Source organism: Barbatula barbatula, assembly GCF_947034865.1.
Source record: "Barbatula barbatula genome assembly, chromosome: 7".
NCBI lineage: Eukaryota > Metazoa > Chordata > Actinopteri > Cypriniformes > Nemacheilidae > Barbatula > Barbatula barbatula.
The window spans coordinates 15766076-15838164 of NC_136770.1; the positions used below are offsets into that span (position 1 = coordinate 15766076).

Genomic DNA, 72089 nt, shown 5'->3' on the forward strand with positions numbered 1-72089 from the left:
TTATTCGCCATAAGATTTTCCATTATCACATTCTTTGCACATAACTTCATGCACCCAATGCAGTTCACATGTGCCTTGCATTGTCATTTACATCATACTGTTTCCAGTTTTCACATCAGTACACATTTCACATGTTTTTTGATGGATTTGTCTATGGTTTAGTGGTCTGTGTTTCCCCTTATTGGGATGGGATCTTAAAGGTGAGAAAGCAGATGAGAAGGGTGTGTGATCAGAAAAAACATATGTCTCCCATGTAAATCTATATCATACTGTATGTCAGAGCACTAGCCATAAGGAAATGGCTCCAACATAAATTCGTGAAAAATGGATATGACATGACATTGACAATACAGATATATTAAGCTATAGTAAAATATAAAAAGCATATAATTAAATCTGTATGGAAATTGTTTTTCAAGTGTTTTAAAGCCCTAAAGCGCTACTGGAATATGAAATCTGTCCAGGGCTGTCTTTTATTTGCCAGTTTGGTTTCCTCCTCATTACTTCCATGTGAACATTAGACATCTCCATACCCACTTCTAAAAACACTTTGATAAATGATATGGACAGCCAAATACATTACAGCTTGTCTGTAAAAGGTCTCAGCCTGGCCGCATTTGTTTTATAAACCTAGAAATTAGGTATTTTTTCAGCCTGTCCGTTTTCTCAACATAGCCTAAATAATATCACAGTGAGGTTTCAACTGCATATGTGTCCACAATGAGTGCAGTCCAAAGCATTTCAGGACCTGTGCTGTAATGAACAATGTATGTGTTTCTAAACCAAGTTTTGTCATATGACACAATCTACAAAACAATTAATCACAGAAAACACAAAAATGTAAAATGTTTCTTCCATGCCAGTTTTTGTCTTAATAGAACTCCATTCAGGGTGTATCTAAATTTTTTGCTAAATCAAAGCTGCTTAGCCTATACTAGCAAACTCTAACCCAGCAACATTAATGATGTCAACAGTCAGGAGAATAATGTGAGTTTCTTTTATTGTTAAACTTTTATATTTTCTATGACAAGCAGTCTAAGGGCAACTAAATTTACTATTGGTATTGTTAAAAATTGGTTTAATACATTTCATAAGAGAAATTATAAAGTAAGTGACATTCAGATGGTCATGTGACTTCAAAATGGTGGCTGACATGATGCCTGTGGGACAAAACAGCTTTTATTAGACTACTGAGGGCTGGATTATTCACCTCATGTAAGTGTATTTTATTACAAATATATAAATATGTGAGCTATATAATATATAAATAGCTACTTTTGTCAGAGGTAAAGTTTTAAAGGTGAAAAAAACAGTTTAGTATCTTTCGGCAATTGCAGTTACAACAATAATCATTAAGCTTAAAATCTACAGCCTTCCTATTAGAGTCAAAAGTGTCTGTTAAATTGTGCTGCTTTGTGACGTTTTTGTGTAACAGAAGCAAGCTTGTACTTTTTGTATCTCACTCCCTGCGTTCAAGATGTGCATTAGCAACAGATGCTAAAGGCTGAGGCCTTTGCCTGCTTGTCAGAGCGTTTTACTCTCATATTTGCATAGTTGTCGAGAGGAAACACAAACCTAGTCAGTCGACCGCTCTCCCCTGAACCAGGGAGACCGCACAACACTCAGCTCATTGAATACCTCACCCTATTCAACTCTTGAAAAAAAACAACTACAGTGTCCTTCATTCTTTCCCACCTGGAGCCCGTGTGGCACATAGGGTGGCCATTTCCATAACACCAAAAAGGAGGACACTTTGCGGCATTTAGTGAGGCAAGAATAACTGCATCTGGTGTACTCGCAAATACAATACAATTTTGTCCATCATATCTATGGTATCATGATACAGTGATTCTGAGATAGACTACTCTATTCATTGCCAGACAATTTGATCAACAACATATCTAGATGTGTAACAGAAGACTCAAAAAAGTGTTTGTTCACAGTATTTGTATTTATTCAAGACACTCCTGTATGACTGATGATGCTTGACTGCATGATAGACTTTACAAAGCTCTACAGCGGAGATTTTGTCATCCTTAGGTGATGTTGCCTCTCGAAATTAAGACCTAAGGGAAGACGTACCAGCAGCTCATCGGTCAACTTATGTTTTTCAGTGGTGGCATGTCGGTCAATGGCGGCTTTCCCTTTACTACTAACGTCTACTTCACAGTGACATGGTGTGCAAAATCCATGGAAAGCATCTCTACTGCTTTTTGATATGAATTCGTGGTCTTTTGTCCATTCCGGATTAAATGTTGTCGGACGTTTCGGCATGTTAACGATATGATGTGACGTGGACTCCACCTCAATTCGTGGAGGCTTGTTTACGCTTTTAACCAATTATATATCAGATATTTATTTGACACCTCTTTCAGCCAATCATTTGTTTTACCGGAGATCTTACGGCGTCTGACGCTATGCTGCTGCGTCCCAATAAAGGTTTTAGAGGGCATTTTTTAAGGCCGATTCAGCGCAACTCCTAAAAGGAGGACAAATGAGTGTCCGGCTTGAGGCTGCGCCGGACGCCGGACAGGGGGCTTAAAATCTGGACTGTCCAACCAAAAGCCGGACGTATGGCCACCCTAGTGGCACACAAGTGTGAAATATCAGTACGCAGAGACATGGTCTCTTGTACAACACAGCTGTTTATGTAATACTACTCATGGGTCGTGGGAAAAGGTGGTTGGAATATGATGGACATGTGTTACATCCTGTCTGGAGCTGCTGGGCCTTGTCGTGTGCATGAGTCGGGGCGTTTAGAGGCCGTGGGGTCAGGTTAGCATGTGCGTGTGTTATGACAGCTGGAACGTGGCCTAATGCCCTGTGTGTGCTGGAAGATACATGACAGACGTTACTGAGCGTCTGGATGAAAGCGCAGGTTAGAGGAAAGTTTTGAAGGAATGACGCAGCACTTTAAACTTGGAAAGAGAAAGTAAGACATTACCGTGAAACCATGTAAATATGTTATTTGTTCTACATGAAAGGATTAGTGTTACTGTATTAATTAAAACTATACATTACTTTAAATTTGATAAATTTTGTATATATTGTTTTTCAAAGTTGTAAATTCAATTATTTTTTATTTCGTAAATGTTAATTCTGTAAACCATATGATGGTTTAAATGCATGGGAAAGGGAGACATGTTTTTGCTCTGTAATTAGTTCCCAGGGGAATTGCAATTGACCCTGCAACAACTGTCTAAATGCACTGACGCATTTCATGTGGGATCCTGTCTTGAATCCATCTTGAGTGGAATAAGCGAGGAGAATGTAACTCATCCCCAACACTTCTAAAACTGGATTAATATCTGAATTTACCAGTCTATCCACAGGGATTTACAGAGTAATACCTCTTCCACATACCCGGGACCAAGTCTACTCACTTTATTTGGATTCTTCAAAGAGGGTTTTATATTAGTTTTAACAATTTAAACTTCTTATTAGACCCTTTTCCTTTACACACAACGTATATAGTGTTTGATTAAGATCAATACTTATGTGTGTTGGTAGTTTACCGTCAAAAGTTTTTTCTGACTTTTTGAAAGTGATTCAACCAGAGGAAATCATTTATAACTTATTGGCTTTAATATATCTGCCTGATTTTAATATGTATTGTGTTTGAGGGTTTTATAAAGGTTGGTGAAAGCTGATTGAAATGTTATGGTTTTCTTGCTTGGCAAGTGTTGAAGGGAATCTGTTCATCATTTACTCACCCTCATTTAATTCCAAACCTTATTGAATTTCTTTTTTCTGTAAAACCCAGAAGATATTTTGAAGAATGGCCTCCATTGACTTCCATTGTATGGGCACAACACAACTGAGACATCACTCAAAATATCTTCTTTTTTGTTCCACAGAAGAGTCATGTACAGGTTTTTAACATGAAGGAAATAAATGCAGAATTTTTTTTGTGATTTCAGTTTATAGGTTTACACGAGTATCTCGCTTTAATGTAAAGCCATGATCTAGAGAATCAGCGCTTAGTATAATGGCTAGGGGGTTACATTTAAGTTTATAGGATGGTAGTTTAAACATAAAATGCTGGAATAGTGTAAACGGTGCTCTCCTCAGGCGAGCCTCGCCTGAGTTCTGCAGCCACACTCTGCTACCGTACCTTCAAATAAGCCAGAGGTCTAATCGAGTTATCATATCCACAAATCTCTCATCAGGGGCCCACGCCTGACACCAGCAGAAAGAGAAGCCTGTTGACGACTAATTTCCAGCAGCGGGATATTGCCAAGGAGGATACATCCATCCCACAGTGAGGGTCAGTCACCTCAGGACCCATGCTGCCTTTCCCTGTCCTTTGACCAGAACAGGCTCCATATCTGGTAAGGGGGGACATTATTTCCTGCAACACACAATAGGAAAAGGATACAATGCCGGCAGTTTATCACACAAATGCCAATAAATTTCAGGGCCAACCCACGGCCAATTAGCTGAAAGGGTGAGGAGCTTTCCAGTTCTGTCTCCCTGGTCCGCTGCAGACAAACAGTCCACCCACACGAACTGGCAGCTGCTGGAGCTTTTCAGCACACTAAAAAACATAGTTGTGCGGCGCCTTTGGTTAAGCTTTGAATAGGTTGCACAATTCGATACCTTGACTTTTCAATGTATTAATATGGGTTTGAAATGATTTACAACACAACTGCAAGTCAGCAAGTTATAGATCACTAAGATTGCTTGTGATGGTGCCGACAGTATTACCCCTTGTGCACGCAGCTAAACTGAACCATTACAATGCCGTGAATGGCATAATGGATTTAAAAAAAATATTCCATGTGAAATAATTGAAAAAAGATTTGCTTTGTAGTTTGCATGTAGTTTTGACATCTACATCCAGAATGAGAAACGGATTTAAGAGAAGCCCATCTGTTCATAATCGTGTACTAAGAACAAAAGGACAATAAAAATGTTCCCGCCTTCTTCTACTGGGGAAAGTTTTACTTCTGAAGCGTCCAGATACCATGGATTCACTTAACCAGTTTGGCATCAGATAAACTACTGTCAGGAAGACGAGTGACATGATTCTATTTCTTAATATAGCATTTGGATAAATGGCCACCACGTTTCTAACTAATGAAAATTGAATTTTCGAACATCAAAGACAATTTGTAACATTGAAAACATTGCGCTTTTAACGCACGCATGCTAGGGAATCCACAAAGGCCATCCGAACATTTCTGCCATATTTTCATCGACAAAAACATGCTAACAGGAAATGCTAAATTAAGGCATCATGACGCAGGTTGGCAATAAAACGTTGTGCAATAAAGAACTAAAAAATTCTGTCTTAACAAAGGCCTTGCTGTTTAAGTGCTTGATGCCCAGCGGGCGTGTTGTAGTGCAGTTCGTCTGACCAGTCATTAATCACTTTGGAAGCCACCCCAGACCACATTTGTCATGAGCATCGCTTGTGTCCATCCAGGCCAGTGACCTATGAACTGGTCAGGCAGCCTTGGCCAATGGGAGGAGATGGTCAGCGTGGTGGACGTAGCATGTGGGCTACCTGCTGCTCTGGATGAATGCGATTGGACACAGCTTTCAAAATGATGGAGAGCTGTAGATTTGCTACGCTGACCATTCCTCTGGTCAACCCACTGACCAAAGCTTGGCAGAAAGAGATGGTTTTCTATCAAACTATTGTTGTTTCCATGGTCCACATTGCTGTTTCATTTTTGGTGATTGTATGGAAGGATTTTCTAACCTTATAGGGCACAAAGATCACATCTTTTGTGTTTGAATGCACATGTTGTTCTCCGGTGCACTCTGGGTAGTCACATCAGCAAAATTCCAAAAGCTCTAAGAAGCAACGAAAACAATAAATAAAGGTGAATACTCTGCTAGTTAGGTATTAATCATTAAGGTTATTGGTGTGAAATTAGGGTGGTATTTGTGCAATTCTTTCTGTCAACCGATTTTAACAAATCTCATCTCACAGTAGGTAGGCTAAAGACAATCCATTTGTGCTTATTTGACCACTCTGCACTAATGCTCAACACTGTTGTGCTCCTCACTCATGAGCTATGGTGGTGTTAAAAGCTTTCCAGGTTGGCAGTATAATTACTAACTTACTCTGTTAGTGAATGGCCCAACAGGAACCAGGCACCATACAGTTCACCCCCTGCCTTCTAGCCCTGAGGTGTGTGGCTGTATGAGTGTGAATGTTTGAATGTCATCATTGCAGGTGTTTCCCCCAAACCCACCTGGGAACCCCTGCCATGACATCAAAATCACCCTCTATGAGGTCAACAGAGGAAATGCAAATGGAAACACCTGAATACCTCAGGGAACAATTAATCTAATGATTAGTATTCATGAAGTAATGCAGTGTTTGTTTAACAACCAGCACCTTGTCTGTGTATATTTTATTTAGTTTAGATTTCTTCCTGGTTGGAGCATGGTGCTAGCAACGCCAAGGTCGTGGGTTTGATCCCAGGAGATTGCACATACTAAATTGAAACCTATGTATAGCATAATGCAATGTAAGTGACTTTGTATAAAAGTGTCTGCCAAAAGCATAAATGTAAATGTTATGTCCATGAGTCGGAGTGACACGTGAAAACCTACCGGAAGAGTCATTTTTCATTGTGAAAATTTTTTAACTAAAAAACATTATTACTGAGTTACGTTATTACGTTATTATTTCAGTATATTCATGAAAATGTAATTTATGTTATATATTTTTAATTCTAGTTTTGGTTTGTTATTTTGCTAGATACGTTTTGAAATTGTCCTCATAGTGCTAAAAGGACAATATATATGTGTTGCGATGTTGTGCCCGTTTTTTTTCTCATAAAGATTCCATTGCTGCTTGCATCCATGATTTATAGACCCCGTCGGAATATGTAAACAACGCTGCTCCATACAAACTTTAGTTTTTTACCACTGCACAATCGTTTGAACAAAATACCAACAGAACTGCATTCTAATGTTCAATTGTAATCTTTAAAATGTTTTCATAAATGTACAATGGACCAGTGTTTACAATTAACAAAGTGGTCTATATTAAACTTATAAATGAAGAGTTTATTTCCAAACCGAGAACTCGTTTTAAAATTGACATGAAACATGTTTTTATTGTGTTAGTTAGCTGTATTTTGTTTACATATTAGGGCTTAAATCAAAACAAACCAACTGCAGTGTGATTGATATCAATTGAAATGCAGAACAACATTTTGGAAATAAACTCTTTATATATTATATAGAACATTTTACAATTAAATAAAATGTATATTTGGTATATATAGAATTAGTCTATATATCTTTTTTAAATATGTTTTTATAAATATAATATATTTCCCCCATTGCAATTAGAATGCTAATATTCTGCAGCTGTAAAACTCAGGTGCTTCTTTAAAGCTCATATAGGAGATCTAAACTGTGCCCTGAGTTGACCTGCCCCTGGTAGAATGCTGATGACAGCATCTGCTGTCTTTGTTTGTTGAGCAGCGTTTGATAGCAGAATCAAGCATTGAGAGCCTTGTGAGAGAATCAGGGGACAAAGATTGATGGAGGCAGTGTTATGTGTGTTGGCCATCACAAACTACTGCTGCCTTATCTCCGGACCCCGGTGGCCAATTGATTTGCTGTGGAATATAACTCATAAGCCACTGAACGGCTGATCAGTGTCTTAAACACAAGATGCCAAGCAATTGTTTGTCAAAAAAACTATTTCTGTGTTTTAGGTGCTCCTTGATAACCATTTCATTTGTTGCTTTAGTTTGACCTTTACCTAGCTAGACGCCATCATAGGATTCCAGTACGTTTGACCATTAATGGTCATTTTATGAGAACGGATTTAGTTTTGAGCTCCCACGAGAGATGCCAAAGAGTTAGGTAATAGGGGGAGGGTCAGATCTTCTTAGTGTTTGAGTGTAGCTGAAGGGTTTTAGATACAGGACATGATATCCTGTGGGGCAGGTTCTAAAAGAGTGAAGCCCGGAGGATGTCTACGCTGCAGGCGCCTAATCTAGACCCCTGAGCTGTCCATCGGAAGAGAGGAGTTCCTGAACTACTGGGGCAAATGGCAGGTGCTTTAATAGGCCCAAGAATACTGTCTGACTCTCTCAGAGGTTGGATACTTTTGTTGCTGGCTAAGCCTATTGGAGCATTAGCTTCTTGCTACATTGACTGTCATGTAGAAGTCAGCAGGGGCATCGTTTTCAGCATGGGTAGCTATATTGTCTCTTTTTGTGTGAAAGAATTTCCTCTTCTCCCCAATATGTGGATTTAGACACAGGAAATCCAAATCATGTCAACAAAACATTTTTTAACAAAAGTAACATCATTACGCTACATGGATATAGTGTATAGACTTGTTAACAACTTGTAGAAGACTGCTGGTAAAGCCCTACCAACCCATTCATTAGGGTGTACTGATAGTCAGCTTAACATCTTACACAAATTTATAATGTTAGCCATACAGTACACCGCAAATGGTCATTTGTAATGTAAAGCCAACCATGTAATGAAAGAAAAACAAGGGCAGTTTTCAAATGTTAGAAATCCCCAAAATAAACAAGTATGGCATCATTTATTCATCTGATTTAAAAGCTGAATACGACTCTTCTGTAGAACACAAACAAATATTTTGAGAACTATCTCTGTGGTTTTGTGTCCATACAATGGTAGTCAATAGGTTCCAATGTTGTTTGTGTTCTGCAGAAAAACTACACAGATCATAGGTTTAAAACTACATGAGGTTGAGTAAATTAAATTATGATAAAAGCGTCTGCTAAATGACTAAATGTAAATGTAAATGTGGCTGTAAAAATAAAACTGCATTGTTACTGCATAAAAAACAGCTCTAAGTCTTTGATATCTGACGAGGTTAGAGAATATACTGAATGGCAAGTCGTCCATTACTTCGTACAGAATCTCTTTAGATCCTTCAAATGTTGGTGCTCTCTTATGTTCAGTTCATCCCACTTATTTTGAACCAGTGTGCTGATGGAAGATCTAACCACGACCCATTATAATAATTCTAGCAAGTCAGGTTTTTATCTTTTTGTTGATATTTGATAGAAAACATGATTCCATGTATCTGAACAAGATGTCCAGGACCTCTGTTAGAAAGGTAGGTTCACAAGAATGATGTTCTGGCGACATATTTAACTGTGGACATGTTTTTTTATCCCTGTGTGCACCAAACCTATCTATTTTTTATTTCATATGGCCATATACCCCAGTTTGTAGTAACAGTATGGCAGATTAGTATGGTCGAGTTTGTTTTTGCATGAGAGCAAAAGATTGGTTTCTTGAACAGTGTCCCAAACAACTTGTGGTGATGGAGGTGCAGTTTTCCTTTATGCTTTCTGACCACAAGATTCAACTGATTACTGCATTTTTCCATCTGTGCTCTGTGAAGAGTCTTTGGCCACTCAAATTCTTCTCCCCGCTTTGCATTGTGACAATATAGACATACGTCCTGTTTCAAGCATATTTTCTCCAGTCCATTAAAACTTTTTGATCAATGTCCTGATGTTGGAAATTAGATATTTTATTGTTTTAACAATTTACTTAAAGCCATTACGTTTTTTGTTTAGCTCAAGAGAACTATATTGCACATCAGAACAATGTTCTTTGGTTTTATCCATTGTGATGAATGATTAAGGGGGTTTGGGCTTTGTGTTACTAATATTTATTCTCCTGTGCAACAAGAAGTCATGACGGGAAAACATCACGTTTCTTGTCACCTTGGTGTGCTAAGTAAATGTAAATATTAATGTAAACTATACTTGGGAGATATAATTGTGACCAGGGTGTAAAAGAGATCTTTTTTTTCAAAATGTTATATTCCCCCCAATTGTTTTACTTTAATAGAATATTGGAATATTGTAAATGTTTTTAATAAAAGATCAAAAGGAGAAACAATGCAGATTTATATTTTATAGCCGCCTTTGCTCATATTTACCAAGGGTGCCAAAAATGGTGGAGGGCACTGTCCTTACAAACTTAAATATAAAACAACATCAAATTTCTTAAAGCTAAGAATCAGAATCATTCAAAAAAAGAATCATGTCAAACATTGCATTACCTTGCATTTAATGCAAAATCTACTCGACTAAAGCAGATAAAAACATATTTGCATCGGTTTTAAATGTGTCATTAAGACAAGATAGAAAACGTGTTTATCTTTCAGACTCGTCTTGTCTTTATTGTTGAATGTGTGTTTGATGTAACTCCTCTTAGGAATTTCACCATTCAATGTGAATGTATTTAATAATAATAATAATAATAAAATAATTCTTAAATAAGGAAATCTATGCAGTGATTAGTCTAAGGCAATGTCGTCATCTTAAATCCCGTTTGTTGCACAACAAAGTGTTGTAAATTATCGCTAAGCCAGAAATTTCACTTTTCACTACACTTCACTGCTTGATAACTAACTTTCAAGCGCAGCTTTGAGTTGAGAATCTTTTTACTCAAGTCAATACCTAGCCGTGTTCTTGTGAGTAATTCTCAGATGCTTGAGAAATACGGGCCCTGATCTGTTCAACACTTATTTCCAATTAAGCTGGGGCTGAATCTCTGGAATCATTCGGACCATAGCTGTCCTGGCAGAGAGAGAAACGATTTGCGTGCCAAGGAGAGTGGAATTAGTGGCTCGTGCTCAAATCTCCACACAGGACCAGAGCTTATCTCCCACGATCCTTACTTATTCTTGCTTGTTCTTAGAAACATATCATTGTCGACAGGAGATGATTGGGCGATCTCTCGGTCCTTGTGTCTGTCCTCTTTGTCTTAGTAACCAAGGGGATTCCGTCATTTGTTCTTTCCTCGTCCCTTTTCATGGATCACCACAGATGCCCTTTTCTTTCAATGAATGACCCCTCACCCGACAGTCTACTGTAAAGGGAAGGGGGGCTTGAAACTGGAACACAGAGATAACAAGGCAATTTCATCAGGACATGAACAATGCAAGCGTCCCGGCTTGGATGTGTTGATGCGAACCTTGATGGACTGAAATTGGTTTGAGATATCATTTTGGAAATGTTGATGATGGTGAGACATTTGTAGATAACATTTCTAATGCTTCGTGATGAAAGCTTCATTCTTCGTATTTGACTCACTCGCTACTGTAGCCTTTATGTAGTCTCAATCTCAAAGTAGTAATTTTGGCAATTCGTCTAAACTTAATTTAAACAATTTAAATTGTTCATGCAAATTTAAAATGTAACCCCTGCAGCGCAAGTATACTGTTTCAATTAATGCCACTTTGCAATGTCCAGTCACAACTGTTTTCATAAAATCTCTCAGCCTATTAGTTATAGGCCCAGTCTGCGCAGGGCTAAAGTTGACTCGCGTGTTGTCTTGCCATCTGTCTGCTCAGATGTTACTGACTCTTTGAGGTCTGCAGAAACAAAATTAGAAATGGCTAAACAATTACCCCTGAAACAGCTTGTTAATGATTTTATTGCTCGAGGAATGACACCCTCAGAAATAAAACTACAGGATCCCCACAAAAACCTTACATGGTTGTAAATATGTATTAACCAGAAAATGGGCCTTGTTTAAGATCATTTAAAGGAGACAAAAGCTGACATTATCACAAAAGACAGAGATGCAATAAGAAAAGAGGAGTTTCTACTTAGCTAATGAGTTGCCCCATAGAGATGTAAAGAGGTGGGTCTTTAGGGAAAGCGAGTGCTACTTTGGTTTGGGCTGATAGACTGTAAAGTGTGTGAAGCTTGAGCTGTACGTGGTCCTGCCATTGTCCAGATGCTAATTTCGCCCAGAATAGCCATGTTTTTATGTGAGTTTATTGTGGTGTGGTAGCATTAAGGGGCAACTTTTCGATCGGGCAATTGAGGGAAAAGCCTTTGTCACATTTTCCCTCCTTTTGGCATTATGGTTTCAAAGAGGTGCCCCTTTACTCAAGAAACTTTTAGAGGAAAGCAATGGGACTCCCTGTGCACTCACAGACCCTTCATGGGCAAGAGTGCCACTCCACCAGTTTACTTATTTCAGGATGGCACTTTTACCTCATCTCAAAAAGAAGTGGTCGACTATATTGAGAGAGAGAGAGAGAGCACTTCAGGGCACCTAAAATGAGCAAATATACCCTGAGAAAAACACGGGACAATTCATTTATCATATAGCAGAATTAATTGGGCATTTTGTTTTGTGGTAGCCTATTTAAAGGCAGTTAATGCAATGTTTTATGTTTTGTGTGATCATCTGAGACATCAAAACACTATTGTGAGCAGTTTTTTCACAAATTAGTCAGTTTTGCTTTTCCCAATCTAACACTATAAATATACACAAAATGCAGTATTTGTAGCTGATGAAAAGGATAGAAGGATGTATGTGAACGTGTTCCTCCCAGGACGATACTGTATATATTCAGAGATCTTATTCAAGTGCAAAACAGTGGCTGGAATTACATATAACCTTACCATGAACCTTACTTTAGACGATAGTGCTGTTTTCAAAGACAACATCTCCATTATAAGAGGGGCTATAGTAAAAATAGTGCTTTTGAAGTTTTACAGTATAATGTTCTACAGTAAAAGTTTAGATTCGGTGATCAAGAGCTGGATGGCAGGTGTTTCCTAATTGAATGTTTCTTATACAAAGTACCATTGATAGACACGCAGAGCATTAAAATGCTAATATCAAAGGATTGGATTGGGGGTCTGAGTGCGGTTACTTTACAGATGCCTCACTATTCTAGGGTATTTGTCGGTGCTAAGTCTCTGTATTTTGGATTAGTGATCTCAGCTGGGCTGATGGAACACACACACACACACACACACACAGATCTCTTATTCCCCAAATGCCCAGGGTTTCACTGTCCCCAGCTCAGGTTTTAATGTTTGCTGTACTACTAATTACAACCTTTTATCACATTGTGTCAGCTAGAGATAAAGGCTGGTTTCAGCCCTCTCAAGAAAGGCCAATCCCTCCAATCTTGTGACCCAATAGGCAGAGCGCGCAGGACAGATGTGGGCCGGCGGCCAAGCTGCTCTATATGTTTGCTGTCCAGATCCCCTTGGTCAACAAACCTCTCCATTTCTCTCCATCATACCAACAATGATATAGCAGCATGTCTTTGTTGCCGATGAAGGCTGTGCAGCTTGTCTCACAAGATCTGACTTAAATTTGTGTTTGTTAATCAGTTGTATGTGTACTCTTCTTTGATATCTTACGTGCGCTGCACTCCATTGGAAGACTGTTGCAATGTTGTTTGGACATCCTGATTAGCGTGTACAAAACGTAGCAAAATTACTTTTATGCTGAAAAAACATCTCTTACATTTTTGTTATTTTTCTGATTAAGCTGAGAATTTTACATTATTGAATAATAGATTGTTAGAATTCAAGTAAAAAAACATTTAACTAATCAATTGTCAAATAAAGAAACTTTAAACACTATCAACAAGCAGTTCAGGGTCAACTGATATCCTTCAAGGCCAATATAGATAAAAAAGACAATTCAGCAAACACTGACTTTGTCATATGGTACTTTCTTACAATAATTGGGTTTCGTTGTCCATTAAGAATATTAAGAATATTTGCAGCATAAGCCAACAATACATTATACGGGTAAAATGATACATTTTATAATGCAAAAAATCATTAGGATATTAAGTAAAGATCATGTACCATGAAAATATTACATGAATCATGAATGTATCAAAACTGTATTTTTGTGAGTGGGTGCACTATAATTGCGAACGAAAATTGCTGGAAACACACCTAAAAAATCCACTCGCTGCTGCCTGCTCTTTGGGAATTACCCACACAAGTTTGGTGTCAATGCAACGCTTAGAATTTTCACTTTCTGGTTCATCTACTTTCCAAAAGAACGTTACAGCGGAAAGCCAATAGAGAGTGTTAAAACAAACTTCTTTCTTAGCAACGGCCTGCTAAACCACCTGTGATGAAAGACTATTAAGGCGATTTTCTCAATCTTTCTACATTTTTTTTGCATTCCCTTAAATCCCAGGTTTTCAAATAGTATCTCGTAGCTTTCAGATGATTTAAAAAAAATTGGACCAACCTCACATATGATACAGTATAACCAATCCCATTTTAAAACATAAAATTACTTTACCTTTGTCATAACCCACATAAAGTTATGTAAAGATACAGTTTGAACACTGATTTTGTACTTGCCCAATATCTCATTTTGGTCATTTTTGAGAAATAAAAAGTTACAGATTGCAGCTTTATGTAATTTTAAGAGAAATGGAAGCACTGACCAGATAGCAATGCTGAGAGAAGTACCAATCAAACAAGTTCATCCATTCTTGCTGAGAAATAGGAAAGCCAGAGGTCTTACATTTTTGAGTAACGCTCACCAGGGGAGATGGTTGTGAGTGTTTGCAAACAGAAGCCATTTCATCACAGGCTCTTGGCCTCAAGGTGTGAAACATTAACACCCTCTAAAGTGGATGTTGTCAGTAGTTAGTACGAAAGTTTATAGCATGCTTGCGAAAGCTTGGGGCTCATTAGTTTGCTCAGCATTTACCGTCAGGTGACAGATTTTAAGCTTTTCCCAGGCCACAAATGAAGGTTTTGACCATTTAATTATAGGCAGATTTTCAACTGTCTACAAGTTCAACAGTGTACAACTGATGAAGCAGAACGTAGTCGCTCAGAGGATCACAGCTGACAGGCAAAAACAGTTCAGGCCTTGATCATTGGAATGGCCTGCAGTTTTTGTGGTCAGGGTGTGTCCACCTCGGGCCTGTGCCTCTCCCGCTGTACATTCTGAAGGAGCCCCAGGAGGTGAGTACTTCTGACGGGCTGCTCGTGACCGATCAGTCCTGCTTTTGTCATGCAGCTTTGCAACTGGTTGAGCTTGTGGGAGGTCTACATACTCTGCCTTAAGCAACAGCACACTTATTTTGTAATGTATGCATGTCTTTTGCTTCCTCATCAGGAATTTCAAAAAACAACAGCTGACATCCTGTAAGAGGTTATATTATGGACACATTTTGGTTAAAGATTAATGTATGGATTGATGCTACTGCTGACTACAGTGCTTTGACAAAAGTAAACTTGTTTCTCAATGTTTCCAAGGGCTTGTCGCACGAAGATCCATCACCATGTAGTCACGTTTGTTTGTGCGTTTGTTTGTATGCTCAGACATTTATTCATGAATTCATTCGGACATAGTTCACTTGTTTGTTTGTTGATGCATTGATTCATTGACTCATTAATCGATTCATTCTGACATGAAGAGTTTGCACAACTTCCAAAAAAAACCAAAAAAAATTACAAGACCAGTAAAGTTCTCGTCTCGGTCTTGCAGTTGACAAATTTTATCCTCTGATTGTTTCCTCCCGCTGCAGCTCACACATCGCTGTAAATTCCTTTAATGGGTTCAGCTTAGATCCCTCGAGTATCGTTTAAATGTCTGAATGCAGCAATGAACAACCATATCACTGAGGCTGTCAACCCCCATAACGCATCAAAATAGCGCCTTCAACAACCCAGTCTGTCTACAACTCCAGACCAGCTACTCTCTGCAGGTTAAAGTTCAGCTTGCTTAAACTTGGTCTCTGGTGCCCTGTCTTCTTTGAAGCCCTATCTATTTTATAATAAGAGTGACATCACTGGTGCCAGTACAGCCATGTTCATTTATTGCACGTCTAACCTGCTTGGCTGGGTGACTCATTATGTCTTTAATTAAGTGTGTGGGGTACTGAGGTCATGTGAGTGAGGGGTGATTTACCCTCACTCTCTGACACCACCTGCATGAACTCATTTATGACTCAGCTAACAGCCCAACCTTCCACAGATTAAGAGATGACCTCACGCCCAAAGACGGCTTATGTTTATGACTTGGGAGGAGAGCGGTCAGCCTCCCTGTCTGGTCACATTGGCTTTCAAGTCTAAAAAGGAAAGCAAAATAAAAATCAGTTTGACACTGATGATCTTATTTCCTATTGGTAACTTTGAATTTAATGAAAAATGATACAGCATTGATTTTCTTATTTTGATAAGGTGAAATGCTGAGGATGAATGGTGAATCCAAAATGTTGTCAATATTCAGACAAATGTCACAAGAATTCACCTAGATTACGAGGTAGTTAGCTCATATTATGTGAAATTTACAAAAATATAAGATTATTAGAAAAAGCAATAATGAAGCTCCACCACTAAACCTAGCTGTCAGATCATGCCAAAACGTATGAATGACATCATACAAATACAATTAAGCCACCTGTTAAAATAGGTAAGATCTGCAAACTCTGAGTGGAAATGCAAATTTGTGTTGCAATATTGACTTTTTCAGTCTTTCAGTCAATTTGTTGTCAACATTGAAATTGTGTATTAATTATAATAAGAACATGATATTAAACTTTATTGTTGTGTGTCATTAATTTGAATATATATAAATGACATGCATTATCTTCACAGTACCGATGAAAAAAGGTCCATAGCCTCACCTGACTCTGTCACATATTGCCTATAGTACAACATACCTCATGCCTTCACTGATGTATGTTGTTAGCATGAACATAGAGGTCAAAGTTCACTCTTATCTTCCTGCGTCCCAGCATCTGGCTGGGAGCTTCTTTATGAATAATATCAGCAGCGGCAGCCCTGCAATGGCTGTCGGTGAGTCAAAGGCAGAGGTTGTTTGGTTGATCGCGCACACACACAAACACACACGCACGCCCTCCCAGGGCCTTGTTTCTGTCTTTCCCACAGTGATAGCAATCTGAAGCATGCCATAAAGAACAGTCGTAGATCAGAGAAAACAACAAAGGGACTCCTCTATCCCCACCGACCGTCTCTAGGGAGCAGTGACTAGGCCGTAGGGGCTGATAAGGCCCGCCTGGCGCCTTGCCACACCCACAATCTCACATAAACTGGCCCATGCCACCTGACACACAGTTTCCTCATATTTTTACAGGTGATTTGTACAGTGTGTGGTTGTAGAATGTTGAGGTGTGTAGATTTTCCCGAAAAGGCACGAATTACCTTCATAGTGAACTTTATTCAGCAGTGGTTGGGGGGGGGGTAAGGGTTATTTAAAGCAGGATGTTTTGAGGAACTTGTAATTACAGGCAGTAATCTCTGTGTCTTGATTGTCTAATTGGTTTAAATCACCCATGACATCCATAACAGGATACACAACGGTTTAAACATTTTGCTGTTAGCTGTAATTTGCTTTTATCATAAATGTTGAAAAAATGTCTTAAACATGATAAGCCAATTTAAAAATAAAAACATATTACTTTTTTACTTTTGTGAAAGGAAATAAACCAAAGAATGTAAAAACAACTTTCCACATTCCATATCCGCATAGTTATCTACCGTGCAGTTAGGTGATACTTTGAAGGATGGGGGGTTGTGGGTGTGGCGAGGGGAACAAGCTCGTGCTTGGCCAGCGCGTCCCCTCATGGATGACATACCGCTTCAGATGAGCTGTCAGCATGCTGACACGCACACATACATTTTCCCATTGTATCCTCAGCAGGTCTCACCAAGTGAAGGCTGAAGGCGACAGACAAGCGTTTCATTCCTTTTTTTTCATCCATTGTATGACGGGTTTGAGCGGTTGGGCCACAGAAGGTTTAATGTACAGGCGCCCGGTCCCATGTCTCCAGCCCTGTCCGGTCCTTTTTGTAAGCCAATCATTGGGACTGAATTGAACCCGGTCGTGGGTGCCAAGGAGGATTATGCCAGGAGGCCGGGGGCGAGGAGACGGCCAGTAGCAGGCCGGGCGAACGACCTGTGGGAAAGCCCGCTGAAGGGAGAGTGTGGGAAAACCAGCTGAAAGTTGGCACACAGCTCTGAGGCCAGAGTTGATGGTAGAATGCCAGGCCGATGCGGGGCATATTGTGGTTATTCAACTTCCCGAACGCAAGGAGAGGGTTCGTGCTGTGCCTCGGCCTGAAGTTACCCTTCACCCCCTTCTACTCCTTTTCACTGGCCACTAGCCCAGCACAGCAGATGGTAGTTTGAAGTGAAAGCTACAGGTAATAAAGAGCTAGACTAGGTCAGGGGTTACAGTAAAATAAATCACACCTGCTTTTTTATATCACATATCACCCATGTCTCTTATTGAATTTTAATCTAAGTGTTGATTTTGTTGTTGGCTATTTATCTACCGCAGTGTATTTGTAATGTTATCACAGAGCAAAAGGAATACAAAAACAAAATCATCCAAAAAGCTTACCAGCTTTGCAAAGTATTCAGAACATCTTGTGTGCTATCCCACAAAGATTGGTGGTTGTTTATATAGAAGAGTCTTGATTTCCACATGGCACACCAGGTCTGCGTTTAGTGGCTTTGCTGCAAGAAGGCAAAAACTATTCGGAACATTTCTGTTGCATGTTCGTGAGGTTAGGCAAGCTGCTTCCTGTTGGATCATGAAGACCTCCAACAGGCAGATCATATCACGTAGACCCATTGCCCATGGTCAGCTAATCTTTAACAATTGGACATACTTAGAAACAAATGTATACCATAGGATGATGCAATTTAAGTTGCTTTGGATAAAAGCGTCTGCCAAATGCATAAATGGAATTAAAAATGGATCACTGATTAAGTTTTATTAATGCCATTAGCCTTTAAAATAATCAGAAATCAACACACGTTTAAGCATTTCCTATGATAATATTTAGCATTAAAATGACCAGTCAGAAAGTCCAGTAACTGACATTAGACTGCTGTGAGTGTGATCAAACAATACACAGAGAGTTTATTCTTACTGTGCCAATTCAGAAGCCTTTGAAATGCCACACTGCCAAAACAGGAAAGTGGATGCCTTCCAGAATACTTCACTGTCCAACTGTCCACTCACTCACGAGGATTGAAAAGATGGTCAAGTGTTTTTCATGCAATGACGCGAAACAGTACCATCATTAACGTGGACGGCCCCATCAGATTTTTCATTGCTTAAAATAAGAATACGTTGATTTGTTGTGTCGAAATACTTTTTCTCACCCTCGAACACGCCATGTAAAAGGTAAGCCAGACAATATTTTGACTGCTAGCTGCGGTTCCATCCCGGTCGTCACGAAATTGACATAAAGGTCATTGAAGTGCACGAAACGTGACTACTACGCACATCTCATGATTGCGGTTAAATAATCCTTCAAACTTCTGTAGAAAGTTTTGTCCACGTGTAAAGACGCTGCAGACAGTTGTGTATTGCAAATTCGTGTTCGGAAGTTAACTTCAGCCTATTTCGTGTGTATGGTCCATGTCAATTGGAACACGTACAGTTCATTCATGGAGCGCTCTTCTAACGAGCTGGTGATTTAGATCAGGTGTGTTAAACAAGAGAGATGCAAAATATGCAGAGCGAGGACCAATTTAAGAACCGTAAGGCAAGGTTTATGTTTGCTAAAACGGTGAAATTTGCTATAAAATACAGGTGTATGATCTTAGTAATAGATAGAAACCAAATGAAATGGCTATATAAATAATGGCTTCCTCATTTACAAACAGGCCCCCTCAAAATAAAATTCACTGACGTGAAAGACTAGTCATAATGGCCACTGACGTGAAATACCGGTCTAGTCAGAATGACTTTCCAAAACTAAATTCCAACCTGCGACTTTTGCTACTCGCACTTGTTTTTATTCGTCACTCTGAGTGATAACAGTTGACCCCTCTATTTTGGAGCCCTTTCTTTGACAAACAAACTGGGAGGAATCATTAGGAGATCCCGCGGCTGCTGATGTCATTGGCTTGTGCATAATGTGTGGGGAGGTCTGACTGGCTTTTGGCAGGTGTACTGTTTTATTTTTAGAATGGTTTCTGAATGGTTGAAGGCGAACACTCTCCCTTGTTCATCGCCTGCGTTTTTACAGCTGTAGTCAAGTGATCTAAATATCCACTTTCACATGTGTGACAAATCAGGTTTCACTGAGAAGACCTTTGCATATTTTCTGTACAGTTGTCATTGCAACTGAATTTAAAATTAAAATGAATTATAAAATTATACTTGTGTCATCATTTCGATATCTTAACTTAAATATGTTCTTGCTTGTTTGAAAGACAGAATCACTATTTTGTCTTATTGTTTCAGAGTTCATATATTGACAGAAATACTGACAGGCGAATAGGGGGTTAGAGAAAGGGTGTGGGATCAGGACATGATCCAGGTCTGATTCAAACTCAGGTCCCTGTAAGCCAGCAGCTCATGTGTCTACATGATCAGTAAATCAAATTTTCTGTAACTTTATATAGTTTCCTATTCTGTGTATTACATTGTTTAATATCCCTAAGTTTGTGTTCTTATAATTGGAAGGTATAGCATGTGAAGAGTGTGCATCTTGTTTCAAAGCCTTCTATTCTGAAATTCTTGAAATTTACTACATGAGTGAAACTCATGTGTAAAAGCTTCTGCATTTAAGTACATTGTATTAGTCTTGTTAAAGCGTTCCGAACACTGGGTTTACAAAAGTGCTTACATCCGTTTCAAAATTGCAAGAATAAATGTGGTGCAACAACCCAGTGTTGAAATAACCCAGGTTCAGAAAGTCGCTAACTCAAGGTTAAGTGCAGTGTGAAACATGAAAAGTACACCATAAATTTGTGATCTTATTTTTCATTTCTAATGTTTGTCACCTCACACACCATAATTGCGCTCAAGTTTCGGGTGCTAATAAAATATCTAACACTTAAAAGAGCGATAAAGAAACAACTGTTTCAGTACAGTTCGTGTCCCCACTACGAAGACTGAGGAGGAAGGCGGGTGGTGGAGTTATTGGCGTGAAAACGTTCTTCGGAAGTCATTGTTCCAGGCGACGTGCTTTTGGCAGCCTCCTCCATTTCCTGTGTGCGACCGACGCAGGGCAGGACGGTCGCCGGGAGAGTGCCAGAAGAGAAAGCGAGAGAGCGAGCGAGGGTGGGAGTAGAGGGGGAGAGTTCAGCAGAGAGCAGAACTTTCCCACAGTCTGGGGATTTGACACATGGCTCTCACACATTCCACAGCCTGTGGCCGGTGGGGTCCAAGCCAGCACTGAACGTCAGAAACACAGCCTGACGGAGGAGATGTGCGTGTGCGTGTTCGTGTGTGTGTGTGTGTGGAGGAATGGTGTTCTGCCCTTGGCACCGGTGTGGAGATGTGGAGGGGGGGTGTATAACACACATTGTGATCTTAACCCTCTCTCGACCAGGGTGAATGTGCAAGTGTGTGCGGGCGTGTCTCTGTGTATTTTTAGATCCACTTTGTGTGTAGGAGGGAAACTAAAGCTGTACTGTTTATTTGTCCTGAAAGTGTCTTTGATTGTAGTAAATGACTGTTTAATGAAATTCGCCTTTTAGTGTGTCAGATTCATCTTTTGTACTGTCAATGATAATTGTAAGAAGCTGATTTTTTTGTTATCAAGTTGACTTCAATGAAATTCTGTCATCAATTTTTGTCATTTAACTTTAAGCAATATAATAAATTTTTTTGAATAGGATGACCTGGTTTCCAGATATGCAGGAATTATTGTCGCCAATACCGTTCCATTGCCATACAGACAAAAATATTAATATCAGACAAAAATGAGTCACGCAACGCCCACTTTTGACAATTGATCGGTGACTACAACATCCTGTGCAGTTTCCCCCTCTCCATCTGGTGAGCTCATCTGGGCCGACCATCAAGGAGGCCTTTTCTCCATTCTGTCTGTGAAAAACCATGAAACAGGTGGCTGTCTGGCACAATCATTAGCAACACTTGCTCAGAATCATTTCAACCAAAACAAAAAACGTGCTTGTGGCATCTTGGTTTCAGTGCCAAACGAAAGCCATGCAGTGAGGCAGGAGAGCGATCTTGTCATCATTGCGATTTGGTCGTTTTCTGGTTCTCCAAAGCAATCTTTGTACATCATCACTTCCCTTCTCCTTTCTGGGACCAGTCTTTGAAGTAGCGGCCAAGGCCACGTGGCCCTGCCTCTTCCTCTCCCCTGTGCCTCTATGCAATAAATGTTTTGCATGGTGTGATTTTAAAGGAACAAGGAGGTCGCCCTCTTGGCAATTAGAACCTCGGCGAGGAAAAAACGGGGCATGGGAAAGCAAAACTGCCTTCGCAGATGACAGACCACCCGTAAGCTTCGATTTAAAACGTGAGTTAGGAGACAACTTGAGGGAAGAGCGAGAGGGGAAAAGAGAAACTGGAAAGAGACACCCGAGCGGGAAGGGAGTAGAAATGCAGGGTGTGTCTAGGTGGGGGTCTGGGGTGGGGCGGTTGATGAAAAGGGGCCAAATCATTTCTTACTTGAGTGCCCGTCTGCAATGGGGCTCAACTGAATCACAAATTGGCAATTAAGCTAGGCTCCTGAAACCTTTCTCTCCCCCCTGGTCAGGGTCAAGATGAAAACATCTCCAGATGAACTGGCTGCCTGGCCCTGGGAGAAAAATGTTAAAGAGGGCTGAAAATCAGCTTGGTGCTAATTCCGTGTGCCCCCAAAACAGCAACAAAGGCAGGAAATGGAGGAAGAGGCTGTAGCCCTTTCTTACCTCCGACACAGTAACTTCTGGAATAATTAGGAGCTGATTTTGGAGTCAGACCTCCTGTCATCATAGACCATTACTTCTTCAGATCTTCTCTACTTACTTACTTTTCTCTAAAAAGGCAACAATGAGAGGTAAACAATGTTAGCAAAAATCTATTACAGTAAAATGAGCAAACACTGTGCAATTATGAATTTACCTCTACGTCTGCCTTCATGTAGCTCAGTGGTAAGAGCATTGCGCTAACAACGCAAGGTTGTGGGTTTAATCTCAGGGGATTGCAGATACCTATGTAAAATATTTATAGGATAATGCAATGGAAGTCGCGTTGGATAAAAGCGTCTGCCAAATGCCTAGATGTAAATGTCTGCTCAGCTTGTCCAAGAACAAGGTGGGTTACTCCAAGTTCCTCTTCCTGCTTCTGTTCTCCTGTTTCTCTCAGGATGGCTCAGAGATGTCGAGGGTCTTTGATCTATGGTGAGATGTTTTGCTTGCCAAGGTGGGTGCCAGTTGCTGCACCCCCTCCGCACGCTCTCATGTACACACACGCACACACACAAACACACGCACACACACACACACACTTACACTCTCATCAGCCCCATCCGTTCTGTTCCCCCGGTGTATGTGAACATGGTGGATTAGTGGCCGCTTGAGTTTTTCTAATGAAGGTTCCCGTTTGATCTGCAGGGCCCCAATTACCCTGCACAGGATCACCCATTAGTGCAGACCTTCTGCTGACCCCAGGTTTCTCAAACGCAGCCTTACTGTGACAGTCGGTGATAAGCCTGCCATTTATAACTATAGTTATTTGTTTTTTCATCATATCGTTTTCACTCTGTGCTTTAAACTATGATGCACATTTTGGTGCACAGCAGCAATATCACTCAATGAGTAATTGTCTTTAATGTTTGTATGACAGTATGGATGCCTTAACGATCCGGCTATGTGGGCAGCTGTGTTAGAAGGATGGAACTGGGTATATTTTGTCCATCTGACCCCTGTCCAAACCTATGTAAATATTTAGTTAAAGGAAAGCTATGCAGAAATGCTGGGAAAAATCTAATGTGTAAAAGCTCAAATTGCATGTGAGTGTGCCCTGAATAAGATTTCACATTTAATAAACTCCTCATATATTTGCAGGGTATACAGTATGGCTGTCAGTCTGCGTGCATGCTGGTCTTTATTTCGGCCTGCGTGTATCTATACAAGTAGGCGTGTGTGTGGGTGTGCAGGGCTTGCCATAAGGACAAGGTACCTGGGAGAATAGATTTTCAAACTCACTTTGTATGAGTGAGCTTCATTAAAATATGAAAGAGGTGAGTAAGAAAGAGAAAGTAGCTCTGGGATAAGAGTATCTTTCTTGACCTTTACCTTCTAATTCTATTTTGGAGGAGATATTGGACACAAAACAACACATCAGGGAACATTTAGCCAACATGCACATTTTATGGTTGCCTCTCACATGCTCAAACATTCCGAGTAGCATATACAGTAACTGCATGAATACAGTATGAATAGCATAAATTAGATTTTGTGAAATGGAGCTGTAACTGTGTTGTTCGTGTTTTGAAGAGGATGGTGAGGCAGTGTAACACAACACATAGCTACAGAAGGCGTTTGCGTGTGTGTGCTAGTATGTGAGTGTTTGCAGGGTGAAAATATATGAGTTGTGAGCGTGCCGATAAGGAAAATTGGAAGAATGGATAGGCAGATGGATCGATTTTGCTCCCTGACAAGTTTGCCACACATACAACAATGCGTCACGGGGAAACTTAAGAAAGTAGGAAGAGTGGCCCAAAGAAGTTATTTGGGCAATCTTAAGTCATGCATAGAAGTTTATGTATACATTGCATTCAATAAGAAAATTTCAAATTGATTGTAGAGAGGCTGTTACGGCAATCTTTTCTTATTATTAACCCTACTTATCTTTTTAATTAAAGATCCTTTTTGTGACAGAATGAAGTCTTTTCAGTTCATGTACATGATCCAACATTACATTTTTTATATTATAAAACAAAACATATTATAAAGGTATTTATTTATGAAATATAAATACATCTTTTAGCCATTTTTATGTAATACAGATATTAGTTGAGTTTTAAGTGTGTCTTAGGTTTCCAAATATTTTAGGGCACAACATTTTTTGGTGCTGTATAGGGTTAAAATTCACTTAATTCTTTCTCCAACAAGCAGCATCAATTACAGTAAATAGTGTCTGAGAAGAGTACTCATATGCCAAATATGTACTAGGTAAGCAATAAAACAAGCCTGCGTTTACCACAGGCATGATCATGACGTGTTTTGGCGTGGAGCCGTTCTAAAAAATCTTGAAAAATGAAAGAGCAACGGCATAAGAAAAAGGGAAGCAATTTAAAAAGATCTGGATAAGGGGAAGTTGGGCGCGATGCCTGTGAATGGCAACAAAACAAAACAAAGCAGAGTAACAGTCAAAAGAACCATTCAAAGAGAAACAGTAAATGAAAAGTGCTTGGACTTGCTAACTGAAATGACTCACACTGTGAAGGGGGGAAACGGAGGGACAGCGGACGGGAAATGAGAGATGACATACTCGTTCCTCTTCTCGAGGGCCCCTACAACAGTGAGCCAGTGTGTGTGTGTGTCCAGGCCCTGGGGGGCCCTCTCTGTGTGCCAGCGGGAGCCTGTTCGCCTCTGAAAGCATGCGCGGCACTCCCTGGAGGGGCCCCGGCAGTTTGTTGTGTGATCTTATCTGGCGCGTGCCTGGGCCGCCCTTTCCCACACTCTGCACGCTGCGCTGTCAAGCATGTGGGGTGGGGGTGGGGATAAGAGGGGGTATAAGAGGCAAAAAGGCCCGGCCTGTCAACATTACATGGAGTTGACAGCCGTGACATAGTCCCCACACCCAAACCTCTTCAATCATCGATACGCATTCTCTCTAAAACAGCATATCTGTTATGAGGCTTCAAAATGCCGTACTCTGCAGGAGAGCTCCGCTCCGTTCATTCCCCATTTGGCCAGAAAGCAGATATTCTCCTCCTTATGCTTTGTATTTAAGTCTATATCATATAAGATTAGGTCCACCGGTCTTCCACTGCCATCACAGAAGAGCATAGAAACATTTCTGACATGTTTGAGAGGTGGATGGTTTATATTATAGTGGCACGATGAAGTGTCACAAGCCCCTGAACATTTCTGATCTTAATGATCATTCCATTCTTGGTTGGTTGGTTCAGCAGGAACATACAGCATGTATGGACGATGCGTGTACATGTAACAAGTTTGTTTACATTTTATTCATTATATAGGAGCATTCAGGATCTGTGAAATTTTGCTTTACAGACATTTGAGCATGTGAACAATACAAGTTGGCTCGTTAAAACTATCAAGGGTTGGAAAGGAAGAAATAAAGAAAGACTGGCAAACTGAAGTATTTTTAAACACACCGTACTCTTACTGTAAAATTTTATTTACAGTCATCCACACCATTTTATACACAAATGTATAGTACCCACACACATTGTGGCACGATGCTTGGATGTGTCTTTCATTTCCTCTTTCTAACTCCTTCTCTTACACGAACATTCACAGAGTTGTGCTCCTGCTTGTCTGCGTGGGGTCCCCTGCAGGCTGTCTGGAGCCGAATACAGAAAAAATGGAGTGAACGGATGGAACGAAGGAGCTTGCCCGAGACTGATCTCTGCTCCGATCTGACTGGCTGCAGACGAAAGACAGCTCTCTTGTTTTGCCTTTTCTGCTCTGTTTTGCACTTTATTTCTGCTCTTTTCATTTCTTCCTTCTTTCTCCATCTCTCTCAGACATGAGCCAATCTAAACCCATACTTCATCTGATCCCTGCAGTGGCCTCAAAGGCATTGAACACACGCATACACACAAACATTGTAAGAGCACAGACAGCGATCACAGATTACCAGCCTGCCACATGAATGCAATGTTTTGAAAGAGCTGACGTGTGATGTAAATAGAAACACTGTGTAAAGACATGTAAGCAAATAACATCCGATCAGGATCCGTTTCAAAAAGGCCTCCTCAATCATCTTGCATTGAATTTAAAGCTTAAATTGATTGATGCTTCATTGCATACAGATTTATGTATATATGGGATTAAGAAATACAGAAGAAGGACAGAGTGAAGCTAAACTTTTGAAAAGTCATAAAGGCGTTTTGTTCAGATTAAACAAGATATACAGCTCTGCTCTTTTGGTTGTTTGGAAATGTTTCTTTCATGTTTTTGACTGTGAAGTATATAAAACACTTTATGAAACATGTTAATGGAGAGGTATCTAGCTAGTATTTGGAAATCACAGTAGATAGCAAACTATGGATGCAAGCCAGTTTCCCTCAAGTTCACACAGGTGTCAACTTAGTTCATCAACTAATTCAAATGTTATATATTGAAAATGTAATTCATTATGTATAGAATATGTATATGTTAGTACAATCAATTAATATTTAAGTGCTTCTGGGCCAGTTTTTACATAAGTTTTTGGATAAGTGGCCAATGTTTACTTTAAGTTTGAAAACCAGAAGATGTCATAAATAAAAAAAATATATAATCAAATTAACAAATTTTTTGAAACACTTGAGAACATTACAAATACTTTTTACAAAGTAGCTTCAAATGGAATTGTATGTTTTTGGCAATAGTCAATAGAGCTCGGCGACAGTAGCTTTCAGAGTAATTGTTTAATAAAATGTACAGTACTGTGAAACTATTACAGTAAAACATTGTTTATTGCGGTAGAGAAATGGGAAAAAATTACAAACACTAAATTACTGTAAATGGCTAGTATAAAGTGCTCATAAAGTTTCCCTAAACTGAACTAGAGGGTGACACTAGCAAAATCAAGGTCATGAGTTTGATTTCCATTAAAGAAACATACCGAGGCTGTATACATTCAATGCAATTGGTTTAAGCATCTACCAAATCTAAACTGTAGAAACATTGAGTTTGACTTTGGTCTCTACCCTACCACACAACTAAGAAAGGAGGATCACGCATTTTCTGTCACAACCACTTACATCATGGGAGCCCATAGCTGCTCATAATCCCCTAGCTGGAACATTCATTAGAAACCAGAGCTTTGTACCCGGGGAGCCAACCATGACTTTCCCAGGACAATTAAAGTTAGTTAGGAGGAAAAAAGATGGGATTCACTGAGGAGTGAGGAAGGATAGAAAGAGAGAGCAATGGCTAGGGAGGGAAGGATGAAGAAATCCTTCACAGTCTGGCAAGAGATGTCCAAACTAGATTGGACCTGGATTATCTATTTTTCTAAAGGGATTTATAGGTTGATGTGTGGGAAAAATCAACCCTGTTGCACATTTATGTCTCCGTGTAATTTATGCAAAGCTTTTTAATACGCCATTGAGTGACTAAATACTGTCCAGTTGGCTTCTTCCTTCCTATGCTAAATGAAATTAACCCAGGAAGCTCAATATCAAGTGAAACGCAACAAATGTCTAAAAATAAATAATTTAAGTTCCTACAGGAGGGGAGTCTGTCTGACAGCAACCTGTAAGGAAAGGGGTGTGTACTGTGTTTGACTGGGAAGAGGATTTGTGATGGTCTTTGAGATAAGGGAACATCTCCTTATCTACAGAAGGACCAAGTGTTACAGATGTTGTTATCCAGTCTGATCTGTCAGAGATGCACTTTAATGCAATTGTAAGTCTGGCCCCAGGACAGTCAGATGGATGATAAAGCAGATGTTACATCTAGCAACCGACTGAACCTTTGACCACATCTTGACCTTATAAGCTTTAGTTGTTTACAATTTGTGTTATTGGAAAAACGTTTTATTGAAATGCAGCTATTGCTTGTTCTCAGCTGTGTGTGGATCTATTTTTTATTTAACAATGAGGATTGTGAGTGTTCTTTTGTGCAATACAAGCAGGTAAAGAGTTGTTTTACAGATTTTTTACTGAAAATACTGGGGTAGAAGAAATCATTTGAACGTTAGCAAACAAAACAACAAACTTCACAAATGTGTGCTTGGGGATAGTTACCGTTTGCTTTTGCAAAAAGAAATGAAGAGACTGGTGATGTGATACAAACTGTAACAAAAGAGTAACAAAAAAGTACTTGGAGAGGATGTTTTTGTTAACATTAATTCTACTGCTAACAATAACTACCAACAAGCAATATGGTTTTTCAGCATTTCTTTTTTTTGTCAATAGTAGTTAATGCACATTGTAAAATTTTACAAATTTACACATTTTTATTGAAAACATGAATCAGTAAATGTCGAAATTAACATGAGTAAAGATTAAAAATTGCTTAAAGATTAATAATAAGGCATTGTTCATGTTAGTCATTAACTAATGTAAACAACTACCTTGTAAAGTGTTACCAAAAAGTGATGTCTTCTGTATATCTCACCTTAATAAAAACAGGCCATGTTCAATGGATAAAAACTGAAATAAAATACAGCAATCTTTGATTATTTGATTATAGATTAAGTAATTCTTGTTTTAATTCCTATTCTAAGTGAAACTTCAATTGAAACCGATTATAAGCTTTCAAACATCAGTCTTCTACCAGCAATGAGACTGTAAACTCTGAGGGTGAAAGTTGATGCTTCAGCAAGGCTAAGCTAGCCACTTTGTCCAAGAGGAGACAATGGACTCTGAATGGGTGGAGTGAGACTGAGGCCAGATTCAGTGTTAATACAGCCAGAGGGAAAGGGCAATGTGATTGGGAGGTGCAAGGTGAAACCTGGTGAGAATGTGCCAGCGATGAGGTCATGTGTGTGAGTGCTTCTGTGCGGGGTGCAATGAATAGCCTAGGCTACAATGAGCAACAAGCCAGGAACTCAAAGGCGGCATATGATGTCATGGGAACTTGTAAGTTGCTCCTGGATAGAAAGAGAACCGGGAGAGTTTTAGAAGGACTTTGTGTCTGTGTTAGCGTATCAAGGTGGATCAATCTAAAATCTACATTGAAGCATCTTTTCTCCCCCTTATCAAACTGCAGTTAAAACTTGTTGAATGATCAACGTCTTTTTTGGCATTTTCTGAATAGTGGCATAAAACAAAGTTTAGCTTTTTCAATTATTTATATTTTCATTTTAAAACTGGCTTTACGGATATCTAACTTTATAATATTGTACAATAAGTATTTAAAAATAAATAAATAAAAGTGTTTAAAAGGCATTTAAAGAAAAGAATTATGAAACAAATATGTAAACTTGCTGTGGCAAGAAATGGGCGGAGACAAGAGGAGCATTGTTGCTGTTGTGTGGGGGTCTGAGTCGTTTCCAGTTCCTCAGATCTTTTAGACAGTGGCACTTGACCTTCTTTGGTACCAAAGGAATATGACAGCCGTGAAGTGGAGGGAAAAAGGCGAGGAGAGACAAAAGCCACACAAAGTGCAGCCTGGCACCAAATAGTTAGTTTGCAATCAATGTCAGTCATCCCTCCTGTAGAGACAGTTTGATTTCTACTTTTCAAATGAGGCGTTTATTTCAAGGCTTGATAATAGGGCGGCGAAATTGAAATTGGCAGCTCGACAATCTACAGATAATAGTGCACTGCACAGGAGATCATGTGAATAGTGCTTTTTACCCCCTTTTTGTCCAAGACTTGGGAGAGAGAGAGAGAGAGAGAGAGAGAGCATTTTGTGTAGGAGTGTGAATTTGTGTGTGTGTACGCGTGAGAGGAAGAGAGAGAGAGAGATGTTTGGATGTTAGAAATAAAAAAGGAAGAAAAAGTAAAACGAAACAAAAAGCGTGTAATGTTGGAAATAGGATAGAAGTGCACTGGGTGGGCAAGCTTAGAGGGGGTAGAGCTCTTTAATGTTCCTGGCAGAGACCCAGCGGAGGTCTCAAGGTTATCCTGGCTTTGCAAACTCCCACGGGAAAGGTGGTGGAATGAGAGGAGGTGGCTGGGCTGAATTGAGGTGGAGGGAATGGGGGGATGAACTACAATGTTTTTCAGGAGCCTTGCTCATGAACCGGGAGGATGTAATCCAGGGACCTGGTTTTGCTTGAGGTGGAGGTGCATCTGATGCTTAAAAATTTTCATCAACACCTGCTTCATAAATGATGCATTAAAAACTGTAGCCAAGTATCTAAAAGCTTTTTTAATATGCTATTGACAAAGTTATTTTCATCTTACTAAACTTGAATCTGTTTGATATTTTTAGTCTATCTTTTCTAAACAAAAACAAGAGAAAATAAGAATATATATATTAATCACACAAAACATTTTGATATTTATAAAATATTTAGTTTTTCTATAAGGTGGTGTGAAGCATGCATTGCATGTTTTGTATATAAATAAAGAAACCAGTGAAAAAAATAGAATAGGGGAGTAAAATCTTTACTGATGTATTGATATGTAAAATCAGCGGTGAACCCAGAGGTTAGTTTTTCAGCAACAACTGTTGTTTGTTTACACTCCCTAAGACTGTTAAAGATAATTATGCAAGACATTACTGTCAACTAAAGTAGGCCCATGTCTTCAATAGTTTATCCACTGTAAACAATAGGATCTCCTGACTAGGAAACAGGCACCTTTAATTCAGATGCAGCAAGATCAAGATCCTTTTCGTAAACAAAAACCAATTCCTCAGCCATTGTGTTGAGAATTTTACTTTATCTGCAGGGTTTGGTAGATACCATCAACAGTGAAAGAAAGACATCTATCAGTTATCAGCTATCTTAAACTTTGACGCCCCTGGCTTGTTAATTCACTCACCACCCAAACCAGTTGAGCCTGGCAGCAAGATACTCATCCTTACGCCGTGACCCATGACCCAGTCTCTGCTGCCTCCTCCACACAAACGCACAGCCCCTGGTACGCTGCTCCTTGGGAGAGCGCTTTATGGAGAACTTGGCTAAGCTTTACTAAAGATCCCCCCCAAGGCACGCGCTTCTCCCCTGCTACAGAATCTGCAGCAGGAGCCGAAGCGAGCCCGGAAAGGCGTGAATCACCACTGCGCCAGGCATCTGTTTGAAAAGCTCCCCAGCCCCTGCTAAGTACAAAACGCAGAGCGCTGATGTCTGCGAGGCTCGTGTTGACCCCGGGTGATCCGTGTGTGTGTTTGAAGGTGTGTTTTCGTCTCAGGGAATTTACATGTAGTTGTGTGCAATGTGTGCGTGCCCGAAGTACATTATGAATCGACGCTTTAGCACGCCCCTGCCTCTAATCCCCGCAGGCCCTCGAGGCTGTACTGTTCAGAGCTCTGCTGCTGCGTGCGAATTGTGGCGGCTATGTTCCACCACTTGCTCTTGTGAAGGGAGGCGGGCGCTTCTACGTCTGCTCCGTGGGAAGATTGCTGGAGGGTCTCCAAAGCAACTCTCACTCCCCTCTCTCATATCTCCCACCTCTTATTTCTCTTCCTTTCTCTCTCTATGTACATGAAGGGTCTTGGTGCTGGAACAAACTTCGGCACCCTCTCACATTTTTCGCTTCAGCAAATGGTTGTCTTCGCATATCTTGGTTACAGGCAATATTAGTCATACTTGAAAAACACAGACTGCACACAAATACGCAAGAAAATATTCAAAACCGACGATTTACTAATACTAGTAGCACAAAGTTCATCAACTTTTCGTTCACATATATGGATACCTGCCAGTGTTGTGCAGATGACCCCTTGAGTGAGGCTGACACTACGATATCCTCATTGCCTGCCGCCCGACCTCTTCAAGAGTTCTCCATGAGCCGTCAACAGCAAATTTCTTTTGGCAGCTGGCACTCATCAGTGGCTTACACATTAACTTTTCACGGGCTCTGTGATTGCAGCGCAGCTTGTTTGGGAGCATGCTATCTCCCACTTTCTCACGTACTTTAGTCTTGATTACATTATTGCTGTGTGTGAACAGCCATGGTTGAGAGACCTCGATAAAGATATGATTCTGACGGAGAGAGGAGTGGGGTGGAGTTGCACTTGAAGGGGGCCGCACGGGGAAGTGTGTGTGTGCTTACGTGATAAACAGAGATAGAAAGAGAGATAGAGAGGCAGTGATAGAAAAGTGGAGTTTTGTGGGTTTTAAACCAACCATGGAAAATTCTTCAATAAACACAACTGAGAGATTTTTTTTGTTTGAAAGAGTAAATTAAAGTGCTGCATTAACTATCATTTTCAATGTATTGCCATTTAAACATACTGTAGGGTACAACAATGATGAACTCCAAGCATCAGTTAATTCAGAATCGGGGATTCATGCACAATAAAACAATGAGCCAACTTTTTTATATAGACACAAGCATGATCCCACTGCAGGAAAACAAACACGGGACTGGAAGCTTCCATTTGCTCGGGGTGAGTTGATAAAGGGAGGGACAACGTAACGTGCCCGTAATTCAATACACCCTCTAGATCCCCTGTGCAACACGAGCATGAGAAAGTTACTCATGCGGAGACGAAAGGTTTCTGAATGTACCGATCTTTGTCTGCTTGACATCAATACATTTGTTTTGCGAGTCCTTTACAAGTGTGAGAAAGAACGATGAATCGGTTTCGCAGTGTAAACAAATAGCGACCCGAGTGGTTATGTGGAGGTAGAAAATCATAATTGTTATGATACAAAAAAGTCACACACCTCACGACAATTAACCACAATTGCAGTAACCATTGCTTTTTTATTTGTAGCAAAATCACAGTAAGCACAAATAATAATAATTATAAGTATAACTGATAATAGTTTAACCATATTTGCAGTAGGCCTATAACCATGGGTGTCATGTACTTTTGCTTACTATAATAAACCCATGTTTAATCTTCACAATCATGTTTAGTCACGCTATTACAATTACACATTTTATATTGTATTATGCCTTCCAGAGTAAAGTTAATTAGCAACTGTTACACAAATAGTTGTACATCGTTGCAATATGTATAGCCACTATACAGTACGAAATGTGATTGAAACACACCAGTAATATTCCAGACTGTTCAGCAGCCTGTCATTATGATGTATCACGCTCGTGAACTGCAGTCGAACCCCCGGCGCTCCGTCCCGCAGACGCGCGCTAAAGCCGGCAGCAGCAGCGCCTTCCCCCGCCGCTTGCGCGCCACGTGTCGCGGGATCCGCAGCAGCTGGAGACTCTCACCCCTGTAAATGCGCATATCAGAGGGCTGCCAACCCACTCCACTCGCACTAACCAGCGCCTTTCCTGTGAGTGGATTATGACAGACCGTTAACAACTGTTCGTCTGTTAGTTTATGATGCAATATAGCAATAGTGCAATAGAGGTTCGGGTTATCGTTTTACTGCCATGGTTATCTAAACTACATTTCCACATTCTGCATTCTGTTCTCGTGTTTACCTTTCTATTACAATTCATCTAAAATTATGCAAACTGTGTGATGTTTCCGGCATAGTTTCATCATGTTTGAAGTTCGTACTTTGTTTCTAGCGTTTTTATTACACGACATAAATGCATTATTAAGAGATGCATTCATTGATTATTTTGTTTGCGAAGCACGTTTGCTAATCCAATGATCATAAAATCATGACCTAAATGAGAGCGCTTCTGTCAGACGCAGTCAAGGACGCTATCCGTGCTGCGCACGCTCTCTGTCTGAAATATCTTCACACTGGCTCGCATTCCGATAAGCCCGATCGAGCTCTCGGTAGGCGTGGTTTTCCCAGGCTTTTAGAACAGCAGCTGCTATTTACCTTCCCTCCAATGTAAACCACCACCGCCACCCCTAGCCCGCCAGCCAAACCTCAACCACCTCGGTAATAAAACATCCTGGCACGTGCTCCACATTCACAATAGCTTTCGCGAGCCGACAGATGTCAAAATGCCAACAGCCAGAGACGCGCTTAAAGAAATACAGTAGTACTGCCTTGTCAATGGAAATTCTAACTAGATATTTAAAAATACATAAATGTGTAGTTACAATTCGTTTTGTCGAGTTTATATTTACCAAATGTGTACATTCAGATTCTGACGTAATATACATACTATTCTGTATATACAAATTATACCAATATATGTATTTATTTATAATAAAATACTTCATTTATGCCAGACTCTCAGACTAATTTGATTTACTTATAATAATTTTAATATTAATAGTAAACCCCTTATCTTTTTACGCAGGACGCTAGCCCATTGTTGGTTTGTTCTTATAGTTTCAGTAGATGTAAGATGTGTATTGAATTATAATTACAACGTTATCTGTTTCTGTTCGGACTGTCTCTTAAGTGTTAATATGTAAACTGAATGATTGAAGGCAGTCCCGGTTGTGCCCTAAACCCGGCCGCGCGCCATTGGCCACCCGCTCAAACGCTAAACAACCAATGGAGGGGCGCCGACCACGAGCCATCCTCCCCTCGGGCCGCGTGTCCCTCGCGCTGATTGGTAGAAAGTTACTGTGGGAAAGAAAGTTTGGGAAGTTTCACACGAGCCGTTCGCGTGCAGTCGGAGATATAAATAAGACCAACACGACGCTGAGGTAGGCAGTTGCTACGACCGCTGGCGAACGGTGAAATCAGAGACTGTGACATCATCGCCGCAACAGTTGAACTCGGGACACTTCGTAAGGATATCCATTCATATCTGGAACTGTATCGGCGTACTTAAGATTTACTCGAACAGAAGACATTATACTGGAGGATTTCTTTTCAAATCTTTAAGGATATTCCAAGAGAAGATGCCTTCCGATATTATCGAAAAGAACTCATCTTCTCCGGTTGCAGCGACTCCGGGGAGCATGAATACAACACCGGATAAACCCAAAACGGCTTCAGAGCACAGAAAGGTATGTATTTATACCATACTATAGCACACGTTAATTCTCAAATGCGCATCGCATTGCGAGTAATTGAAGTTTGGTTCCCAAAGCGGTTGGATCAGAATGCATGTTGACGCGTGCTTGTTTTGCTTTTTAGTCTTCTAAACCCATAATGGAGAAAAGAAGAAGAGCAAGAATCAACGAAAGCTTGGGACAGCTGAAAACGCTCATCTTGGATGCTCTGAAAAAAGATGTAAGTGCTGTAAATCGTACGCTTGAGTCTTACAATTAAATGCGTTAATGTTGATGTGTCGCTTTAAATGGAAACGCGTCCTAAGTCAAACTCTTATTTTAACACAGAGCTCCAGACATTCTAAACTTGAGAAGGCAGACATCCTGGAGATGACAGTGAAACATCTGAGAAACATGCAGCGGGCACAAATGACTGGTAGGTCCCCACTAGGAACTTCGTTAGGACTTCAGGACACTCCTGTCGCGTATTTCCAAATGCTTAAAAACAGGTTTACATAACGCATAAGGTTCTTTCATGTGATCGAATGTCTTTTCATTTACCAACAGCTGCCCTGAACACGGATCCCACCGTTCTTGGGAAATACAGAGCTGGATTCAGTGAATGCATGAACGAGGTGACCCGGTTCCTGTCCACCTGTGAAGGAGTTAACACCGAGGTCAGGACCCGGCTTCTGGGTCACTTAGCCAGCTGCATGACACAGATCAACGCCATGAATTATCCAACACAGCACCAGATACCCGCAGGGCCTCATCCGACCTTCAGTCAGCCCATGGTTCAAATCCCAAACGCGACTCAGCAAGCTAACGTTGTGCCCCTCAGTGGAGTCCACTGCAAGAACGGGTCTTCCCCAAACTTGACTTCTGATGCAACAAAAGTGTACGGAGGTTTCCAGCTTGTACCCGCAACAGACGGACAATTCGCTTTTTTAATCCCCAACGCTGCCTTTGCACCGAACGGCCCCGTTATTCCAGTGTACGCCAACAACTCCAGCACACCGGTCCCAGTGGCCGTGTCTCCGGGGGCGCCGTCCGTCACGTCAGACTCCGTTTGGCGGCCGTGGTAGACTATGGCGTAAAAACTCTTAAAAGACTCTTCAAGACAAATGACACTTGTTTTCTTTGATCAGCGTTACTTTTTTTGTTCTTTTTGTATCAAATGTGTTTTAAAAGATAATGCACTATATTTGTATAGCTCTAAAATGAGAGAAGTTCATATTGAAATAAGTTTTGTATTGTTGAATTCCGTTCATTGCATTTTTATATTTGCGGTATCTTTTCTACGTTGTGATGCCAAAGATATGTTGAATGCGCTTTCAAGTTTCTTCTTTTTGGAAGACAAATAAATATAAAAATAAAACATTTGCCTCCGTTTTTAGTTTTATTCTAATATTTTGTGGGTAGTAACTTTTAGAGTAACGGTTACTAACCTTAAAATAAACAGGGTTGTCTTATAACAAAAACTAATGTATACGCTAGTCTGGAAAGAAACTTTTCTGGTTTCTCTTCAACGCTGTAAACAAACACGGAAAGATTTAGCAAAATAATAACCAAGCGAAAAAAACATTACAAGGCATCCAGAGAGTTGCAACTCATGTCATACAAAGTTTTATACTGACTTCTAATGAAAGCCTCTATAAGATGCTTTGTTTGCACACTTCAAACCAGTTTCGAATTGCATTGTGTTACTTTTAACATAAGTAAATGTATAAATCGCTAACAAATCTACAAAACGACTCAAGTGAGTCGTGCGAGTGTAGTAAAAAAGCGACAAAACCTTTCATTATTATATCTGACGACAAAAAAAAGACGAATAGCAAATAATGTAAACATGTTACAATTTTACAAAAAACTATGAGAATATATTTATTTTGAAATAGGTTTTCATCACAATGATCTTTTCATAAACTTTATATATCTGTCAACTGTCTATATGTGCGTTGTGATTTTTCCAGGATAATTGCTTCAGCTACACAGTTTAGTTGCCAAGGAACAGTTGCAAACAATTTTATCACACAGCCACATAGCGCCCTCTAGCAGTCAAACCGTGAACTACATCAGCCAAAGATCTCTAGACTGGTCAAAGAGTCATTCAGTTAAACCATGACAACTTTACTTGAATGTTCACATTATTTATTTGTGTTTGAATCATTTAAAGCTTAAAATAAATGTAATAAATCGAAATGTATCTGATAATTCGAATTTACCAACTTGAGCACTATGCTTATATTTTAGTTTGCGTGTTGTAGCATTGTGTGATTGTCCGTGTGAACACAGAGTTGTGTATACATGTTTATACACAATTCTAATGACTTTTTTGTGTAACATGGGAAAGCAATTGGCATGATAAAACGTTTCCTTCTTGATGCGTCCCGGTGTTTCCCAGGTGCGTGCTGCCTAAAGCTATTCCAGTGTGGCCATTCTTTGAAGGGGGCATTGCAGGTGTTTGCAATTACTTGCCATGAGGCACAAGTGTGGATAAGTGCAATCATTTTGAATTTCCATCACACCTTTCTTGGTGCCGAACGTATAGAGATTAAAACCACATGTTAGAAAGCGAGGGCCTGCTCATCAAGACTACATGCAAAGTGTACAGTGGGGGCAGTTTCTGTTTTGCCCACCTTTACTTGCCCACCATCTTAACATATTGTTAATACTGTGGCAAGCCAGGCATCAGTTCCTGTTTATTTCAAGGTCGCAGCTGGATTCAGAGGCAAGCGATGCAACCCAGGAAACTTACCCTGCTGCAAACCCACTCCTGGAGGACAGCTTTATGAGCATCTCGGGTTACCAGCGTACTGACCACTGTGCCGGGGCGCCCGTGCACATGTCACAACACGACCCGGGGTTAGCCACCATGCACGTCAATTAACTTTTCCCACACTCTGGGCAAATGCAAGAGGCTCGAGAAGAGGAAAAAAAGAAAAAGGGAAAAAAAGAAAAAGGGCTAAACGAAAGCCCCCTCTCTGCTTCCTTCTTGGCTCCTAAGTGTTACCATATGGCGTGATCTCTCTCTGTGTCTTTCTCTCTCGCTCTTTCTATCTCTCACTTTCCTGTTTTCTCTCTTAACTCGTCATCATTACCGCCTTGTCTTTGATTGTAGACTTGACAAGTCTGGGATTTATGATTTAAGCACAGGGATTGCTGTACCAAGCTCTGGACTCGATATGCAGCCCTTCTCCTCTCCAACCCTCTCTCTCTCTCTTTCACTTCTCTTCCCTCACTCACCCTGCAGTTGCAGGGGAAAGGCTGTTTTCTGGCAGGAAATGAATAGCTCCCAGATGAGCGGAGGAACCTGAGAGGTCGTGAGAAAGAGGCGAACCCCCTTCGCACAGCCGGCGTACTGCCAGCCGCCGGGGGAATGTGGGAGAGCGTCTCTCTGACACACGCACCAACTCTCCCGCTGCTTGCCCAAACACCACCACCGCCTGCTAGTGAACGCTGACACAGAGGGCCCGTCTGAGGGGGTACAGCATGGCTGATTGGCCCAGTATGTGGGTAGTTAGACAGCAAAGGCACGATGGACTGAATGTTAGATGCTGTGACAAAAAGAACAGTGAAGTAAACACATTTACAAAGTATTTATTCAGAGAAAAGATGTAAAAAGGTCAAGATGACATGGACAGCAAAACCTAATAGTCTGAGGAAACGATATTGATTTTGGAGTGTCATTCCTGACAGGTCCTACAGGTATATTATATGGATAATACAATATATGAACAGTTTGGTTCCAAAATCATGTTTTTATTATGTTATCATGTTTTATTATGTTAATTAGCTGTATTTTTAATTTTTAAGGCTTAAATCAAAACAAACCAACTGCAGTTTGATTGATATGAATTGGAATGCACAATAAATGCAAAGAAGACTAAAAACTTTTTATTTAAATTTTTATTTAAAACGAGTTATCTCGTTTTGGAACCAAACTTTTCATATGTGCTCACGCTAGTTCAAAACCCTTTTATGGCACGGGTGCCATCGTTCAGTATAATATTTATAGATAAATGTAAATTAATTCAAAGTCGCTTTGGCTGAGGATCTTCTATGACCACAGTAAGGATATAAATAATACACTGTTGCTTTTAGAATACGAAAGTGATACAACAGGTGGTTCGGCCACATATATGTCCCCAGCAGTCCCACATGCAGTCCCACATGACTATGAAAGTAAGTGGTACACACAATACTACTACGTTTGTCATTATACTTGAGACAAAACTGTTTTGAGAAATGTCTTTTTCATTACCATGCCATGTTTCACTTCTGTGCTTTTTTTGTAAAAACAAGACCAAACTTTGATTGACACTGAGAGCCCCTAAACAACTTTTTCCAGTTCCCAGACAGGAGCACCAGCGGTGATGAATTTCCTTACTGACAGGAGCAAATAAGGATTAATATGAAGGACCAATTGGTAATCAGACTGGCACATTTGGCTCTGTGAAGGAAGGCGATAACAAGAGCGGTGCAACACAAAAAGCTAGAAGGCAAATGCAAAAACGTCTCAACATAGAGATACAAATGTGTACAAAAATAACATCCTTTTATTGATTTGAGCAGGGTCAGATTATCTAAAAAAATCACACTTAGGTTCAAAATGGATAAAAATATCCATGTTCAAAAACCCATGAATGTCAGTAATGCATTCAAGCAGGTGTGAGGACACATGTTTCCTCTAAAAGGTCAGAGTAAAATCTGTCATGGGACCCTTGGAAATCTCCTATGTTTGTAAGACACACATATTGCTAATGTTAAGACTGTTATTTGCAGTTATGTAGCTAGCTATTCTATTAATTCAAACATGAATTATATGTCATACTTTAGACATGTTATATAATATATCAAGCAAATGTTTATGTAATGTTTTGCAGTCTAAATATTCATTCTATACTTAAAGGGGTAGTTAACTTCCAAATTTGCCCACATTGACTTTCCATAGTCATTTTTATTCCTAATGTGGTAAGTCAATGGGGGTAAATTTCGAATTGATCTACTCTTTTTAGTGTTACTCTTCCCTAGTTGATTTATTTTTCTCATTTTCATTGTTCTGGACTTTTCGGTAACGGATAGAGAGGCTTCAATCATGGTAAAGGTTCAATGAGCTTCTGAAACAGGGATGTGAATGGCATTATCCCTTCGCCTCGCACAGGTCCACACAAAATGGTTTAAGCTGCAGCGATGCTTCCGTGGGCCACTGTTTAATCCCCTTTCTTGTATAAAATCTGTGGCGGGGCTGCTACATTGCTGGGCAGTGCGATAGTGCGCTGGTGTGACAAGTCTTTAAAGTGCCATGCCGCTACCTTTTTTGTGGGAAAGTCTGTGTGTTTATTTACATTCTTGTCGTTCATATACAATACAGAGCTTTTATTCTCATCAGACATAATGAAGTGCAAGGGGGCATTTTGATGGGGCGGGCATGCTAAGATTGTCACATGAGACATGTTTTTCTTTCTTGCTTTCTTTTTAAAGGGTTAGCAGGCTAAGGGATTGATGAAGCACAGTTATGTTTGAGCAATAGTTCTATTTGTTGGAATTTACTAATGCCCCCTGGTGGTGTAAAAGATATACAGCACTGCAGTATCTGTGAGTGTTTCTTATTAAAGTGAAAAAAGTTTATGCAAAACTGTTCATGCATACACTGTCCCCCAGACTTCTGTGTCAACAATTTTACAGTATATTCTTTGTGCAAAATGTTAATTCTTACTGCAAGCTGACCCACCTGGTCTTCATTGAAATATGTTCTTGTTTCAGCGAACTGAGGGTAACAGGAAACCCAAGCTTTGATGGCCCCCAGAACACCTCCAGTACCTGGACTGGGATGGAGTTTCAGATGGGTAAAGGCATGCAACATGAAAGCTGCATCACTGTACTTCAATTCAAAGAGAAATGTCTTAAGCTACATGGAAGCTAACAAAAAAATGTGCATTAAATATAACTGTTTTCATGGCATAATAATGATTATGGAAAATAATGATTATGGCAAATAACAAGGATTAAAATACACCAAATACGTCATGCTCTAACCACTGAGCTACAGTACAGGAAATAATTCCATATATCTTTGTGTTTAGCAGAACAAATACATTTATAGAGGTTTGTACCAACTTGAGGGTGAGTAAATGACAATAAAAAATATCGGAAAATATCTAAAATATTTATAAATGTTCTTCATAATTGTTTTTACAATAAAGCCTCTGCCTATACAGTCAGTCTAGGTAGATCAAAACAATTATCGACAAGTTAGAAAAAATATATCCAATATCAAAAGTCTTTTTAGCTGACTGAAGTGCAGAAGACTGAGTATCCTGTCTCCACGTGCTTCAATGCAATGTGGCTTCCTTTTAGCCCTGAAAGCCAGGACCCTCTACAAACGGTGTCAGTGTAATAAGCAGTGACTTGAAATATGTGGCGTCACTGAACTGCGGTTTCTGTGACTAATGTTTTTATAATCCTCCTTTGAGCAGTGCCCTGTTTCTAAAAGGCATCAGCAGTATTCAGTTGGTGTAGCCTTTTAGGTCAAAATCTGCCTTAATTTGCATAGTTAAGGTGGGTTTTCTATGTATAAGGCTTGAGAGAATGTTAATAATAGTCAGGTTGTATTAACATCTCTGTTCTACTCTAATAACTGTGTGATCTCAACGTGAGGAGGAGCGATTTGACTTAGATGGCAGGATGTACGATTGTTTCTCTGTCTTTGCCTCACAGATGCTCGTGTTTTATCACTTTCTTAGCTCATATTCATTTAGGGTCCACACATTCATTTTCTCTGCACCCATGAGAGGTTAGTAGAAACACCTGTGCATTTGTAGAGGTTGTTTTCTCTTATGGATTGTTACGTGCACTTGGGGTATATACTTTATTTTACAATCTTTTGGTATGTCTTTGCCTATATAAATTCATTGCATTGACTGTAAAGTCATTCTTTGTTGCCATTCTTACTATTCTGTCTGAGGACTGTACGTCTTGTGTCCTGCATATCAATGCAACCAGCAGTAAAAATGTAGATGTGTTGTATAAAAAAGACCCCTCTTGCTTCATTTATAGACATTTGTGGAATCTACACGCCACGAGAACATCTTTTCAGGCCGGTGTTAAAACTTGAGCTCCCTTCCATAAATGTTTCAGTGATACAGTTCATTTTGCTGTGTAACCCCCCAAATATCCCTGTAAATCTCTACCTTTTGTGGCGGCAGCAACAAACCTGTAGTTCCCAGAATTCCTTTTGACAGTGTGTTGTGCTATACGAGACAGCAGGCCAGACATATAGAAATCTAACAAGACTTTTTCCTCTGCGGTGCTTGTCTGGTTGAACAGTGAAGAAAGACATGTAACCATGGAGAGATGATTGTAAAGCTCCACAAAACCATGGGGGAAATTTTGAGGCTTTAGTTTCTTAGCCAGTAATAGATGTAAAGAATATTGGAGTACTACAAAAGGGACGGACACGGATCAGACCTCAGAAGAAAGTGGAACAGGTGGTCACTGAAAACACAGAGGGAATGTGAAATCATTCTGTGGTGTAGATTTCACTGATAGAAACCCGAGGGCTTATTTGCTGCCTTGTCCCTAGGAAGAACAAAAATATTCCACGTTCTTATGTCCTTCATGGGAAAAAAGGGATACAAATTTCCAGCGAGTGGAAGACGTCACTCTGCAGGCCTCTATTTAACCGAAGATAGCTGCAGACGGATGAATACTCATGAGAACATGAGTCTCAGCCGATAAAGATCTCCCAGATACAGAGTCATATGTATACGTGCATTACATTTTGTAAAATATGTGTATAATTTCAGAATTACTATCAGTAATAAATGAGAATTACAAATCTAATTGTATTGAAAATAAAAAAATAAAGGTGCTTCAAAACGTTCTTCACGATGCCATAGAACATTTTTTTTCTAAAAGAATAGTTCAAAAAAGGTCTTTCTTTGTGCCTAAGAAAGATTATGGACATTGGATGTTAAAGGTTCTTTATGGAACCATACAGACAATAATGGTTCTTCTATGGCGTCATGTAGCATGTAGTCAGAAGAACTATACTTCTTAAAACTATTTCTAAACTATTTCTTAACTTTAATTTTTGAGGCAACATTAACATTTTTCATTTAGTTTAAGTTTTTTCAATATTTTTGGGTCAATATTTGATTTGGTTTCAATGAACAGAAACGTTTTTAAAATTTTCATTTTAGTAAACTAAAATAACCTCGCTCCACACCAAAAAATACCAGATCAGGGTTAATCGGATGCAAATTATGGGTCTTCTGTGGGTTGTGTTATGTGTTTGAACTTGTGTGTTTGCCTGTTCATTCACACACCATTTTGTGTGTAATCGTAGATTCGTGATGACAGACTACCTGAGGATACGATGGGAGATGTTTAGAGTGGATGCCTCAGGTGCGAGATAAACTGGAGGTTTAGTGAATCTGAACGTGTCAGGCTGGACAGAAGGATGTATGTGTATGGTTCTGCTTAAGTGAGCCTGAAGAATCCGTGCGGAACTTGCCTTGGGAGAATGAGTCCCTTTCATCACTTATAGCGTGCAGTTTCTCTCTTACACAGGAAGTTTAAAAAAAGATTGGATGCAGGCACACTGTCTTTCACCCCACCCCATCCCTCTTTGTGCACAATAATGGTACACACACACATACACCATCACAATATGTTGCCAGTGTAGCAGGTTTTTAAGCTTGGAGCTTATGTAATTACTTCTAATGGTTTCCATTTCACATGTTGCATATCAAGACTCTGAGGTCTTCGCTATATAAATAGTTTTGAGGGTTTAATCATTTATATTTTTTAGACTTCAGTATTAACGGTATATATATTTTTATGCATCAGCATGTTTTTTATAAGATTGACAAAATATGCGTGTCATTTTAAAATATCTCTAGAGACAAAAACATTATCACGTGTGATGGGATCGTTGATAGTGGCTGTTGAGAGGATCTCAATGGCTCTAAAATTCTCAAGACTGTGACCAGAGGGACCTGCACAGAAAGAGAGAACCCTTATTAGGCCTTTGAGAGCATGGAGAGAATAATAACTATTTAACCTCAACATCTTTTTGCCCGCTCAGACAAGATCTTAGAGAGACAATAGAGCAAGCGCATTTAGAAAGTGCTCTGCATCAGGTACTAATGAAGCTTGAAGAGCAGAAGAAATCCCTGCGGTGTGGAGCATCATGTTTCCCCCATAGCTTTTCTCAAAAAACAATTTATCTGTCATCTAACCGTTCCTTTGCTTTCCTCTGGCCGTACACGGATAGAGTGACGGTAGGTAAAGACGCGCAGTCCAGTTAGACTCAGGGCTGTCAGAGGGGACCACCTGCATCGCCCCCATTTTCCTGTTGGATTATTCAGGGTGCGGGCCAGGGTCTGGGGGGTTGCTGGTGGAGGTCCCAGGGTAGAGAGTGAGTGGCGTGGAAAGCCGAGCTGGCGTGAGGTGCCAGGAGGGTTCTGCCACATACTGCATGCTCCCCGTGCTGCCCCTTCACAGTCACATTGGTTCCGTGCTGTGCAGCTGCCAACCCGTCTTTCATGGGCCGGCCGCCCGGGCTGTCTCTCTGAGGTGGGTGCTCTTTCACATTCAAAGCAGTCTCGCAGAGTAACCGCACATTCCCATACAAAACCTCAAAGATCCCCGACGCACCCCCTCCTGCCCCACGCCAAGCTAGGCATAGCTTTCCCACCAGCAGCAGACCAATGTGTTTACCCCATACGCTAATGCGAAGGAGATGGGCGAAGTCCTTCCATGTAGTGTCGTTCAGCGAGGGCACATTCCTACCTTTGTGTTGCAAACCATAAGAGTTAAGGGCTCTCAAGTTTTCAAACACTAGCCACTGAAGTGACAAGCGTGGTCCAAAAACTGGTTTGACAGGATTTCAAGTCATTGCTATTGAAGTCGAGTGCTGTATCCTTTTCCTTTCTGCATATACATATGTGTGTGCCTGTGTGTGTGTGTATGACCATGCAGTAAGTTACAGTGATATGTGTTTGTTATAAATATTGCATAGTAATAAATATATTCCAAGTATATTCTAATATTCTTATATCAGGAATTAATCCTGCATATTCCATTTTATGGCACAAACATCTGACGTGCATCCGTTTCAACGCACAGCTAAAACACACAGCCACGGTAAAAACAAGAGACCATTTCAGAGACCGTTTTTCGGATTATAAAATTTACTATTTATAGGTATGTGTTTAAGTGTAATTATTCTTTTTGTTTCATTCTGTGAAGTACTAATAATATTGTTCATCAAATTTCAAATAAAAGTTTGCATTTATTTGCAGAAAATGAAAATTGGAGAAACAGGACAAAATAACAGAATCTTAATATTTTTTCCGTGGCTGTATGTTCTCATTTCTTGAAATGAAATTTCTCAACATTTTGTCTATATCCTGATTAAAGCTGAAAGGTTTTTAGGTAAAAAAAGAACTTTAATCAGTTATTGAGCAAGTGCAAAAAAAACAGTGTTCAAAACGGTCTCTTTACCTTACCCACATTCACAATTTACTAATATCGATTAAGAATTTGAGCAGTTGGGTCAGATTTCCCAAGACACAGTATGTCAGTTGATGTCATTTGGCTTCAACAACAAAAAACATTTAATTGTTTTTATAACACTTTTTTATTTGATTTATTATGGCAAAACATGGCAACGGACACTTAACAAACAAACCAAATGAGATCTTTCTCTAGCCCAAGTCATTGCATTCTTCTTCTATTTTGCATTTATTTAAAATGTTAATGCTAAAGAACTGTCACAGAATATATTTATAGATTAAGAATGCATCCACCAAACAGGAAACTCTCTCCAGGCTCTCTCATAGTATTCATGATCATGCCTCATTCATTCATCATTCATGTGTCTTCCTACTTGTCTAATTCTAAAATTAATAGTTTGTTTTGGTTAATTATCTTTGGTCTCACCATTTCTTAACCATTGAACTGTGGCTGACTCATTGGGACAGAAGTCAATGTATAATGTGCCTTTTTTGACTTTGCTCCTCATTACCACAAACTCTTTAAACTAATAATTGTTGGCATGCTTTTGTTTTCTTGCTGATTCAGCTAATTAGGGATTAACTCCAAGAGCCTTTTCTCGGGTCTTGGCAGTGCCACTTTTTGATGGAGCAGTTCTCTGTGTGTTCTGTGAGGAGCCTTTTCAAACAGACGTTCATCAATTTCCCTCGGTCCTTTTCAAGGTGGCAGATTTGCAGTCCTCAGCATCTCTGGACTGTGATTGAATCACATTTGAAAAGAAGAGCACATCAGAGATCCCCCCGGTTTCTAAGAATCAAGCTGAATGCGTAAGGTGGGGGTCCTCTAAGATATTTATTGTGGCTGCCTTTAACTCCCCTCATGGCAGGTTTGAGAAAATTCAGGCTGTAGATTTAGACTGTTAGACTTACCCCAAAACAGCAGGCTTGCTCCCGGGCACTCTGACATTCTAATCATAACCCTGACGGCGTGCCCGCATAGAGCACGAGCTCCTGCCATGCCAGCTCTCATTGTGTGACAGGAGAGAAATGAAAATGGGATTAAAATGGTGGATAATGGAGGGAGAAAAATCTATTTCACTCCGCAAAGCCACTCAATGCAATGGCTGAACTGTCATGCTGCATGTGAAAAGTGTTTGGGGGTATGAGAGGAAAAGAGCTTGACTGGTTAAGGTTTTAAGTGAGCTGTTATTGGTTTATTGTTGTATTTTATATAGTTTGCATTTTGAATCTTATTTTGTGAAATCGCCTCTCAGTTGTATATTCTGACAGATGAAACAGAAGCAGATGGGGACTTCTGCTGTCTTATAAATTCCCTGCTTCTTAGATGTTTCACTTGTGAAGAGACACATTCTTCTCTAGACTTTCAGAAAATGTACATTATTGATTAAATAAATGTTGTATTTCTTAACTGTAAGTTGCTTTGGATAAAGCATCTGCTAAATGAATTAATGTAAATTGTTCAGATTTGACAAAGTGACAAGGTCTACAATGAAAGGTCAGAAATAAACATTTTAAAGTAATGTTTCATTATGATTTTAATAACAAACATATTTCAGCTATATGCATATCCCTATTCTCCTCCTGTTTGACAACAAAGCACTCTTTTGTCATTATTTAACGCTTTCTAACAATTTTAAGAGAAACATTTGAGACAACATTGATACTCGATTGGTAGACAATTTTTCTAGGAACACATTGGTATATAAAATTGGTATAGACTGAATGCAGTGTAAGAGTAAATATTGCTAACCGAACAATGGCGGTACCCATCTATAGCGGTTCACTATTGAATAGACACAAAACTAACGGGTACCATGTGCCATAGTTCTGTTACCAACATTCTTCAAAATATCTTCTTTTGTGTTCTGCAGAAGAAAACAGTAATACAGGTATGAAATGACATGAGGTTGAGTAAATGATGACAAACATTTCTTTTTGGGGTGAACTATCCCTTTAAATGAAATACCTGAGATTAGCTTAGGGTCTCCAGAGCTTTGACAAAGAAACCACTGAACAAGAAAAATGTTATTTAAGCTCATGCATTTTCATACATTTGATTTGCAAGATTCTGCATTTGTATCCGAGCCCCACAATTCTATAGCCAGGAAGGAGAGCAGAGACTGGCGAAGATCGTCATGACAAGAGCATAGTGGCATTCCAGGCCACTTGACAGCTCTCACCCTCTTGATTGTTTGCTCTGGCCGTGGTAATCTAATAAATGTTTAAGACTATAATCAATTTGCAATGCTTGACGGGCATCTCCATGATTCGACTTGTAAAAAAAAGAAAAAGAAATACTCTTACAAAAAGAAAGAGTCTAAGAAAAATAGTCTGGCAAATAATGGCTCCTGGAGTATAAATCTTATTCATGGCGCACAAAGTGGTCATTGGGCGAATAGAGGCAAGAGCCGTGGTGCTCTCATTATCTGCTTGGCTTTCTTCTGAAGGGTTCTGGGATTGGCTCCCTTTGAGAGAAACAGCAGGTAGCAGAAGAGTGTCAGGTCAACTTGAGGGCCCCAACTTTCCACCCCATCCGCTCGCTCAATTCTTGAGAAACCAACCGAACTCCGATGATGTAAAAGAGCAAAGCAAAGACATTTATGTAAGAGGTCATCCAGAGCTAATCATTTTGTGTATTAGGGATGTAGCTTTTAAAAAAATATGCTTGTAGTATAGATGTAGTTTCTTAATTTCTCCAAGTTGTGATGTTCTGCTTTTTGCATTATATATAAACTTGTTTTATGAATTATTAACCACATTAATCATATTATATCTTGAAAGGTATGAACCTTTCTTAGATTTACCAAGATACTAAAATAAAGTGAACATCATCTTTTAGACAATGTAAAATTTGTATTGCAATTCTCATTGTGATTTAAAGTTTTTTCATACACACATTTTCATACACTGTTGTTTAGAGTCAAGAATGTGTGGTTGTCAACATTGAGGGTCTAGTCCCGAATGACATGCTTGATCTTGGCTAGATGTTACTGTATAGCTGTCAATGCCAAAGCCGCTTCCTGGCTGCCTGGGGTGTCAGGAACCCGCTCATTACAAAATCACAGACAGCCTTTTTATTCAGATTATAGTTGCACACTCCCTTTGATTTGTCTTGTCTCTGCGTTCCCCCTCATAGTAGAGAGGAGCATCAGCCCTGTGGGAGGCTAGCTTCTCTCGCAGAACGTAGAATGGAGCTTCCCACTTAGCGCTGCGGCTAATCGAATAACAGCCCCAGCATGGTGCCCAGCATGAGTGCTCTCCCAGCGGGATGGTGAGGGCAGCTCGATTGGGGTCTGCAGGTATTTTTCATCCCGCCTGGCAGGCGAGCTCCAGCATCCTGCTGCTGGAAATTAGTCGTCGACTGGCCTTTCTTTTTGCTGGTGTCAGACGTGGGCCCCTGATGAGAGATTTGTTGATATGATAACTCGATTAGGCCTCGGGCTTGAGGGCATTGTGGCAGAGAGCCAGTGCGGGGAGACTCCTGCTTCTCTGGGGAAACAACAATTCCACTTACCAATAGTTGCAACCTTAGAACCGGTGCTCTAAGATATGTTGCTACTTTGGATGACAGCATTTTCATTGAAAATAAAAATCACTTAAGAGTTGTCTGATCTATTCCAAATCTTTCTCTTCAAATTATTTCAAGACCACAATATTATCGATTGGCATTTTGTTAAATATTTTTCACCACTCTGTATACTCTTACTTTGATCATTTCTGGCTACTCCCTTGTGAAACAAAATTATATGGGAATATATTGGAAAGTATAATGCAAAATGTATTGGATGATACGTTTCTCAATATTGGAACCAGGAGCTTATGTTTTGTCAATATATGAAAAGCGACAATTGTCAAATTTATATGAAATGATATAAAAAAATGGCAGTAGTTAACATAACGGAAATTTTTTCTTTGCACAAAAGGCATTCTGGCCAATCTTATTCTTGATTGAAACCTGTGTCTCCTGAGCAATGAACTAGCAACATTTGAGCAATAATATTTTACACTTTCTCAGGCAGGTAATCTGAAATATATTTGCTAATGTCTAAACAATTTTAACATTAGCAGTATGGGGAAAGAACACGTCATTGTATTATTATTAAAAGAAAATATGATTTTGTCTTGTTCTTTTGGTAAACCAAAAGTCAACGGTGTGCAAGTGTCTTTAGATCTTTGGTCATGGCCACAGTGGGATTATTTAGCCCCCCAACTGTACTGTTTGGGAGAAAACTCAACACACATAACGGCCATTACTATATCTTGACCCTTAGGGAGTCCGGCTAGAATTTCTCCTATGCGAGAGAAGTGGGAACTTATTGGTACACAATACTTTTTTTCTGTCCTCTCAAATTATTTGTGGCATGGCGTTTAGGGGCCATTCAGTCAATTAACTTCACATCTCCGCTTTACCAAACAACAGTGTCCAGCAATATGGGCAGGCTGAAGACCAAACAGAAGCCTCCCCTTCCCAGTTCAGCTATTGAAGACCTTCAGAAAAGACACCAAACAAAGGCCAGCCCTTCTCTGTCTCGATGACTCCTCTCTTTGTTGCTCCTTCGGCCCTCATAAAGGAAGAGGGACGCTCTTGTTTGCCCAGGAGGTGGTTTAATGGCCCTGGGTGCAACAATGGGGCCACATTCAACCTCACTAGAGAGACTCATTGTATGGGGCTGCTACCAAAGAGCCGGGTCCAGGGACATTCCCACTGGGTCTAGTGAATGGCAGCGAGGCATAGGGGGTAGACTCAGGGGTAGAAAGGCGCCATTGAGGTGATAGGCAGGTTCCATCTGCCCCCAGAGCCTCCTCACCTAGTCTTTCGGGAGGCAGGGGCCTCTCCCACCACAATGGGCAAATTTAGTGTGTCGGGCTGGCTTAAAATGCTCACTTTAGAAGGAGCCATTGAGGGAAATATCAACACAGTGGACGGGGGTATTGGTTTATTCATCCACTCCGGCCCCTTTCCATTGACTAAGTTCCTTTTCCTTTTAGTTCCTTTCTCCTTTTCCCCATTCAGAACGCTTCTCTCATCCCCAAAACTTCAGACCACGCTATTTTTCCCATACCTTGCAAAGGGGCGGATGACAAGAATTAAGTTAGTTCTGCCACAGCCCCTCGTTTTTGTGTCTTATTGGTTGTGGCAGGTATCAGGGGCAGTGATGAAATGGGCCATTAATCAAAACAAAAAAATAAAGGCACATGAAGTATGGTGAAGAAAATTTGGGATTATTACACTAACACTGCCATACTGAGACCTATGTTATTACTTTGGTTAAACTCTTACTGTAGAATCACTGTTGAAGACATTTTAAAGTAATCCAAAACTACCTTTCTAAATTACTTAATCTGTTCTCATTTTTATTTAATTTATCTGTACGAATCAACATAGTCTCAGATGCTCTCCAAAAATGGCTCGAAAAATTTAATTTAACAAAATGAGAAGATTGTTAAAATATGAAAAAGTATGAAGCTAATAAATGTTGATTTCAAAGGGAAAATTATGTTTAGAGATAATTTAATCTGAAACGTTTGACTTCATATTGCAGTCTTGGTTTTAATATTGACTTCTGATTAGACTTGAGACTTGGGAAGCTCAGTTTGTGATGATGTTGATATCTCTAAACTCCAAAACTCTTCATGAAGACAAAAGAGAGATTTCTGGATGTTTTTTCTCAGGCCAAATATCTAGGGTTCATATGCTCTCCATTTTAATCTCACTGATGTCTAGGAGAAATAACTTATTAAGATATTGAAGAGGTCTCATCTTTGATTTTATTTCTTATGCGATGGCACTACCGTGATAATACCATGGTATTCTTTGAAGTACCTCTGAGTGCCATCAGTTATCAAATATGTAACACAGGTACATACATTTCAATATCGTGGAATTGAAATATAAATTGCTTGTATATATTGTATAAAGCATTGTATATATGATAACAGCTCTCTGAGGAGAGTACTACCATATCATGTCAACAGATATCAAATTACTAATGGTACAGATGCGAAAACACACAAAAGAGAGTCACACAAAATACCTCTGCACCTCCATCTTTTTTCAAAAGAAATCATTTATAAATCTTGCTGTTAAAAAAGAGCAGCCAGACAACAGCCGTCTGTGGCTACAAGCTCAATCCACTGATGGTCTCTCAATGCAGACCTTTGGAAATGGGCACCCAGTTTAGCATCAGTCCATGTGAAATGTCAGCTCCAGGACCAGACCAGGGGGTAAAGAAAGGCCCAGCAGATGGTCAGCTCTCAGAGCTCCTAGTGGGGTGTCTTTGAGTTCCTGCTGTGCAGACACCAAGTAATCAAGTTATGTGTAGAAAAACTATAAATGAGAACATTTATCATGTTGTGAATACTGATATATCGTTTTTTAAAGAAGGAACCGCTAAGGTCCTGGCCATGCAAAGTGACGTTGTCTCAGATTCTATTTCTCGGGGCGAGTTTAATAAAACATTATTAATTAATAGCATTCCGACTTTGTGATTCAAGTGATATAATAGATATCATTAAGAATCCAACCAAACAGGATCAGATCAAATTAGCAGTTTATATAAAAGCATCAGATATGTTTTCTTATTTTATTATAATTAAAGGCGATATTAAAGTGCACAGTAATTAACAGTTCAACAAACATGTTATTTATTCTGCAAGGCAGTAGGAATGATGACCCTACACAATTATTTACTATTTAGCCTTGGCACAAAAAAAGTGTTTAGAAATGAAATTTTGCTTTAGGAAAGATGCTGCAACACTGATAAAAGGCGCACACTCTAAATGTCAAAATTCTGTCTTTCTTCAAACCTGAAGGAGATCACTAGAGATTATATAATCGTAAATATTATTTTTCAGATCCAACACTGCAGCATGAGTTAAAGACCTGCCAAACCTGGTTGTGAATTACACTAGTTTTTTTTGCATGGTATCTGCCTTCAGTAAAGTGAAAAAGAGCAGCACTTCAACCGCTTGTAGCCAGGAGGTACTAAACAAGTGCCAGACTTTAAATCATGAAAGCTCTTGGCACAAGGGAGGCTTAAGCTGAGAGCTGTGAGCAAAAAGCAGCCCACTTTTTTCCCAGGCAGTTTATCAGCGCGGGGTGAGTTTAGGGTGCAGCTACTCATAGCGGCGGATCCCGGTAGGCCTGTGCGGAAAATCAGTATGAGTTTGGTTTTGATGTGGTTGAGCTGGAGCAGCTTACATGTGATCTGAAATAAGACTGAGGTCTTTCTCGGTTTCGGCGTAACCTTGACGCGATGTGACCCACGCTTCAGAGAGGGCCAGGCGGGGGAGAAAACGCTTGTGCAAACCATCTTTTTGATCTTTTTATATCAACAACTTGCAGCTCTGTGTTATCTCTGTGCCTCTTTTATCGGGGTTGCCCGTGTTATGTTCTCAGGGTCTCATGGGCATGCTAAATACGAGCACTGGAAGAGAAGATCAATAGGTCATGTCTATTACAATAACCTGAATATATACAATGCTTTTCTTAATACAAAGTAACATTTTATTTTCAACTTTGACTGAAATGTAATGTTGTAGGTAAATTCAGAGCTGGAAATGGATGGAATGCAGGAGGACTGAGTTCAGGGAGCAAATTTAAAGGGAAGATGGAACTCCAGCTCAAATTTTTTAATTCATGGGATTGCATCTAAAAACTTGTGAAATTCTCTACATGTCCCAACTAGAATCCACCCACTGAATCTCCACCATTATCAAAATATTTGAACAATCCAAAAACCTTATTGCATATTGAACATCACTGACAGTGAGCAAAACTCTTTAAAGGAGCAATGTAGAGATTTTGGCACCATCTAGCAGCAAGGTTGCGAATAGCAACCAACGGCTCACTTCACCTCCCCCCTCCCTTTCGAAGCACATGGCTGCACAGAACTAAGATGCTGTTAGTTTCTTTGCAGAAGGATATGACGTATTTATGAAATTCATTCTGTAGAACAGTTTGTCCGTTTTGGTATACTGTCGAAAAAAACACAGCGAATTCCATGCAAGGGGACCTACGGTGTGAGTAGATAGATATAGCTCATTCTAAAGTAATGAAAACATTACGCTTCATTATGTAAGGTCTCTATACACCTCTGAAGCCATAGTTTTGTACTTTTTTATAATTATATATTAGACATTAAAACATTATAATTAGATTGCATTTCTGTCAACAAATCCTAATAAAACTATACACTTGACCTTTAACAAATTGCAGAATAGTGTTCTCTTCACAAATGTTTGAGTGGAAATCAATGCGAGAATTGCGTGAGCCTGACTGAGCCAAACAGGATAAAATTGAACTCCCTTCAACAGTCACAATCTACTGTTGCAAGGTCAGGAATGCCAAAATAGAAACATGATGCAATGTCATAGCAACGACAGAAAAACGTTTCTCTCATAAAGTACCTGCTCCGAGCCTCAGTCTCAAACTTATCCCCTTCTGCATTCACACCAGTTTTATGAGAACAGGGGGGGGGGCAAGAAAACCAGTTAGCATGAACCTCACAATGAAATCAGGAGTTCTAGACAAGTCAGGAGGGCAAAAGAAAGTAAAAAACTGTCCTACCTAGCGTTGGGAAGGAATAAAGCGAGAGCTCAACATAATGGAGTGCAGCCAGCTTTAAAAGTGAATGAGTCTCAGATGGTGAGTGCTGGCTGATGGCCCGGACCGAGAAACAGGGCGCAAGGAAAGGCAAGACTGCAGCATGTAACCTCAGTCGTGTTTATGTTCCACATTCTGACAGTGGGGAGGCCTTAAATTGGAGCCATGCTGCAGGGGATTAGGCCTATGAACTCTGGGATGTGCGTGCCGGCAGAGGGTGACAGGGGAGGTGGGCAGACATGTGTCCACAGGGCTGGGAAAAGTGCTACCCACACACACTTACAATATCTTTCCTTCCTTCTCTCTCTTTCTGGCAGAGGCCACAACTGAATCCCTACATGTGTGGCGGATGTTTTCCACGAGCGAGGCGGCCAGCTTGGCTGCAGCTGTCCAAACCGGAGGACCTTGGGAAGAGGAGGAGAGAGCTGAGTTTTGAGGGGGCGGGGGATGATGCACTTGGCAAAGGTCAGACACCCCAAGACAGCTTTGAGTGTGGGAACTGTCCGCGAAGCATGTACGAAATGTTCTGCGCAACGGTATCGTTTTTCTCCAAGGCCGCCTGAAGGGAGAAGCTGGTAATATATGTACGTCTGGCTTGTTTGTATGTGTGTGAATGCAGATGGAGGTAGTACATTACTGAGAGAAACAACAGTGTACATACTCAAATTCAAACACAGCTGCACATTCATTCAAGACCTGTCCACCTGCATCCCTGAGAATGTCTGTAAGAATCATACAGGTTTATTAGCTTGGCTTTTATCCTCCACAAAAGAAAATGTTTAGTACACGGAATTGGATCATTTTATAACCGGGTTTTGTTTACACGAAGAGCATCTCCGTGATGATAGGTATTCTTTTCAATGGGACTTAGATATCTAATTAGAACACACTGCTATTTATTGTAAAAATGGAATAATGTATTATACTTTGTCAAATTACTGGATATTCATCTGAAACTCTAGGCAGAAGTATTCATTAGCCTCTCACCTGGTATTCATAGTAGTAATGAATGCTGTAGATTATCAATGAAATCCAGGTCATGCTTGGGATTTTTTAGTAGAACTGGAAGTAAACTTGGACACAGTTAGGTTAAGGAACTGGCACATGTGTATCTACACCAGCAATGTTAAGGCACTTATTTCTCACCCACCTTTTGTGCTATTCTCTGCTCTACCATTCATCCAACTGCACCTTTGAAGCGAGATAATCCCACTTATTTGCTTTCCCATGCCTGAGTCAAGTCCCCCTGTGACCTAACTCTGGAGAATACAGTTTTCCATCCACACTTACCACCACAAAGACTCCCTTTATTTACCCAAATAGGATGTGGCTGAACAGGCTTTAAAATGTTTGTGAATGGTGTGTAAATATGATCTTACCACAACTCTTTTATAGACAAGTCTACAGTCTTAGTGTTGCTTTGAGTGGCCTTTATGTCGCCTGACATGTATTCAGTGAAGAGCATTGAAAAGCTTCAATAACTGGCCCCCACAGGGCCCTGTGCTCATTATAGTGGCCAATTCATTACAGTAAATAACAGTGGCTGTCATTATATTGTTTTCCATGAATCGGCTTATTTGGAGCACAAAAATTGGTAATTGTTTTAAAACCAGTGGTGGCTATTTCGCTCCTTTTCAGGGGCAGGAAACCGAACACGGGTGGTGGGAATTTGGAAACGCGCCCCAGGGAGGGTCCGGCTGGCGAGATAGGAGATCCAGTCCTGCTAGCAGCTGTGCGGGGTATTAAGCTCTAATGAGTTCAAGAGGAACATGGATAAGCAGAGTTACGGGGAAAGCCCCTGTAAGTGCATTTGCGTTACTGTCTTGACATCTGTATCAACATACTGTACATATATACACACAGACAGACATACAAATACATTATCTCATACAGATCTCCGTTTACAGTTTTGCTCTAACAGCAGTTAAGCTCATCTTCGACCTTGTGTCAAACAGCAAACATTAGAAGTTGAGATACAGGTAGGAATATCTAATGTCTGATTGTATACAGCAGTTGTTGGTCCGTTCACACAGTCTCTTCACACGATCATCCTAATTTCTCATTATTTTATTATCCGTTCACTGATATAGCAGAAAAATAAAAGCATTTATTCATCATGACATAAAATAAGGAATGATGTCTGACAGCCCAAAAAATCTCTATTATTAGACTGCATAGCATCCACTATGTCCTCCCAGTGCTTTCCTCAGTGCGGGGTTGGGGTGCATTCCTGTGCAGGGAAATATCTTTAGATTCAATTGCACATCAGAGCAGCCATCTGCACACACTGCACGCTCTAACCACGGCCTCTGCCCTCTAAGGCATTTGGAACTTTTTCCCATCAATTTAGCCAATTATAGAGCAGGTCCCTGTATTTATCATAGTGACTCTGACCTCAGGCAGCGAGGGCATCAAAGTCATCTATATTATTTATTTATATATGTTTGCCAAGTCTTAATCAAACATTTATCTTACCATTATTATCGTGATCACCTCATCATTGTCTTTATACACTGATAAAAAGGTGCTTCAAAATGTTTTTTGATGCCATAGAATAACCTTTTGGTTTCACAAATGGTTCTTCCATTTCATTCCATCTCCTTAAGCTCTGTGTGATGACTATAAATAAATGTTCTATATATAATGAAGTCAGTTTCTATTGTTATTTAAAGATGGCCAGAACCTGCATACATTCTGCTATTCATTGTGTATTCTGCCTTACCTTGTCACCACAGGCAAGCATGACGTCAAGTTAAACCTGTGCCTCGTGCTCCACTGACTACCACTACCTATAATAATCTTCAAAGACATGAGGTGGCATGTCTGGCTGTCAGCCCACACACACACATTCATTGAACACACACGCATAACTATATCTCCTTGCGTGAAGAAGGAACAAGCCTTAAGGCAGGCTTACGTTTCTGCACAGGGCCGTAAAGATACTGTTTCACTGCAGGTGTTCCATCAAAGCCTGCTGCACGCACTGGCCAGCATAACCTATAAATTAGCAGGCTAACTGTTCCATTTACCGGATGCACTCTTCGTCTTGATGAAAAGCCCATGTGTCGGCTGTCTAACCTCAGTGCCATCGTTTGGATTGATTAAGACTCTGCTGCATCCAACCTAATCTGTATACCTTTACCCTTTTCATCTGTATACCTCTTGTCTGGTTTGCCCTGTGACAGAAATTGGATTAGTTCAGTAAAAGCTCACAGCTGCTGGTGAAGGTGCAGCTGACTCTCCCATTTCCCACTCTTCAGTCTCACATGGTCATACTGGTATAGAAATAATTAATTTACAGGGCACTTGAAATTAAGAGAAAAAGTGTTAGTTGTGTTAAATTAAGGATTTATTTAAAGAAGGTTTTCAAAGGGGTACACTGGACTGGGGGGTCAACCCAGCATTGGGCCAAAAAGGGACAAACTGGACTGGTGTGTTAAATTAACATACACTGTAAAATAGCGCATCACAAAGATTCTCAATGGGGTTAAGGTCTAAAGGTCCCTAAACCGTAATTTGATTTAGATGGATCATGGCATTTTCATCTTGGAATATGGCCGTGCCATCAGAGAAGAAAAATCCATGGATGGAATAATCTGGTCATTCAGTATATTCCGCTATAAACTGACCTCATTCTTTGGGCACATAACATTGCTGAACCTAGACTTGAAAAACTGCAGCAACCCCAGACCATAGCACTTTCCAGGTGGTGACTTTTTTTGGACAGGCACTGTATATTAAAGTTAAATTGCTTATTGCTTTTATTCATAATACACTTTAATTAAAAAATTTGAAAAAAGAGACAAACCCTGCTAATACTAGATGGTTTCAACCCAAAATGCTGAGTTGTTTTAATCCATTGTTGGGTCAAATATAAACCATTTACCCTTAAATTGATTAATTTAACCCAATGGCTGGGTTCATCCTTTTCGACCCAACGCTAGGCTTGAAATAAGCCAGCATGCTTTAGAGTGCAGAACCAGGGCGGCACAATATGTTATGCCGGTCTCAGCAATAACTGTGTTTATATGATATATATGCTATGCATACAGTATGGCAATATTGTAAATAATTCAGCTGCTGTATCTGGTTGACCACAGGACAGAAATTGGAATCGCATCTATTTTCCTTAAGAGACACTGTGGTTTCAAACTCTCTGTCTTTCTTCACTCAGGTGAAGTGTGATCATTGGACAAACATAATGAGAGAAAATGCAAGAAAAAGAAAATAATTTTTGAGGAAAAGAGAGGAATCTGAGGAATTTTGTGCATTATTTATTTATAAAAAAACACAAATAGTATTTTCTGTTTTAATTTCAACAGAAACACAATAATATATTTTTTTTACACTGTAAAAATTATTCAGAAAAAATGCATCAACATCAAGGCGGGATTCAAGGGATTCAACCTCATTTTACGTTATACAGGTGAACGCGAAAGTGTCGAGCTACAGGTACGTTTTGTTTAACGTGTTGATATCATTATGAATGCAAATGCTTACTTTTTCAAAGCGCTTTTTCCAAGTGTTGCGGCTTCTGTATATTGCCTGATTGCAATGGGTAAACATTACTCAATTTTATTAAGTAATTAGTAATATAATGTATTAGGCAGACTTTTCTTTTTTTTGTTTTAGTGTGTTACAGCTCATCGTTTAGATACTAAAATATATACTATGCAATGTGCTCTAACAAAGTGAGTGGAATTTGTTCCCTCAATTTTATTGAGTGGATTCTATAGGTTGTTTTTTACAGTGTAGATACTGTAGAATCCCATTAATGCTTTCCAGTATGTGGCTTGTGAGGCCTAAGGGTTCTCCTGCATACAATTACAATCTCTCTGCAGACCCTCAAAAATATGCTCGTAAATCGTCATTATTTTTTACGGGTTTCCCCTCTTCATTTGCACATCGGAGATGTCTGGCACGATCAGCAGCTCACTGGAATGGCTTATCAGGATCTGTTAATTCCCCACTGTACCCTGGTATACATGACATGATGTACAGTAAATATGTACCCCTGGGTACATGTCCCTGCAAAGCCCACTACTTGTCTCCAAATAATAGAAAACATACTCTAATTTAAGTCATGTCAAACTGATAGTTTAAACTGTTTGACTCAGCAAGAATAAGATATTTGATTTGCAGATGAACCATTAGCTTCTTGTATTTGTCATACATAGTTTTTCTGCTTTAGCCAGCCAAGTGTCTTTATTTTGTGAGATAACTTTATACAGTACATATAGTAAATGGTAATACTGGACATTTACAAACACAGGTGGAAGCCATAGATGCCATTACCCGCAGACATATCTCTTTATATAATTTGCATATATACTGTATGTCTCTGCTTACACGCCGACTATCCATCACTAAAGAACCTCCAGGTTCTGCTAGAAAGCAGCAGAATGCGATTTACTCTCTTGCAACAAAAAGCAAAGGAAAATTGCAGGGGAAGCTCGCAAATGTGTTTCTTTTGTGGTAACCTACGGGATGGTGGATTGCATGGAGACAGTGCGAGCGCAACTATGTGCATGAGCCATGAATGATTATCAATCGCACACATTGACTCGCTAAGACGCCGTGGTGAAAACAGAACAGTCACCAGAACGCTTGAACCTTCTTGAAGAATTGGATAGCTGAAAATGAAAGAGGACATGCTTGCTAACTAGAAAATCACCCTGGTGGATACTCTCTGATACGTTTTTCACACATGTTTTAAAGAGCTGGCCTCGAGCGAGCGCTATGACAGATGATAGCATGACAAAGGCGTTTGACGATAAGATAGAGACAGCCTGGGCAGTATGAAAACGATGGCCGCTAGCATTGTCTCGCCTGAGATTCTGTGACTCCTCTATGACGAATCCCGGTAACAGAGACTTTTGGCAGGCCGATGTGGGCTGCACTGCAATGGATGGGCCCTCCACTCAAGTAGGAGCCAAAAGGGCCCCTTCGAAAGGAGCAAGATGTAATGCCGCTTTCTCATGCTCATTGCGGGCCTCTGATAGCTGCAATGGCATGGATTTGTATCCCAGTTACACTGAAAGAGCTCGCGAATTGGATCAAGCTTTAAAGTGAAACAGGAAAGCTCTGGAAAATCAGTGCTCAAAGGCACATTTCAACTGGAAAGCATTTCTTTAAAGCCTTTACTCCTTGGTGGTTGACAATCCTATTAGAGAACCAACGCCTTGCAATTAACAAAGAAAAGAGATATAAAAATAAATTAAAGAGGGAGAAAACACATGCATTAAATTAAATTGCATTTGCATTAAGCTAACCTTTTAATGCTCTTTAGATATAAAGATACCATGGGACCGAATAAACTATTTTTTACATTGATGTTCAAGTGGCAGAACCTGCATCTGCCTACTTTCCATTGTCAACTTTCTCCACCTCACTAAAGGCATAAAGAGTTGAGAAGGAAAATGGGTTTTCTCTTTCCTTGGAGATTGCTGGATCAGATGAAGAAAAGGAAAAACAGACCATCAAAGGCAAAGCAGCAGGTCTAATGATTCACAATATCAACAAACTCAAATGGCGACAAAGACAGAAGCCTCTCAATATTAAAAACAGATAGTCGACAACTTTTACTCATTTAATGATGTGAAAGTGTGGTGTTTTTGAATATAGAAAGGGAAACAATCCACTTAACAATAGATTAGGATAAATAAGATTTACTCTCTTAGCCTCTCTATGACATAAAGATACATTTGCTTCATGTTTTATATTTGATGGGAATTTTAATTACTATAATTTAAAATGTAAAAAAATGCATGAATGGTTCAATTGAAATAAGCCAATTGAAAATATTTTTTATCTTTTGTCAGTCAACATTTACAGGCAAAGCTTTGTTTCTTTAGGGGACAGTTCACCCTCAAATTGTTCCAAATCTGTATAAATTTCATTGAATACGATAGTATTTGCATTCTTCAAATTATATTCTACAAGAAATGTATAAAGCATTTTTTTCATTTAATGGTACCATACAGGTTTTCTACTTTAGAGATTTGGAACAACTTGAGAGTGACTAAATAAAGACAAAAAATAAATTAGATTTTGGGTGAACTGTTTATTTTTATGTACAGTAATTTAACAGAATAATGACTGGTTTCCAATTGTAATAGCCTCTCCACCGTCGCGAGTCACCCCTTTCCCACATCAGCGCCTTCACCCAGCTTTACCCTTTCCCATTCTCTGGACTTTTAACATTACGGACTACACTTCCCATAATGCCTTCCACCAGATTACCACCATGATTGTTCCCTATCAAAAGCTACACTCGATGCTGCGTTTCAAACGCTATGGGAGAACGTCTTTGTTCGACCGGTTGTGAAGCACGTGTGTCAAACACGCCAAAAATTATTTTGGGTTTTAAATAACCTCGGCAGGTAATTTGGTTAATTACACCAGCACCTGCAGGTTATAAATTCACGTGGCGCGAACGCATCTTCAGGTTCTTTTGTCTTCAAGGACCGCATTGTATGCATGTGTGCGCGTGAAGTAGAAAGCAAAGCAAAGCAAAGCAAAGCAAAGCAAAGCAAAGCAAAGCAAAGCATTGATATTCTTTTGTACTTATAAGCACCAAAGGTTTCTTTAAGTTACAAATTAAAATAAGAGTGAAAAATAAAGGATCATGTCTAGTCCAGAACGGAAATGTGTGCCTCTGTGTCAGAGGTACCTGGACGAACTGGACAGACATGAATTCTGTTTTGAGTGTTTGGGGGCTGATCATGCCAACCTGGGACTGGAGGGACAGTGCGAACTCTGTGATGTGTTCGACATTCGAGTTCTCCGTGCTCGGCATTCTTTCTTTAAGAGCGACCGAGCCGTCTCTCCCCCGAGCTGGGGTTCGCGGTTCAATCTAGCCGAGGCACAGGAGACGAAAGCCGTTTCTCCGGTGCACTCGCCGAGCCGCGACGTCCTCGCGTCCGCTTCTGAAGCGTGCCCCGGCACTTCTTCGGATCGGGCGGAGGAGGAGGCATCTCTTGTTTCTGCGGGTTTGACCAGGCTGACCTGCTGCATGACATGAGCACTGACGGGGTGATAGATGAAACGGCGTTCTCAAAAACTACGCCGGGCCACAGATTTGTCTCTCCGTGCGACCAAGCAGACGGCCCGTGCCATCGGCCGTTCTATGGCTGCGTTGGTAACCACGGAGAGACACCTGTGGTTGAACCTCACGGGCATCAAGGACCGGGACCGTGCGTTCCTCCTTGATGCCCCGATCTCGCCTTCTGGACTGTTTGGTGATGCGGTTAATACCGTAGTCACCAGGTTCCGGGAGTCGAGACGCCACGAGGAGGCTTTCGTGAGGTATCTCCCCCGTCGTGCTCAAGCGTCTGGAGTGTCGGCCACCCACTCCGGACCAGTTCCCCAGTCCTGGCCAGGCACACAGTCTCGGGTGGGTCCGGTCTACCTGAGACGTGAGATCGTCAGGCAGAGTGTGGTGAATCGCGCCCTCCCTCAAAGAGGCAGAGGAGCGGCCCACCGTGCCCCTCAGGCCACCTCGGGGAGGCCGGACCTGAGGCAGTCCATCTCCTCTAAAAAGAAGAGATCCTGAGATGAGTGTGCCCGGGACTGTGGGGGTGTGCCCCTTCAGGGAGGGGTGCTCAAAATTCCAAAAGAAATTAGAGGCTCCTCTTCTGCACCCTCACAGGGCCGCTTTGCAATCTCCGCCGCCACCGGCGTTTCGGGGATTGGCGGTCTCAAAAATGCTAAATGTTCGGTCGTCTCCTGCCATTCAGGACGCCGAATGTCTGGCATCCCCCCAACTAGAGAAGGTGTCAACACTGATACCCCTTTCAGAGAAGCTGGCAGCGTGGAAACTACTGCCAGGTATCTCTCCATGGGTAGAAATAACTATTGCCAAAGGCTACAGTATTCAATTTGCATATCGCCCTCCGAGTTTCAACGGAGTGGTCTCCACTTCCGTCCAACCGGAGCGAGCACATCTGTTGACACAAGAATTACAAGCTCTGCTGTACACAGGGGCCATTTCTAGTTCCCAAGAAGGATGGGGGGTTGCGTCCAATTCTAGATCTTCGCGGAATAAACCGCTACCTAAAGACACACAAGTTCAAAATGTTGACAATCAAGATGATTGTGTCTCAAATTCAGTGTCACGACTGGCTTGTGACGATCGATCTCCAAAACGCATACTTTCACATAGAGATCTTGCCACAACACAGGAAATTCCTGAGGTTCGCTTTCGGGGGCGAAGCTTACTAGTATCGGGTTCTTCCATTCGGCCTAGCCTTGTCACCCCGCACATACACAAAGTGCATGGATGCAGCTCTGGCTCCTCTGCGACTCCAGGGCATCCGCATTTTGAATTACATAGAAGACTGGCTGATTTTAGCTCAGTCTCAGGAGCTAGCGCTTCAACATCGGGATGTCGTCATAGTTCATCTCGAGACTCGGGTTAAGACTCAACGTCAAAAAGAGCGTTCTTTCCCCTACACAGAATACAACGTATCTGGGGGTTATATGGGACTCGATCGCAATGCAGGCACAACTGTCACCTGCACGTGTCGAATCCATTCAGAGCACCCTGATGAGCATCAGGTTAGGCCAGAGAGTGACATATCATCACTTTCAAAGAGTTCTAGGTCTCATGGCAGTGGCTTCTACAGTAATACCTCTGGGCCTCCTGCATATGAGACCGTTTCAGTTGTGGCTCAGAGCCAGGGGGTTTCATCCAAGGGCCAACCCCCAGAGGCACATAAGGGTGACGCGCCAGGGGCTTCGCACCCTTTCTATGTGGTTCAGACCTCGGTTTCTGACTCTAGGTCCCACTCTCGGTCCGTGTTGTCGTCGACAGGATGTTCCCTCACGGGTTGGGGTGCGGTTTTAGATGGCCGTCCAGCCCAAGGGATCTGGAGAGGTCATCTTCTCGATTGGCACATCAATTGCCTCGAAATGATGGCTGTATTTCTGGCCCTGAAATACTTCCTCCGGCAGTTAGGAGGCTACCATGTCCTAGTGCGGATGGACAACACTTCAGTAGTCTCGTACATAAATCACCAGGGTGGGCTACGGTCGCGCCACCTGAACAAATTGGCCCAGCAGATCCTGCCCTGGGCAGAGGGCAAATTCCTGTCCCTCAGAGCGATTCACATCCCGGGGCATATGAATGTGGGAGCAGACTTGCTGTCCAGACAAGCTGTGACGAACGGGGAATGGAAACTCCACCCCGAGATAGTCAGACAAATCTGGGAAAGATTTTACAAAGCAGAGGTGGACCTCTTTGCTACACAGGGGACAGCACATTGTCCCCTCTACTTCTCTCTGAGTCATCAAGCTCCCCTGGGTCTGGACGCTATGGCCCATGCATGGCCCAGACTGCGTCTTTACGCATATCCTCCGATAGCTCTGCTCCCGGGAGTCCTAGCGAAGGTCCGTCAACAGGGGTATCGCCTCTTATTGATAGCTCCCCGTTGGCCAACCAGAATTTGGTTTTCGGACCTAATATCCCTCCTCGACGACACGCAATGGGCGATCCCAGTCAGGAGAGATCTTTTGTCTCAGGCACAGGGGACAGTGTTTCATCCCCATCCCGAGCTGTGGAACCTCCATGTCTGGCCCCTGAAGGGCACCAGCTGAGAGGTTCAGGGCTTCCGCCCGATGTAATAGAGACTATTTTAAGTGCTAGGGCTCCCTCCACTAGAAGGAGCTACGCCCTTAGATAGAGCGTTTTTGAAAGATGGTGCATGATACACCATGCAGACCCAATTCACTGCCAGATTGTTTCAGTTTCTGCAAGAGAAACTGTCCTCAGGGACAAGCCCCGGTACTCTCAGGGTTTATGTGGCCGCTATTCCGGCTTGCCATGCCCTGATTGATGGGGTTTCTGTGGGAAAACACCCTTTAGTCGCCCGCTTTATTCGTGGAGCGAGGCGGCTAATGCCTCCTTCTAGATGGACTATTCCGTCATGGGACTTAGCAATAGTGCTCGTGGGTCTGGTTAGCGCCCCTTTTGAACCTATGGAGTCAGCACCTATCAGGCTTCTGACCTTTAAGATGGTTTTTCTAATGGCAATCACCTCTCTGAAGAGAATTGGAGATTTGCAGGCGCTCTCGACCTCACCGTCCTGCTTAATTTTTGCCCCTGGGATGGTCAAAGCTATTCTGCATCCTCACCCGAGTTATCTGCCTAAAGTTCCGTTCTCCACCGTGCATCCGGTTGTTCTTGAGGCCTTCTGTCCTCCGCCGTTCACGACGTCAGAGCAGGAACGATTACACCTACTGTGTCCAGTACGTGCTCTTCAGAATTACATCCACCGCACTAGCCAGTGACGTAAATCAGAGCAGCTTTTCATATGTTATGGGAGCCGCAACAAAGTTGCTGTTTAGCACTGTTAGCACTGTTTTTGCAGGGTTAACCCCGCAATGCAGTGCCAAATGCGTGATGAGTGAAACGAAGCGAGGGTAGAATGATACGACCAGACGCTTTGCAACAGACACCCAATCAAAAACTGCACAACGCTTACCACATTTCACAAGCTGTGCACAGTCACAGAAACGCTGTGCACTGTGTAAACAATCCTTTGAGTTTCTTTATTTATTTGAGCCTTAGGATGCTTAAAACAGCCCAAAAAGTTTTGTGAGGCGTCATTTTTCCTTGCATGCGGAACAACAAGGTATTCGGTTCTTTAAAGTGACCACGCAATTTTTTTTCAGTCTGCTTGACGCTGCAGTATTTATCCAATCGTGACAGTTGGCACTGCAAATTTGCAAATAAGAATGTTAACCCAGGATTTAATGATGTACAGTGTGACATGTCAGGTTATCTCTTAACCCCTAGTAAAATACAAGCAGTGTGAAACAGATAACCCAGGATTCTGTTTACCTGGGGTTAAGAATAACCCGGGGTTAACAATTTCAAATGTGAAATGCCCTTAAGTGTACGTACATTATATAGTAATAGAATAGAACTCCCAAGTGATAAAGGTAAACAAAGAGAGCACTACAGTGGTCCCAGGCTTACATGAGAAAGTGGGTGAGAAAATGATGCTATAGACAGGAAACTGTAAGACTTTATGTGAGTCTTAAGGCAACAAAGAATTAACAAGACCGCAACATTTGTTTGTTGTTTTTCTCTAATCCTTTACATAGTTTTATTTCAAACCCTAAATAGTTAACACACTTGCTTACTTAGGGGCACAGCAGGCATTATAAATAAGGGGCATTTGCCCATCCCATTTTTGGGAAACAATTACTATATTATATGAGAATGTTGGCCACCATGTGCAAAAATAATAAAACTGGATGCATTTAGCAACGACTTTAAACCAGAGGCCTCTGAAAAAACAATGTTTGATTGCCACTATCCATAATTCCTTTCCTTAAACTAGGATTCTGTACAGCTATAGAGAAACGGATTAGTCATTTTAACCCTCTGAGCAGAAATGCAATAAAAACACAGTCATATGTAACTCCTCGATGAAAAGCCACCAAAGCTTAATGAAACCTTCATTATGAGTGCATTATAGGCACTTCATCAGAAGAACTGAAAACTGAAGAGGGGTTCACTATTAAATAGAAACTCCCCTTGTCAAAGGGGATGTGATTGTCCTCCAATAATTGTAATTCAGCAATAAGGAGCTTACAGCTCTTGTTATCCGCATGATAGAGGAGTGAACATGAAGTGCACCATGGGGAGAGCAATACAAGAGATTATCGTTTGAGAGGGTTCTCCACTCCCCCTCTTGCATAACCTAACATTGGCTTCAGGTCAGCCATCTCTAATTTTAGTCTCGTTTTTTGGAGTGGATAAAAGTAAGCTGGCTTTTCCTCGTAGAGTTAGAGTAATGAACATTACGGCCTGGTTGACTAACACGCTAAAGGACGCCTCAACAGCGACCACCAAGAGGGTTTGAAGGCTAATGTCTGATTGAGAAGGATTTTACAGGCCTTTACGTCTGGAGAGGTCTCCTCTAGTTACAACATTGTTATAAATTGTGATATACAGCAATGTGAAAGACTGAGAGAATGCAAATACCATGAAAGTTGCAAAAACCTGGCTTATTCCATTATATATTCATTTTTTAACTGATTTTAAAATACAAGTTTAACATTAGCATTGTTGTTTAAACATACTGTAAATATTAACCTATTTTCCCTTCACTATTCGAAATCTGCAAAATTATATCTTGTTATTTTGATCAGTTTGACCTGTTTCAGTTTGCTGCAAATAAAAACAAATAAAAATGTTTTCATTTGTAATTTTGAAGAAATTTCACCAGTTCACCAGTTAATTTAATGCACTTAAAAAGGGTCAATTTAAAACTGAAAATATTCTTTAAATAAAAAAGAAAATATTAGATTTATTTAATGTGGAAGTGTGTGATTTTTTTCTGTGCTTAAGGCTGACTGCATTCATTAAGTTCACACCACAAAATGAATCATCCGTAGTGAGGGTTGTATACAAGTTTTATACGGCACTGGCACAATATGTATTCCAGATGTTTTGTAAAACCTTGCAAGACTCTTTGACAACTGCGGCTTGTGTGCGGCAGACTGTCAGAAGGCACACGCCTTCTCATACGCTTCTCTCTAAAATGTTTCTATGAATCTATTAATGAAATGCAGTCATATTCCACGTATATGCCGCCAAGGCAAAAGCGTGTTTCTGTTCACATATATCCACATTAGTTCATATCCTGTCAGTTTCTTTCAAGCACAACAAAGCAGATATAATGATATGCACCTGGAACTCCACAGACTCCCTGTTAGGATCAATTGGCGGGAACTGATAAATTAGGGTGGGATCTAAACCAGTCATGACATTAAATGATTCCTTTCACATTGACGTCATGGACACAAAGTCATTTTTTATTTGGAGCACGTCTTGTGGCTGAAATTCACCGCAATAAAGGCAGGGAAGCATCTGAGCGAAGCAGAGGGAAAGAAGCAGTGACAGCCGCCCTCTCGAACGCCCCCTTAGAATTCATTCCTACATGTCTGGGCTTTGCGTGCGCCCTGTTTACAATCACACAGACCATGTGGTGGCTTCTTCTAAGGCCACAGACAGCCCTTAAACACGAGAACGTCCTGCAAGACTTCCAAATCACATTTCTTTATAAATGTGGACATAAATCTCCTCCAGCCAGTCTGTGAACTCTTGGCATTCGGTTGTTCGCTTTTAAGATTACAATATGCGGCTTGCATCACCCCACTTTAACCGCTCTTGAAAGGCCACGGTGGAAAAGTTTTTGAAACCCTTATCCTCAATGACAAAACAATAATGAAATAAGAAACACTGTATCCTTTTTCAACAAGGAAGCCACAATAACGTGGGTCCTTTCTCATAGATTATATCCTTAGAGGGGAGCATATAGGGAAGCACAGATGTTGACATCGTTTGTGCTAGGTTAAGATAGACTCTAAAGCCCTTTGTTTCCTTCAAATCTCTTTCGTTATTGTATTTTTCCACACTTTTCTCCCGCACTAGCTTTAGGCATCGCCCCCTCCGATCGGGTGCTTTGGCCCTGGCCAGCCGGGCCGTGCTGAAAAGCCTTTGGATTGTGACTAGAGCTCCAGGGGGTCTTTTGGCCAACCATGGCCTGGGAAAAGAACTGCATTGTGGGGATCAGCAGGCAGCCCCGGCTGCCTCCGCGGCCTTCGTCCAACATGAATAGCGTGAGTGCCAGGGTTAAGGGTCACCCCACTTCTGCAGTCCCCCACTGGGCTTTCACCATACCTGTCCTATCCCTTTCAGTGCATCTGGTCAAGAGGGGAAGAAAACTAGACAGAAAGATCATAAGGAAATGAGCCGCTGGACACTAAGTGTAATTTGTCCAGCAAAGCTAATTCAAATTTTCCAATTTGGCCTTTTCAACATGTTCAAAAAAAGATTATTCACAAGGGTTTATGCGTTTGTGCACAGTTAGAGATTCTAAACGTCTAACCAGAATATATGAATCAAAATCCTGTTTTTGCATTAGGCGATTTAGCAACCAGAAGCAACTGTTTCTAAATCATAAGGTTTTAATAACTTATTAGTAGTGTAAATAATCAAATTGATGTAGACACAACCATTATTATGGGAATAAATTTGTGATCGTGTTTTGTAGTTCAGCTGATTTACTGCTTCTAATAATAAAAGTAATAACTACTGCTGTCATGATATCAGATTTTCACTACAAGGTTATCACGTTCAAATTAATTCACAAAAACGATAGTATCGCAATATTAATATAAATACATAAATCATGATACTGGTCAAATTAATCTTTAATGTTGTTTATGTTTCCTAAATATTTTTGGCCAATGAATCATACTCAAAATATGAGTGTAGGGAGGTAGAGAGAGAAAGTTTTTAACCATTCTGTCTTTTGCAGCAAATTGTAACGGGTGCTGAATTTTTTCAACATTCTTTGGGCTATGTGTAATATTAACACAACTTTAATAATTATTGTTCACAGTATATCACAGTTATTGTCAATATACTGGCACCCCTAAATAAAGGAACTTGTTCATAAAAATCGAAACAAAATAACAAGACAGACGACAAATTCAAGAGCTTTGTCCAGCATAGATTTCAATTCAGATACGTCTATTTTATTGATGAGTGTAAAAAACTACATTTTAATTTAAGATATATAAACAATCCGGGGATTCAGAGACAAAGCTAGTTAAACATGAACAAAATAGCAATACATAAAGGGGTTTAGGGGTTAAGCAGGCATTAATCCCAGGTTTTTTCCCAGACATGAACACATCCAACTGATATGTCATCAGTAACCCCTGAAATAAGCAATAATTAGAGTTTTATACACAATAGCCATCATGGTCACTATTGCGATTAACAGGATTAAACAAAACTTTGATAGATACTGCAGACAAGTAAAAGAAAATGACAGACGTGTATAAAACAATGACAACAGGACAATCCAACACGACACCGCCCCTGCCCCCTGTGTTTTGCTCTAGTGGTTGACGTGTGAAAGGGTCGTCTTTGTGCACATCACGCAAGTATGTTGTTTCATCACGAGACTGGATGCCTGAAGACACAGAATGTCAAACATTCTGTCATGCTTTAAGCCATATCTCTCCTTCACCTTCTTATCTTGACATCGTGCTTTAGCACCAGGCGGTTCCCAGCCTCATGCCCACATGTCTTATCAGCCAGCAGAACATAAACATCTCAGTGAAAGCCAGGGAATGAAGCACGAAGATTACGTACGAATAATCTTTCACCTCGTATGCGTTTGCATTTCAGCAAAAGCTTTGCTTTGTGTTATCATGAAGCACACTTGGCTATGTATTTCCCTATAGGCTAACACAAAATAAGCAGAAGGCATTTATATATTATGTAAAGCTACGTGATATTTGAAATGCCAGTTATATAAATCTATATACTTACCCAAAGAAAATCATGAAAAACCTGGCCGCACGTTTTATGATCTGACCTCGAGGCTTAAATACAAAGCACTTCAAAACAAGCCTCAGTACCCCAGATCAGAGCCTTCTGCCTCCGTCACGGCAGTGAGGGGCTGTCAGTGGTGATGTACTGCCATGAACCCTGCACCCTGACCCCACATGACAAGTACATTAACCTCTTCAGAGATGCACCACTCCAGCCCTTAAAACTATGACCCTAAAGCCCCTCTCGTGGCCACAGGAGGTCCCTCAGTTTCTCTCGATACTCCGCATGATCACTGCATTGTCTGTGCCCATTCTTTGTGTGCATTGCCAAATAACGTTCGACTGGCCGTCTATGATGCTGCTTACCCCCGTTCCAGTCGAGACATGGGGAGATGCTCTGTTGTGCCCAGCATGAGTGCTCTCTCAGCAGGATGGTGAGAGCAGCTCGACTGGGGTTCGCAGGTACTTTTCATCCCGCCTGCAGGCGAATCTCAGCGCCCTGCTGCTGAAAATTAGTCGGCGACTGGCCTCTCTTTCTGCTGGTGTCAGACGTGGGCCCCTGATGAGAGATTTGTTGATATGATAACTTGATTAGACCTCCGGCATGCGGTGGCGGAGAACGAGAGCGACTGTGCTCTTACTCCTTAACCTCTCCTCAGGAGACTACAATTACGACTGGTAATTGATTTATTGGGTATTCTGTTTAAAGAACTGAAGACGTTTTTCTTACAATTATAATGATATCAGATATTTTCTTTTAAAAACTCAATTGACATGTTTTTAACGTTAATTTAGTCTTTTGGGACGAATCAATTCACGTTTCTTCACTCAAAACAATGTTGGGTTGTTTTCAACCTTGGGTCAAAAAGGGACAAACCCAGCAGTTGGGTTAAATTAAGCCGGAACATTTTTGTATTTGACCCTACAATCCAACAACATGTTAGAACAGCCCAGAATTTGAGTGTTTGATATACTAAATCCATGTGATGCACATGCAAAACAATATTTTATTGTGTCATTATCATTGAAGAAGTTGGTCAAGATCTTTTAGGCCTGCATTCTGCAGTACATTCTTTTATACATTTTATAGACAAGCCTTTTAAGTATAAATTCTTAAAAGTTATAGTTATCCCCATGTTCCTTCTTGCCTATTCAGAAGCATGCACTCCGAGGGCTTCATTCCTTTCCTTCAAATCGAAACCTCTGAAATAATTCAATTAATCAATTTAAGCTTTGCATCTGAAATGCCTCTTTGTCGATGCGATTTGCATCATAAAAACTAAACTCTGATGCAGCCGGGCCTTTGAAGAGTTTTTGTTTCTTTTCATTTCGCCATGGCTAGATAAAATATACATGCATTATATGGCCAACACTATGGCTGCAAAATGCCACTTTGCATCACCATGGCAATTCTGGATGGCCCCTCTGGAACTGGAACCATCAATGAATGTTTACTTGCTTCCTTCAATTTAG

The 72089-nt window shown here is 40.6% G+C and overlaps 1 protein-coding gene across 2 annotated transcripts; it reads left to right on the forward strand.

Annotated features, from left to right (window-relative positions):
- Positions 1-1128: 1128 nt before the first annotated feature.
- Positions 1129-36518, forward strand: her6 (hairy-related 6). Of its 2 annotated transcripts, XM_079459535.1 has the most exons (6): positions 1129-1215; positions 4170-4331; positions 35018-35141; positions 35272-35367; positions 35475-35562; positions 35694-36517. In XM_079459535.1, exons 3-6 carry the CDS (start codon positions 35034-35036, stop codon positions 36209-36211), a joined length of 810 nt encoding a protein of 269 aa, XP_079315661.1. In that variant the 5' UTR covers positions 1129-1215; positions 4170-4331; positions 35018-35033; the 3' UTR covers positions 36212-36517. The 2 variants fall into 2 exon arrangements, with proteins under 2 accessions (XP_079315661.1, XP_079315660.1); XM_079459534.1 differs by lacking the exons at positions 1129-1215; positions 4170-4331 and having other exon boundaries at positions 34798-35141; positions 35694-36518.
- Positions 36519-72089: the final 35571 nt, after the last annotated feature.

What these genes read in the sequence shown, in the direction of transcription:
- her6 (XM_079459535.1), top strand. Translation starts at nt 35,034, where the DNA reads ATGCCTTCCGATATTATCGAAAAGAACTCATCTTCTCCGGTTGCAGCG. An exon ending in CGGCTTCAGAGCACAGAAAG is followed by an intron (nt 35,142 to 35,271) that starts GTATGTATTTAT and finishes TTTGCTTTTTAG; the next exon opens with TCTTCTAAACCCATAATGGA. An exon ending in TGGATGCTCTGAAAAAAGAT is followed by an intron (nt 35,368 to 35,474) that starts GTAAGTGCTGTA and finishes ATTTTAACACAG; the next exon opens with AGCTCCAGACATTCTAAACT.